The sequence below is a fragment of the Neovison vison genome, chromosome 2 (genome assembly GCF_020171115.1).
Source record: "Neovison vison isolate M4711 chromosome 2, ASM_NN_V1, whole genome shotgun sequence".
Lineage (NCBI taxonomy): Eukaryota > Metazoa > Chordata > Mammalia > Carnivora > Mustelidae > Neogale > Neogale vison.
Window position 1 is genome coordinate 106,738,311 of NC_058092.1, and position 69,301 is coordinate 106,807,611.

The 69,301-nt window shown below is 45.1% G+C and overlaps 4 protein-coding genes and 1 long non-coding RNA gene across 9 annotated transcripts in view; 4 read left to right on the forward strand and 1 right to left on the reverse strand.

The window, feature by feature from the left end:
• The first annotated feature begins 2,896 nt into the window (after positions 1-2,896).
• LOC122900451 (acidic leucine-rich nuclear phosphoprotein 32 family member E-like) lies at positions 2,897-10,764 on the forward strand. Of its 2 annotated transcripts, XM_044239141.1 has the most exons (5): positions 2,897-3,365; positions 6,710-6,859; positions 7,468-7,590; positions 8,551-8,713; positions 10,457-10,764. In XM_044239141.1, exons 1-5 carry the CDS (start codon positions 3,312-3,314, stop codon positions 10,747-10,749), a joined length of 783 nt encoding a protein of 260 aa, XP_044095076.1. In that variant the 5' UTR covers positions 2,897-3,311; the 3' UTR covers positions 10,750-10,764. The 2 variants fall into 2 exon arrangements, with proteins under 2 accessions (XP_044095076.1, XP_044095077.1); XM_044239142.1 differs by lacking the exon at positions 8,551-8,713 and having other exon boundaries at positions 10,457-10,618.
• Positions 10,765-15,800: 5,036 nt separating this feature from the next.
• On the forward strand, positions 15,801-19,283 carry LOC122900453 (gamma-secretase subunit APH-1A). The gene is made up of 7 exons (XM_044239144.1): positions 15,801-15,941; positions 16,491-16,661; positions 16,842-16,915; positions 17,152-17,274; positions 17,428-17,555; positions 18,009-18,132; positions 18,466-19,283. Exons 1-7 carry the CDS (start codon positions 15,829-15,831, stop codon positions 18,528-18,530), a joined length of 798 nt encoding a protein of 265 aa, XP_044095079.1. The 5' UTR covers positions 15,801-15,828; the 3' UTR covers positions 18,531-19,283.
• A 329-nt stretch (positions 19,284-19,612) lies between these two features.
• LOC122900452 (carbonic anhydrase 14) lies at positions 19,613-25,556 on the reverse strand. The gene is made up of 11 exons (XM_044239143.1): positions 25,498-25,556; positions 23,396-23,416; positions 22,332-22,511; positions 21,826-21,968; positions 21,505-21,600; positions 21,253-21,319; positions 20,934-21,091; positions 20,713-20,833; positions 20,447-20,467; positions 20,248-20,332; positions 19,613-20,129 (listed from the first exon to the last, which is right to left on the reverse strand). Exons 1-11 carry the CDS (start codon positions 25,550-25,552, stop codon positions 20,066-20,068), a joined length of 1,011 nt encoding a protein of 336 aa, XP_044095078.1. The 5' UTR covers positions 25,553-25,556; the 3' UTR covers positions 19,613-20,065.
• On the forward strand, positions 23,004-27,678 carry LOC122900455. Of its 3 annotated transcripts, XR_006383231.1 has the most exons (4): positions 23,004-23,256; positions 25,437-25,572; positions 25,843-25,894; positions 27,054-27,678. It is a non-coding gene; the product is annotated as an uncharacterized LOC122900455 (long non-coding RNA). The 3 variants fall into 3 exon arrangements; XR_006383233.1 differs by lacking the exon at positions 25,843-25,894; XR_006383232.1 differs by lacking the exon at positions 27,054-27,678 and having other exon boundaries at positions 25,449-25,572; positions 25,843-25,904.
• A 39,483-nt stretch (positions 27,679-67,161) lies between these two features.
• Positions 67,162-69,301, forward strand: part of LOC122900456 (acidic leucine-rich nuclear phosphoprotein 32 family member E) — an 18,014-nt gene continuing 15,874 nt past the window's right edge. For both annotated transcript variants that reach the window (XM_044239145.1, XM_044239146.1), the window contains exon 1: positions 67,162-67,630. In XM_044239145.1, coding sequence (XP_044095080.1) covers positions 67,577-67,630 — 54 coding nt within the window. In that variant the 5' untranslated portion in view covers positions 67,162-67,576. The remainder of the gene's footprint in view (positions 67,631-69,301) is intronic.

Sequence of the window (69,301 nt, forward strand, 5' to 3'; positions counted from 1 at the left end):
CCCCGCAAGGGAGCCTGATGCAGGGCTCGATCCCAGGACTCTGGGATCATGACACAACCTGAAGGCAGCCGCTTAATGACTAACCCATTCAGGGTCCCCTTATCCTGGCTTCTTGATTAAGAATAGAAAGAGGGGCACTTGGGTGACCCAGTGGGTTAAGTGTCTGCCTTCCGCCCAGGTCATGATCCTGAAGTCGCTGGATTGAGCCCTGCATGGAGGCCCACATCTGGCTCCCTGGCTCTGCGGTGAGTCTGTTTCTCCCTTTTACCCTACCTCCTCTCATACTCTCCCTCCCTAAAATCTTAAAAAAAAAAAAAAAAAAAAAAAAAAAAAGACTAGAAAGAGGTGGGTTACAAGGTATTGAGGTGAGGCATTGAGAGATGACATGAGGGTGGGGTCCATGGGTATGCGGGGGGGGGGGGAAGGCTCACTTTGGTGGACCCCTGTCTATGCTTGCTACAGTGTACTTTGCGAAACTATTATCCAAGGGTAAAATGAATTCATGGCCTATCTTCACATTCATTATTTCCAACATACTCTCCCATTCTGTCTAATGTATTCTGATATAAAAGTCCTACCATTTAACCTCAATAATCCTGTCTTTCTTGAAACTCTGGCTTCATACAGTCTCCCACATCCAACCCCAAATTCACTTCATTCTTTTCTACCTGTTTCTCAGTTTCTTCCACTACTTTGGTAGACAATCCCTCTTTTTCCCCTCAATCATGTTTTGCTCCCCTTTACCTGACAGCTTTCTTACTAAATATATTCTCTGTGGGCATCTTATTTTTTTTCTCATAGGGTCAACTATCACTCATATGTCTATGACTCCTAACTCAGAACTCTCTTTGGGATTCCATTCCAGAGTTCCAGTGGCTAGTGGGATGAGACCACACTACTTCTTCCCAAGCTGGTACTAAAATACGCTTTCAGGTTTGTTTTTATCTCTTTTGCCTCCCTCCTCCCTTTTAAAACTCTTCCTCAATCCCTTTTCCTTGTTTTCCTATTATCTGGCTTCCTTTAGTCTGTGTGAAAACAAATAAATTTAACTGACACCAAATTGCCCTGCAAAGATGTCATTTTATAGCAAAAGCTCTCCCTCTCCCTGTTTTTATCTTCACAAAATTTCCTTTTCAAGAATTCAAAGGAAACACTTATCCAGGAGAGACAATCACTATTTTGTTTTCCTAAAGTATTTAACATGCTAACTACCAAGTATCTACATTTTAAATGTAAGCCTAATTGAGGAATTGGGTGTCTCTGTGTGGGAGGAGGAGGGGTGGTGGCAAAGTGGTGAGGAGTCTCTTTGAAACCCTACGGTCTCTAACCAGAGAAAATGAAAACGCCAAACAAATGAAAACTGCAAGCAAGCACCCTGCTCTGAGAGGGGTTGGACTAACGCACCCACTTTCTCCCCAAATCATTTGGAATTTCTTTGGGTATTTATCCTGAAAATGATTAAGGGAATGAAAAGAGCAAATTTAAGCAAGAACTAAGAGATTATGCTGAGTGAAATAAGTCAAGCAGAGAGAGTCAATTATCATATGGTTTCGCTAATTTGTGGAGCATTAACAAATAGCATGGAGGACATGGGGAGTTAGAGAGGAGAAGGGAGTTGAGGGAAATTGGAAGGGGAGGTGAACCATGAGAGCCTATGGACTCTGAAAAATAATCTGAGGGTTTTGAAGGGGCGGGGGCGTTGGGAGGTTGGGGGAACCAGGTGGTGGGTATTGGAGAGGGCACGGATTGCATGGAGCACTGGGTGTGGTGCAAAAACAATGAATACTGTTACGCTGAAAAAAATTAAAAAAAAAAAAAAAGAACGAAGAAGTTAGACTCTCAAAACAAAATTTTAAAAAAGTCATTTTTATCCTGCTCTTTTATATCTCCCATTCATAGGCTTTTAAAAGCATATTTAAGGGGCGACTAGGTGGCTCAGATGGTTAGGCGTCTGCCTTCCGCTCGGGTCGTAATGCCGGGGTCCTAGGATGGAACCCCCCATCAGGCTCCTGCTCCGCGGGGAGTACGCTTCTTCCTCTCTCTCCCCACTGTCCGCCCAACTTGTGCTCTCTCACTCTGTCAACTAAATAGAATCTTAAAGAAAAGAAAAAAAAAAGACTTAAAAAATATAAAAGCACATTTAACCTAGAGATATCCATGGAAACCAACCAAAGGGAAATGAGAAAGGAGAGGCATTGCAGTACCATTTCCATGCGAACTGAAGTCTGATTTTCACTAGTCCAGCACTGTTTTTCCTCCAAGGTCTTGCTTAGTGTTCATTACAGCAACAATTACCTCAGTAACAATTCCTCCAGGCTAGTTTTGTTTAAAGATGCCTAACTTATATACTTCACACAACTGTTTTCAAAAACGTTCAGTCCTTCATGTTGGAAGTTAAAATACTATCTTTATCCAGCGTCTGGCTCTGTACCAGAAGCCTATCCCCAGCCGGGCAGTGCCACGAAAGCTCACGTGCACCTCGGCTGCAAGGGGCTTTAAAACAGCCAAGAGCTAGTGCGTATTTGTGTGCAAAATGATCAGTCCTGCAACCTGGGCCCATAATAAGGTTGCTTTCTTCCTCCATCTCACACTAAAAACAAAACCGAAAAAAACAAATCCAGCAGGTATCAAAACCGTCCGAACGCCCAGGGAAAGCGCGCCAACCACACAAAGAAAAGAAGGGGGGCTACTGGGATTCAAAATCGTTTCCCCAGGACGAACACCCTCCCGAACCTATCGGAGTTAACTGCGCGCTTGGTTGTAGCCAATAGATACAGCGCTTCTGGTTCAGGTCCACCCAGACGACTGATGGACACTTATGCGGTCCAATGAAACAGGGCGATGCTGAAGAATTAACCAATACATTCGGGAGGTGGGTGGAGTGTAGGCCAGGGGGTTGGCGGTGCCGTGTCATGGAGGCTCAGTCTCAGAGCAGCCATTGAAGGGGAAGGAACTGCGGTGTGTGTGTGTGTGTATGTGTGTGCGCGCGCGCGCGCGTTTGTGTGTGTGTATGTGTGTGGGGGGGTGCGCGCGCGCGCGTGTGTGTGCGTGCTTGTGTGTGTATGCGTGCGTGTGAGTGCGCGCGAGTGTGTGAACAAGGAGGTGGGGGCAGCCGAGTTAGAGTCCCAACTCCTTGGACTCCATTTGCTATTCTCTTCTTTCTCCCCCACACCTATCTGGAGGTGGTGGGCGTTTATATTTGCTTTTCTTTTCATTCATTTCCAGATCTTTTAAAATTTAAGGGTTGGGGTAGTGGGAAAGGCAGGAAAAGGTAAGGGAAGGGAGTAGTAGCAGAAGAGCAGGAGGAGGACATGGAGATGAAGAAGAGGATTAACCTGGAGTTAAGGAACAGAGCCCCGGAGGAGGTGAGATGACTCAGCCCCCTCCCCTTCCCCACAGACCTGTATTCATAGGATCGGGTTTCTGGGGGTCCGGGTATGTGTGTGCCGAAGGGTAATGAATTATTCCCCACCTGGGGTTAGGGTTGGGTGATATTTAATTTTAAGTGTTAAATCATTAAAATCTTCTACTTAAAATGGCGAAGGGTTTAAGTTTCTAGGGGCGTTTTTGTGTGTGCCTGGGGGTCTTAGCCTCTTTAGACTCTCTACAAATCGGGAGTCCAGGCCTGGTGGGGGCGGATAGCGGGGTGCTGGGGTCCGCTCCGCCGCTTGGTTCCCTCCTCCTCCCGGGGGCCGGCGGCGTGGGCGCGACCCCCCAGTCCCACTTGCCCCTGCCGCAGCCATCGTCGCCTGAGAAGTTAGTCCAACTTTTGTGCAATGCTGCCAACTCTTTTTCTCTTTTTTTGGGGGGGTGCCCCCCTCCTCGAGGCCCGGGTGTCTGACGTCGCGCCGGGCGCGGGCTGGGGTCCCCGGCGGTCTGAGGACCGCCTGCTGCTGGCGGCGCCCACTCCCCTGGGAAGCGGCGCGCGCTGACCGCGGTGGGGCGGAATCTGGGTCAGCGGTCGGTTCCCCGCCGCGGGTAAGTTTTGGGAGTCGCCGCAGAGACTGGAGGTGAGGAGGGGACGCGAGGCGTAATCCTCTTCGTCCCCCCGCGGTGTCACGATATTCGGCGTGTCCTGTCGTAGTGGCCGCAACTCCGAATTTGATCCCAGGAGAAGGTCTCAAAAAACTCAAATGGGTCGTAGTAGTTTTGTGCTTTAAAGATGGATTCGGCGAAACGAAATGATGCTCTCTGGCTGCTGTCCCCTTAGTTAAAGAGACGGGTTTGGGAGGGGCCACGTGAAGCTGGTCGCCGCCAACTTTTCGGGGGTCGGACGGGAGGCGTTTCCGCCTCCTTTTCTAGGTCACCCTCCTCGGCTTCTCCCAGTCCTCGCCGCCCGGGGCGGAGGCGCTCGGAACGCTGGCGGGGAGGCGACCCCTCTTTCTCTTGAGGAGTCCCCGCCCCGTGTGGGGTTTCCCGTGGGTCGGAGCGGCTAGTCGCGAGAGCGCGGCAGCTGGCCAGCTAGGAACCTGGCACTTCAGACCGCAGATGAGAGCGTCAAGAGTCTTGTTAATTGCGGCCTCTGAAATAAACACTAGAAGTGGATTCTAGGGATGTAGTTGTTTTCAACAGGGGTGAGGGTGGTGCCGGTGCCTACCAGGGCCGAAGACGAGTAGGTCTGTTTGGTGTGCTGTGGCGACGTGCGCGGAGTGGGAACCTAAGGTCTTTATATACCTTTTTTCTTTTCTTTCTTTTCCTTTTTTAAGTCTCTGGTTCCCTGAAATTAGTAAAAGGCAAGGAGAAGGAAAAAGTCGGTACTATCATCCAGAGGGAGCTGGGAGTTTTCCAGGGCCTACTCTTCGGGGGCTGCAGGAAAACAAAATCAAACTTTAAAAACTTCTTCTCAGGAGCACACATTTAGAATGCTTTTTTGTATGTCTTGGGTTGGAAAAGTAGATTTGCTCCCCCACCCTCTTTTGTTTACCTACCCATAGGAATTTCCTCTACAATTTTGGGGGGTGCCAGACGTTGTCTTTTTGCAGCCTCTCCTTCCTCCCTTAGGGTGTAATAACTATCTCTTATATTTGTATAGCTCTTTATCGTTTACAAAACACTTTTTGTGTTTGTTATTTACCTTTCTCTTTCAAACAGACATGTAAGATGGATTGTATTCTAGAATCCAAATTAGCAAACGGAGTCCCAGAGCAGTGAAGTTCTTTACTCAAGTGGAAGAACTGGTTTTTTGACACCAAATCTGCTGGCCCTCTCTCCTCCATTCACCTGGACTAGGAATCAGAAAATTTAGAGTGGAAGCACAGCTCTGTCATACTAAGTGTGTGACCCTAACCAAGTCATTCTTACCTTTTGGGCCTTGGCTTCCTTTCTTCTCTCTCTCTCTTTTTTTTTTTTTTTTTTTAAAGATTTTATTTATTTATTTGACAGAGAGAGAGATCACAAGTAGTCAGAGAGGCAGGCAGAGGTGGGGGGGGGAGCAGGTTCCCTGCTGAGCAGACAGCCTGATACAGAGCTCCATCTCAGCTCTATCCCAGGACCCTGAGATCATGACCTGAGCTGAAGGTAGAGGTTTTAACCCACTGAGCCACCCAGGCGCCCCTTGACTTCCTTACTTCTAAACAGAGATTATATGTCTACTCTGGTCTCGAAAATAATTATGTCAAAGTCATATTCAAATAAAGAAGGTAGCATTCCTTGTTTAGTTTTTAGCCCTCAGAATTCCTCAAACATATTTTTGCACTGGGAGTGGAGATCCGGGAACTCCTGTCTCCCCCTTAGATTAAGTCTAACAAAAACAGGAGGTTTTGTTCTACAACTCTGATGTGATAAGGGGATGCAGCCTAACTGCCCCGTCCACCCCGCAATGGGGAGAAGTCCACAAAAATGCTACCAGGGTGTTACGGAGAAATAACATCTTGTCAAGGATGTATTGTTCTGGGTGACATTGTTTGGCCCTGCCATTAAGAACAAATAACCTCCGAAAGCCAGCTTTCTCAAAATGAGCTTTCTAACATTTCTTCATGAAAGGTAACAAGGTATTTTTGAGTTATGGTGGCATTTATCAACTGAAGATAAGGGGGTTTTAATGTGAATAAAATAGTTTCCTTTCTTCTCCCTGCTGTTTTAGGGCAGCTCACTTGAATCCTTTCCCAGTAGTCTGGGTGTCCCCTCACTACGTAAATATATGCCCTCAGAATCCTTCTTATCAGGGGCAGAAGCTAGTTTCACATGGGACCTTTTTCAAAGTTTTATTTATTTATTAAAAAAAAGATTTTATTTATTTATTTGTCAGAGAGAGAGAGAAAGAGCACACAGAAGCAGGCAGAGTGGCAGGCAGAGGCAGAGAGAGAAGCAGGCTCCCTGCGGAGCAAGAAGCCCGATGTGAGACTCAATCCCAGGATGCTGGAATCATGGCCTGAGCCAAAGGCAGTGGCTTAACTGAGCCACCCAGGCGTCCCCAAAGTTTTATTTTTTATGCGTCAGGGATTTGAGCAGGCATTGAACTACTTGGTCTAAGTTTAAATTTAAAAGTTTAACTTATAATGATAGGGCGCCTGGGTGGCTCAGTGGGTTAAAAGTTTAACTTATAATGATGACTTTAGATTGCTTTTAAATTTTTGATGGGGGAGGAGAGAATGAAAAGGATATGTGTGAGGGGGATTCATGGTTTTAATATTCACATTTCCAGTGTCTTGACCTAGGTCTTTTGCTAAACAGACTCAAAGTAAAGAATCATTCATTTTCTGTCTTACAGGTGACAGAGTTAGTTCTTGATAATTGCCTTTGTGTCAATGGGGAAATTGAAGGTCTGAATGATACTTTTAAAAAACTAGAGTTTCTGAGTATGGCTAATGTGGAACTAAGTTCACTGGCCCGGTTGCCCAGCTTAAATAAACTTCGAAAGGTAAGTTGGTATTAAGTGCAAAATCATCATAGTTTTGATGCCAAGGGCTAGTATGTCTAGGTTTTGGCCAAATGAAATAACCATTCTGCCTTTTAATTAGAATGTTCTGAATTTCTAGAGATAAGAGAATGGGTTATGTAGGATTTTTAGAATCAGCTCTAATACCGCTTTTAAAAATTTAAGTTTAATAGTGAAATTGTTTTATGATATCAATTTGGGTTTAATATCTACCAGCTGTTTTTCTCTGAAACATAAGATCTATCTGTAACACATCTGGAACCAAACTTGGGTTAGAAGCTTATTATATAGGGGTTCTAATATAGTATTTGGTGATTATGGTTAGGAATTTGGAAATTAATAAGTTGTGACAGTCTCTTGAAGCTAGAGAGAATGACAGTTGTTTTTCTTCTTTAAATTGGTATATTTTAAAAATCTGGGTGCACCTGGCTGACTCAGTCAGAACGTGCAGCTCTTGATCTCATGATTGTGGGTTGAGTCCCACATGGGGTGTAAAGATTATTTAAAAAATTAAAAAAAAAAACTTAAAAAAACCTGATTTGCTCTAAGCCTTCATCATTGTTTGTTTTTCCTCCATGTTGAATATATAGTTGGAACTTAGTGACAATATAATTTCTGGAGGTTTGGAAGTCCTGGCAGAGAAATGTCCTAATCTTACCTACCTCAATCTGAGTGGAAACAAAATCAAAGATCTCAGTACAGTAGAAGCTTTGGTGAGTGGAAAGTCTCTGAACTTGGTATTTTTTGGCTGATTTGCTGAGATTTGCTTGTGTTTTATCTTGCTGATTTATATTTCACTCTTTGAAACTTCTGAATTTCTTACAGGTTTTTATCTATATGTTTTATTGTTTTCTTTTAAAGTGAAACAGATAAATTTTTAAATTTAAGAGAAATTTATTTATCATTAACTTAAGGAGTTGAATATCTGGTTTTAAACTTCCTAGTATTAAGTTCTATTCTTTTTCCTTCCTTCTTGATTTTTTTTTTTTTTTTTTTTTTTAGTTATTTTATTTGCTCCTTTCTTTCCTGGTATGAGATGAAGTGAAACTCACAAAAATTGTTGCTCCAATTTAAAAAAGCTTGGGTGAAGGTTGATATTGTTGATAATGAGCTTGACTGGATTTAAGCTAAACACATTATTGTTGTTGCCTATTTATGTACCTACTTGGTCAACAAAATATATTAAAGGGCTTCTATAGTAAGGCATTAAGCCAGGTGCTGGAGATTCAGTGGTGAAAAAACAAAGTTCCTATTTTTAGGGAGTTTACATACAGGGCCTAATTAAGGGAATTGTTATTGGGGGTTGGGGTGGGGTATGTGGCTGGCTCAGCTGGTTGAGCTTCTGCCTTCAGCTAAGGTGTGATTCTGAGGTCCCAGATCTGATTGAGCCCCCTCCCTACCCTGCTCAATGGGGATCCTGCTTCCCTGCCTTTTCTTCTCCCTTTTCTCTCCCCGCCTTGTGCTCACTTGCTCTCTCCCTCTCTCTGTCTCTCAAATAAATAAATCTTTTAAAAAAGAGAGATAATTGATACCAAAACTCTTCATAAAATTTGAAAAACCCCCAAGTCATTCTTTCGATTTCAAATATATATTTTCTGGTTCATGAATCAAAAAGAAAGAACATAGTATTTAAAATCTTGAAATGTTTAAGTTTTAACTTTTTACTTTTCCAGCAAAATCTTAAAAATTTGAAAAGTCTCGACTTGTTTAACTGTGAGATCACAAATCTGGAAGATTACAGAGAAAGTATTTTTGAGCTGCTGCAGCAAATCACCTACTTAGATGGATTTGATCAGGAGGATAATGAAGCACCAGACTCAGAAGAGGAGGATGAAGGTAATCATTCTTGCTGCTTGTAAATATAGGCTCCAGCCTAGCGATGCCATTTCGATTGGGCTTGGATATTTAGGTGTTGAAAAAAAAAAGATGTTAGTAAGACAAGAAAAATTAGAAAACCCACAGCCCTAATCCTGTATTTCTTCTTTCAGGTTTCTGATACCTTTGGGGAATTAAATGATTATTATACTGTCAAGCTTTGTGAAATTTTATATCCATATAAACTTGTTTAACCACTACCTGGTAAAAGTGGGAACTTGTTAAATAGTACCTTTTTTTTAAAAAAAGGAATTGTTCCCTTTTTGTAGTGTTAGTAACAGTCAAGAAATAGAAACAACCCAAATGGTCTGTCAATTGATGGATAAACAATGCAATATAGTCATACAATGAAATATTATTTAGTCATAAGAATGAATGAACTACTGATACATGCTGTAACATTGAAAACGTTCTGTGTAGTAAAAGAATCCAGACACAAAAGGCCACATTTTGCGTGACTCCATTTGTATGAAATGTCCAGAATAGGCAAATTCATAGAAACAGAAAGTAGAGTAGTGGTTGCCAGGGCTGGGTGAGAGGAGAATGAGGAGTGACTGTTAATGACTATGGGTTTTTTCAAAGTGTGGGGGGTGTGGGGGGGTGATGGAAATGTTCTAGAATTAGATGGTGAATATATATTACTGGATAAATGGGTGACTAACAGATCAAATGATGGAATGGCTCTTGTGTAATGGGACACTGTTACTCTTGGTTGAAAATTTTTTTACTGTAAAAAGAAATCTGATAGAAAATGACAGAATGATAGAGAAGGTGGTTTTGAAGTGTCTACAAGGTAAAACAAACTTTAGTGCATGTAATGTTTCAATGAAAATCTGTATGTTGGAAATATTTCAGTATTTAGAAACCATATTTTGGGGCATCTGGATGGCTCAGTGGGTTAAACATCTGCCTTCGGCTCAGGTCATGATCCCAAAGTCCTGGAATTGAGTCCCCCATTGGGCTCTCTGCTCAACAGGGAAGTCTGTTTCTCCCTCTCCCTTCCCCGGCTCATGCTCTAGCTTGCTCGCACTCTCTCTCAAACAAATAAAATCTTAGAAAAAAAAAAAAAAGTAAAAAAAAAATAGGGACGGTATTTCTTGGGGTGCTTGGGTAGCTCAGTTGGTTAAGTGTTTGCCTTTGGCTCAGGTCATGATCCCAGTGTTCTGGGATCAAGCCTCACATCCTCGGGCTCCCTGCTTAGTGGGGAGTCTGTTTCTCACTCTTCCTCTGTCCCTACCCCCTGCTTGTCCTCATTCTCTCTGTGTCAAATAAATAAATAAAATCTTTAAAAAAAAATAGAAACCATATTTTTCAAATAGTAAATATGGATGTTGTAAAAGGGAAATCTTTTTTTTTTTTTTTTAGAGATTTATTTATTTTAGAGAGAGAGAGCACGCATGTGTGCATAAGCAGGGAGAGGCGCAGAGGGAAAGAGTCAAGGAGACTTCCCACTGAGTAGGGAGCCTGACTCATGACCCTGAGATCATGACCTGAGTTGAAATCAAGAGTCAGACGCTTAACCAACTGAGCCACCCACCCACCCCTTAAGAGGGAAATCTTAAAAAAAGAAAATCACCCTGAGATACTTACCACCTACTCGTCGGCTTAAGAATTTGAAGTGACTGGGGCAAGGGTGGATAGGATCAACATACTTGCAAGAAAATTTGCTCAGCTACTTGCTCATCTTTTAAAATATTTTTAAAGATGGAGATGAAGATGATGAAGAGGAAGAGGAAGATGAAGCTGGTCCACCCGAAGAATATGAAGAAGAGGAGGAGGATGAGGAGGAGGATGAGGATGAGGATGAAGATGAAGCAGGCTCAGAGCTGGGAGAGGGAGAAGAGGAAGTGGGCCTCTCATACTTAATGAAAGAAGAAATCCAGGTGAATGGGAACTTTTTATGTGTGCTGAAAATTAATTATTTAGGCATAGGGCCAAGTACTATAAATAATGAGTTGTGTAGAAGTCTGAAGGTTGTTCCTAACGTATGGGTCTGAGTGTATCTGTCTTGCCTGTCATTTTTCCCACTGTCCCCCAGCTCAGACCGTATCTAGATAATCCTAAATGCATATTGATTTTACTGCCCAGATATCTTTCAAATCCATTCTGCCCGGCACTTCAAAGTGTGTGGAAACATTTTACAAAAGTTTCGGAGCCTCAGCTTCCTTCTTTGTAAAACAAAGATTATATCAACCTCTTAGGCTTCTTTGAAGGATTTAACAAGATAATATATGTCAAGTGTCTAGTCACTGGCACATTGTAGGCACTCGGGAAAACTTTCCTTGCCCTGATGATTTCTTGCTTACAGTTTTGTAGTAGCTTTCCAAATGGCCTGTCTGAATACATTGTCACCACTTAAATGTCTCTTGCATGTTTCGGTTTGTGCCTGCCTAGCCTGAATGCAGATGTGATGGTATCACTTTAATGTTGAAACACTTTAATGTTTCCCTGTTGCCACCCAGGCATACAAGGCCCATCATTATCTGGCCCCTGCTTCCTTCTCCAGCCTCTTTTCCCTCAATACCAAATTTAATTGTCATACTAGGCTGTTTCTTGCCTTTCTATCTGTAGATACATTGTTTGCTCTTATCTGAAATGACTTTCTACCCATGCTTTCTGATTAACTTTATTTTCTTTTTTATGAAGGTAAACATAAGTATAGTTGAAGCCAGGAAAGTGCACTGATTTTATGTACACATTAGTGACATTTTACTTACGTATATACTAGAGAGAGAGAGAGAGAATACGCTTTGTGCGTGCTTTGTGAGCTCTTTAAAAACTTAGATCATGTTTTGTGAGCTCTTTAAAAACTTAGTTCTGGAGTTGTCAGAAGCTTTCTGTAACTTTTTATAGAAACTTTGTGTAACTTTTTATAGATAATCTCTCCTTCCTCTGTTACCTTTGAATCTCAGTTAGTCTTCTGTTGCATGGGCACTTTTGTAAAAACTTGTTTATTTGGCCACTTTCTCCGAGATGCTGAGCTCTTTAAGGGGGCGGTCACCTGTCTTTGTATATCAGCATCTCGTATACTGACAGGGACATAGTAAGCTCACAGGAAGTGTCAGTTGACTTGAACAAATGATCTTTAGCTCCTGGGAATTACTGTTTCCTCCTAATGTTTTTAAATTATTGAGTTTTATTTTCATAATTCAAGTTTTTTTTTAAATTAATTAATTAATTTATTTGACAGAGAGAGAGAGATGACAAGTAGGCAGAGAGGCAGAGAGAGAGAGAGGAGGAAGCAGGCTCCCTGCTGAGCAGAGAGCCCGATGCGGGACTCGATCCCAGGACCCTGAGATCATGACCTGAGCCGAAGGCAGTGGCTTAACCCACTGAGCCACCCAGGCGTCCCTCAAGTTTTTTATTATCAAAAATAATATGTCTTATTTAGACTAGAAGTTGTTAGTATTCTTATTTGTTCTCCTAATGACTTTTACATTGGTTAGATAGATAGTATCGCCGATCAATGATAATTTTTTTCTGATACCATTTTAAATATGAAACTAATGTGGAAAAATAGAACTTAAACTTGTTTGGGGCCTTAGTGAGTCAGCAGCTGTACAAGAAGCATTTAAGCATTCCTAGAGAAAATCAGCCTGTTCAGTTTACATCAGCATACAGCATGAATATTTTGCCCCTGTTTGTTTATTTGCTTGTTTATAAAAGAGTTAATTTGTTAGATAGAGAGAACACAAGTAGGGGAAGCGGCAGGCAGAGGGAGAAGTGGCTCCTTGCTGAGCAAGGAGCTAGATGCAGGACTTGATCCCAGAACCCTGGGATCATGACCTGAGCCAAAGGCAGATGCTTAACTGACTTAGCCACCCAGGTGTCTAAGTTTTAAGTTATTTAATAAAATAATGGACTCATGTTATTTGGCTTTTGTCTTTGTCAGGAATTCTTCATTAAGTCTGTATAGTATTAAGTAGTTTAAAAAATGACTTTCAAGCAACTGCAAATGTTTGTGTTGATTATTCCATTGAATTTTGGGGAACATTAACTAAAAGTGACATAGTCAGGGTCCCTGGGAGGTTCAGTTGGTTAAGCATCTGCCTTTGGCTCAGGTCATGATCCCAGGGTCCTGGGATTGAATTCCAGGTGGGGCTCCCTCCCAGACTGAGTCCCCAGTGGGGCTCCCTGCTCAGTGGGGAATCCGCTTCTCCCTCTGTCCCTCCCCCTGCCCATGCTTTCCCTCTCTCTCTCCCTCTCTCTTTCTGTTGCAAAAGTGAATAAATAAAATCTTAAAAATAAAAAAGATTCTTGGGGCACCTGGGTGGCTCAGTGGGTTAAAGCTTCTGCCTTCGGTTCAGGTCATGATTCCAGGTCCTGGGATTGAGCCCTGCATCGGGCTGTGTGCTCGGCAGGGAGCTAGCCTCCACCTCTCTCACTGCCTGCCTCTCTGCGTACTTGTGGTCTCTTGTCTGTCAAATAAATAAATAAAATCTTAAAAAAAAAAAAAAGATTCTTTTAAAAATAAATAAGTAAAATAAAAGTGATACAGTCAAGTATAGAGTAAAAATCTCTGAGATGATAACCACAACGTTAGGTCAGTATAGTACCTGGCTAGCACGTACCAGAAGCTTTCAAACATGATGAATGGTTTGAATATTAATGATGTTTTTAGTATTTTTAATTAGTTACGTTTTAAACATATTTTTTAGAAGATGAAAGTCAGTACAAGCTTCCGAGACTGTTGAGATTTAAAAAGAAAGTAAAAGGAGATGGAAATGGGAATTGAGTAGCTGTTTTTGCTTTGAGTATCATTTTTATTTCAGTTACTCTTCAGAGGTCAGAAATTAATATGTATAAAGAAGGGCTTTATGTCTGTGTAGTATATTTCTTTAAAAATGGGGATGGGGACTTTAGAAGAATTGGGAATTGTAATCCCTTTGGACAATACAGAGTACAATGAGCAAACAGTTCTTTCCCATTAGTTAGGGAAAAGCATAGTTTGTATTGAACAAGCTTCTGGTGAAAGCTGTTTTTATTGAGGGATATCATCTAATAGATGACACTAAACACTGAAGGCTTAAATGATAGCTGTCCTTGTGGTGAGCAAAAGCTTAAGGTGCAGCCTTGTGGAATCACCGTGTTGTGCCCCTGAAACTCACATAATACTGTATGTCAGCTGTACTTCCCATTTTAAGAAAGGCTTAAAAGCATGCCTCAAGGGGCACCTGGGTGGCTCAGTGGGTTAAAGCCTCTGCCTTCAGCTCAGGTCATGATCCCAGGGTCCTGGGATCGAGTCCCGCATCGGGCTCTCTGCTCAGCAGGGAGCCTGCTTCCTCCTCTCTGTCTGTCTCTCTGCTTACTCGTGATCTCTTTCTGTCAAATAAATAAATAAAAATCTTTAAAAACAAAAAAAAGCATGACTCAAGTAATCTAAGCATATTTTGTTTAAAACAAAATCCGGAGAAGCAATTAGATTTTGAGACTTGGGGCTTTCTAAATTGTCAAAGTATAAATGTGATTAGTATCTCAAGTGTTTTTTTAAAAAATCACAAATACTTAAACATCCTCATTTATCATTCTCCACAGATCTGAGATGTTTAAAATGTGTCCGTTATCTTTCTCTCTCTCTCTCTCTCTTTTTTTTTTTTTTAAGATTTTATTTATTTATTTGACAGAGAGAGATCACAAGTAGGCAGAGAGGCAGGCAGAGAGAGAGGAGGAAGCAGGCTCCCTGTTGAGCAGGGAGCCCGATGTGGGACTCGATCCCAGGACCCTGAGATCATGACCTGAGCTGAAGGCAGCGGCTTAACCCACTGAGCCACCCAGGCGCCCCCTCTCTCTCTTTTTTCTTTCTTTCCTTTTCCTTCCCCTCCCTCCCCCTTCCCTGTCCCCTCTCCTCTACCCTCTCTTCCTTTCTTTTCTGCTTTAGTTTAAAGCTATAGGTTCTCCGATTTTTATTGTGATTTCTTTTTATGCTACTGACTACCCCATTTATTCCTTCTCCTCTTTGTATCTTGATAGTGTTCTGGTACAGAATGCTTTTCAGTTTGAATTGGTTCTATAAGATTTTTTTTTTTTTAAGATTTTATTTATTTATTTGAGAGAGAGACAGTGAGAGAGAGCATGAGCAAGAAGAAGGTCAGAGGGAGAAGCAGACTCCCCATGGAGCTGGGATCCCGATGTGGGACTCGATCCCGGGACTCCAGGATCATGACCTGAGCTGAAAGCAGTCGTCCAACCAACTGAGCCACCCAGGCGCCCCATAAGATTGTTTTCTGATACAAGTTTCCTACAGTCGGGTTTCTCAGGGGATTCTACCTACATGCTGGGAAATCAGGTTCTGTTTAGTATTTCTAGACACAAATGGGGCTGTGGATACTATGAAAAGGATGGGTTGTCCAAGTTTCCCCCTAACTACCCAGGAGTTCTTGACATTTGCCACTTAAAAGTATTTTTAAGGAGCATTAAACTTTGGTGGGGTTGGAGGGGAGACCCTTGATTGGTTCTATTTTTTTTTCAAACATATGGTAGAACTCAACTATTTAGAACATGGCGGTAAGTGTAAAAGATCTCTGATTAGCCAAAATATAGCAACAAAAGACATTTTCTTTCTATGTAGGTGAGTGTTCAAGCTGTTATTCTAAACCTATTTTCTCTTATATTCAATTCTCTAATAAGCTTGACAGTCTATTTTCTGAATCCATAGCAGATTAAAATTGAAGTAGTGAAATTGAAAAGAAGAAGGCATGAAAACTAGGAAAAGATTAACTAAAGTAGAGGCCAGGGTCATTTTTATTTATTATTTTTTTAAATATAAAATAAATAAATAAATAATAAATATAATAAATTGTATTTATTTTTTAAAGATTTTATTTATTTGAGAGAATGAGAGAGAGAGCATGAGAAGGGGGAGGGTCAGAGGGAGAAGCAGACTCCCCATGGAGCTGGGAGCCCAATGTGGGACTTGATCCCAGGAGTCCGGGATCATGACCCACACTGAAGGCAGTCGCCCAACCAACTGAGTCCCCCAGGCACCCTCAGGGTCGTTTTTAAAAGGAGAAAACCATCCTACATAATGTTGATAGGCCCTGAGGAGGCTTTCCACTCTGCCCCCTGCTGCACCAGCCATGGGGGCCGCAGTGTTTTTCGGATGCACTTTCGTCGCTTTCGGCCCGGCCTTTGCGCTTTTCTTGATCACTGTGGCTGGGGACCCTCTTCGCGTCATCATCCTGGTCGCGGGGTGAGTAGGGGGTCGACGAGACGCGGGAGGGCGCCAGAGAGAGAGAGAGAGATCCGGAAGGGGCTGGGCAAGCTTGGGAGCCTGAGTTGGGGGAGACAAGTCGGAGGTGAAGATTGGAAAGCGTCGAGTCAGGGGTGTAGATGATTTGCCCTTTCCCGCAGTTGGTTTCCGCCTTCCAGGGATTGCACAGATTCCTCCTATACTCCTCCCGGCGACGTCAGAGGAGGCCCAAGGCCAAGACTCGTGAGGGGGTTGTGCTGACCTCCGGCGGCCTACGGGAGGATCCAGGAACGGATACCTCTCGCTACTGCGCGCGTACATTCTGGCTTTCATCGCTCTGAAGACTCATTAATCAGATTTCTATCCCTTCCCCTGCGTCCAGATCCCTACATGACTCCCTTGGTGGAGACACCGATCCTATCTCCTCCCAGTCTCTCTGACCATCCGGAAGTCTAACTTCCACTTTCCATGCTGCAGCCTTGATTGGTTCCCCTCCTTGATTTCTCTGGCTCTCCCTACCCTGACCTGATTGCCCTTGTCTTTCCTTAGGGCATTTTTCTGGCTGGTCTCCTTGCTCTTGGCCTCTGTGGTCTGGTTCATCTTGGTCCATGTGACCGACCGGTCAGATGCCCGGCTCCAGTATGGCCTCCTGATTTTTGGTGCTGCGGTCTCCGTCCTTCTACAGGAGGTGTTCCGCTTTGCCTACTACAAGCTGCTTAAGTAAGAAGATGGGATGGTTCCGAGGGGAGAAGGGCAGAGGACTGCACTGTGAGAAGTGGGGTAAAATGCTGGGTGGTGGGTTTGGAAGAGGAGGCACTAAAGGGAGGACGTTAGAGGGAAAGGAGCATTCCTGCCCTCCCTCATATTTCCCCTACCCCACCCCACCCTGCCCCATCCCAGGAAGGCAGATGAGGGGTTAGCATCGCTGAGTGAGGACGGAAGATCACCCATCTCCATCCGCCAGATGGCCTATGGTGAGCCAAGGGAGAGGGACTGGAGGAGGGAGTTGGACACCCCCCCTCTCCCGGGGAAGTAAAAAACATCCACGTGTTCTAAGTGGCTGCTGCTTTTCCTTCATACTTGACTTCCAAGGAGAGGTGGTCTGGAGGGGAGAATAGGTGTGGGGGAATTGCCACTGGGAATGGGGCGGGATCACTGGTAATCAGGTTATAGAGATCTGTAACATTGATGAGACCCTCCTTCCCCCCAGTTTCTGGTCTTTCCTTCGGTATCATCAGTGGTGTCTTCTCCGTTATCAATATTTTGGCTGATGCACTTGGGCCAGGTGTGGTTGGCATCCATGGAGACTCACCCTATTACTTCCTGACTTCAGGTAAGGTCTGCTTTCCTGCTTGCCTTCCTGCCCTATCCATCCTTGGCCTTGATCTGGTTTATTAGCCTTCACTGGGAGACCTCTTTGGCTCAACATCTCAGGAGGCTGGGAGAAGATGAGGGATGTAGCTCATCCCCATCTCCCTCCCTGCAGCCTTTCTGACAGCAGCCATTATCCTGCTCCATACCTTTTGGGGAGTTGTGTTCTTTGATGCCTGTGAGAGGAGACGGTACTGGGCTTTGGGCCTGGTGGTTGGGAGTCACCTACTGACATCAGGACTGGTGAGTGGGGGATACCGGGCTGAGTTAGAGAGAAAAAACTTTAATGGTGAGTGGGGTGGAGGGGTGATAGATTCTCACTTCTTAACATTTTAAAATGTACCTAGAGAGATGCAGTAGAAAGGTAAGTGTCTAGAAGTCTCTCACCTCAGCATCAGTCGTATAACCTGCTCTGGGATGCTCTGGGAGGAGTTTGAATGGGTTAGTCCATCTGTAATACAAATGGCTGAGAGGAGCAGAAGGGTGAGAAACCTCTGGGGTAGCTAAAAATCAAAAGTCCTCTTAAACCACAAGATGTTGGTACCCTGAAGGGAAGGATGGGGGAGGGGTGGGGGGTGGGGAGGGTGGAGTGAGCCAACTGGGGTGGGGGGAGGTTTAGGTGAAAGGCACAAAGAGAATGTGGGGATTAGGCAGAGGGAGAAACTAACTTCTTTTCTACTCTTACCCTATCCCTAGACATTCCTGAACCCCTGGTACGAGGCTAGCCTGCTGCCCATCTATGCAGTCACTGTTTCCATGGGGCTTTGGGCCTTCATCACAGCTGGAGGTTCTCTCCGAAGTATCCAGCGCAGCCTCTCGTGTAAGGACTGACTACCTGGACTGATCGCCTGACAGATCCCACCTGCCTTCCCACTGCCCATGACTGAGCCCAGCCCTAGCCCGGGTCCATTGCCCACCATTCTGTCTCCTCGTCGGTCCATCCCATCACCTTCAGGGTTTTGCTTTGTCCACTCGTCACCTTTAGTCTCTAGGCTTCACCAGGAGCAGCCTGGGTTCAGCCAGTCAGTGACTGGTGGGTTTGAATCTGTACTTATCCCCACCATTTGGGGACCCCCCTCGTTGTCCAGGACTCCCCATGTGTCAGTGCTCTGCTCTCGCCCTGCGCAAGACTCACCCCCCTTCCCCTCTGCAGGCCGCCGGCAGGAAGACAGTCGGGTGATGGTGTATTCTGCCCTGCGCATCCCACCCGAGGACTGAGGGAACGTGGGGGGGACCCCTAGGCCTGGGGTGCCCTCCTGATCTCCTCGCCCTGTATTTCTCCATCTCCAGTCCTGGACAGTGCAGGTTGCCAAGAAAAGGGACCTAGCTTAGCCGTTGCTGTGGAGATGAAATTAATGGAAGCTCAAGGGTAGACGAGCCCTCAGTTTCCCAGTACCTCCTCCCCAGACTGGGCGTCTTGGTCTTTTTCTCAGGTCTGAGGGGAACCATTTTTGGTGTGATAAAGACCCCAAACTGCCTTTTTCTTTTTCTTTCTTTCTTTCTTCTTTTTTTTGAGTGGGGGAGGGAAGAGGTGTGTTGGAATTCTTCTAACCTCCTTGAACTATATTTTTCCTCCCCAAATTGCTCCTCATGGTGGGGCTTATATCTATCCACCTTTCCCCTTTGTCCCAGGCCTTGGGGAAAAGGAAGGAAGTGCATGTTTGGGGAAACTGGTATTACTGGAACTAATGTTTTAACCTCCTTGACCACCAGCATCCCTCCCCTCCCCAAGGTGAAGTGGAGGGTGCTGCGGTGAGCTGGCCCACTCCAGAGCTGCAATGCCACTGGAGAAGTCAGACTACCATGACATCACAGGGAAGGAGGGCAGATTTTTTTCTAGTTTTTAATTGGGGGATGGAAAGGGGGGTGGGGAGGTTTTCTATAAACTGTACCATTTTCTGCTGAGGATGGCATATTGCATCCTTTTAATCAAGGTGATTGTGATTTTGACTAATAAAAAGGACTTTATAATTGTGGGGGAACTTGGCTTTTAAGGGAGGGGATAACATGTTAATCGAGACCTCTGCCCTCCCACATCTCTTATCCAACCTCCTGCCTTACCTGGCAACCTCTGATTCCCTCCAGCACAGCTTTGGTATGAGGACAGAAATCTGGGCTGGCGCTCTCACATGTCAGGAACTTTGGGTTAAGTATTTTCCAGAGGCAGATCTCCCCTTGCAGGACTGGGGTAAAAAGAGTCATTTACCTATGCTTCTTTTCCCCTGTCCTTTGCCAACCTCTGCCACCTGAGGGATTAAGGAACTCCTCCACTCTCAAGAGCCACAAAGGAAGACCAGAGGTGGGATTAGAAATTTTCATTTTCAGATATATTGAGCAAAAAAATAATAATAATAAAATAAAACCCCAACAGCAGCAACTCTTTTTCCTAAGGGGAGGTCCTGCCCTATATCTGGGGGAAAAGACATAAAGGTAAGCGGGTGGAGGACTTTGGGAGGTACATCCCCAACTTCCTCCACAGCTAAACACAATTTGCCATCTGCATTGTCAACATAGGGTTGTCCTGATCTGTACACTTCGAGAGGTCGAAGGCTCTGCTCTTAGTCCACGAACCAGAGCCTGTCCATGCCTCTCTGTAGGGGCTGTCTGGAGGAAGGAGGTGACTCTGCCCACTACTCTTAGAGTATTTTCTGACCAGTCCCTGCACCTCATTTTAGAAGCTTTCCGATTGGCACAAGGAGAAGGCATCCATGATGTTGGCAGTGGGGCGGGGGGTGGGGGGCAGGAGAGGGGATCTATGCCTCTGTGGCTGGTGCTGAGGTGAAGACCACGCTTTTCCCATTTCCCAGCCTCTTCTTCCTGGAAGGGGGAATAGTTCGTGGAAATTACTAGTGTCCTAGGTGAAACAGATTACAGATAGAATAGAGTGCTTTCAGTAGAAAAGAAAGGACTGAAGGAATGGAAAGTAGGACCTCACCGGATCTTCCTAGCGATGAAATAAACAGCCAGTAGAAGGCAAAGACAGCCAACTAAGATTCCGACTCCTAGACTCAGCATTTCGCCTGGGAGAGACAAACACGGAAGGTGTCATTCTAAGAGTGACAAAGATAGTGAGACTTTACCTTGCTCACTGTGGTGCACCCCCCCCAGCCCCCACTTGGTTCAGGGTGTCTTACCTGTAGTATAGGAGGATTGCACTGTAAGGGAAGAAGACGCTGGTCAGTGGGACTCGAGTGCCCCATTCCAGCTGGGAGCAGCACACTATGCCTCCATGCTGGGGGAGATCATCACTTGGCACTCAAGGGACTGGTGGTAGTCCTAGTCCAAGCAAGTCCTAGAAACCCCTTCCCCTCCCAGCCTTTCTTTTCTTCCCAGGGGGCCCTAGTTCCTATTGCCGTGCCCCCCAATTTCCCATCTCCTTTTCCAAGGCCGGTGCAGTCACCTTGGATGAAAGACGCAGAGACTGTTCGCTGATTGAGAGGCTGGAGGGCTCGGTAGTTCTGTACCAGGAGCTTAGAGGGCTCCTCTTCCGTGGAAAACAACGTCTCCTGAAGCTCTTTCAGCTGAGGAGTGGAAGGGTGGGTTGAGGGGAGAATTGTCACTATGTGGAGCAGGATAGGGTCTGAGGTTATGTCCCTGCTGCCTCACCTCTCCACGACTCACCTGTTCCACCGAAATCTGAGCCCTTTGATTGAAGACTGTCCACAGCACACTCTGATAGCAGGGGGGTGTGGTGAGCGAGCCATTGTAGCGGAAGAACTGGTCCCGCCGTGGGGGGAGCAACTCTCCCACGTTGAAGGGAGGCACCGAAGTCTTCTGATCTAGAGGAAAACAGACTAGGACTCCTCTTTCCCTCACTGTACCCCAGCTTACCTAGATAGAGCTCCCAGAAGCAAAACCTCTGGCCCCTAACTCATTGTCATCCTAGATCTCATAGGCCTTTTTGGGCAAGTACCCCTGAGGTCCAATCTCACGGGCTCACCTTTATGCCTAATTTCATGCAAGTGACTCAGAATGTGTTCATAAACTGGATTCTTGGTCTCACCCACCTGGAAAGGGAGAGAGTTTGGAATGAGTCCCCCTTTGAAGTATGATGTTCACATACAGAATAAATTGACAGAGTGGTTTGCTGACTAGCCTAGGGAGGGAAAGCAGCAATAGACATGGGGAGAATAGGACTGGAGGGTGTAGAGAGATTGGAGAGAAACCTGGGAGGGTCTGGGGGGACACTGACCTCAATGAGGATGCCCAAGACAGCCAGGCCCTGGGGCTTTGGAGCAGCCTCACTCAAGCTGTCATAGGAATCAGAATCATAATGTACAATGTGGAGCTGAGGGAGGGGAGAGGGAATTAAATCATTTAATGTTTCTCCATTACCCCTTCCCAAATGCTTTGACCCTAGCCACCACCACCACCTCCAGGGTGCCCTAAACCTGTCCCACGAAAGTTGGCCTTATTCTCCAAGTATGACTTTCCCCAGTTTCCAGATTCTTCCTTTCCCTGGCACCAACCATGCCCGTCGCTATGTACCAGTCCACACTTTGCTCCCCAGTACCTCAGCAGCGGTGGCTTCACTGTTGATCTGGTGCTCTGATCCGCCCAGTGATCCTGTCTTGCCCCAGTGCAGGTGGAGCTGGGCAGCTACATATTTTCGGGGAAGTCCCTCCAGATACATGGTAGAGGGCAGAGAGAGTTGCACTGTGATGACAAGAGAGCAAGCTAGGGTTGGGGGAGGAGTGTGGAGACATTCCTAACCCTCTGATGCCACTGTTTCTTAGGAGAATCGGGCCAGCCTTTTCTACCTCCGTTCCCCAGTGGCACCCAGTCCTTCCTACCACTGCTTTCCTAGCATATCTTTCCCTTTCTCCGTGAGGATCAAGTTGAGGTTATGATGCTAAATCCACCCTGATTGTAGACATTCACTCCCCACCTTTGGCTTTCGTACCTCCAGATTTGTAGATGAAGCCTTCTGAGAATTTAGAAGCTAGGCAAATGCTTCTTTTCCCTGACTCCTAAGATTGGAACTGGAGTTTATCCCTCCGTGGAGCCTGGGCTTTTTACCTGTGTGGCCATTATTGTGCAGGTCCAAAGGCTCAGTGCTAGGCTCGTCATATCCATGGGGCTGCAGGGGACGTAACTCAGGATCGAAAGTCACACTGTCTGTCTGGATATTGATGGGAGATTGGGCATTGCTTCCACATTCAGGGTAAGAGGCTGGCCAGTGGTCTTGACCATGTGGGCCTGGTGGAGATTACCATGGTCATTTGTCCTGCCTTCCAAGCCCCAGCCACCCTTCAGGAACCTCCTCCCACCCCAACCTTTGGTGAAGACCCCAGGTGTAGGGCTATGTGAGGAAGGGGTCCCTGGTGGACTTGCTGCAGCAGCACCCTTCACCTTCTCTGAGACAGTGATGATTCCCCCACTTTTCTGATAGATAAGAGTAGTGGCTTTTACTTACCTGTAGTTTGGGGACAAGAAAGCTGAATGAAAGGAAAAGGGATGGATAGAAAACCTGCATGCCTGGAAAGGTGGGACTAGAGCCGAAGCAGGAAAGCTGGGGAAATAAAGTGATCCTAGAATGATGAATGATTCTTGGGGTCCCCCCTAGGAAATGGCCTGGGGATTCCGTTCCTTCTTTTCTCTCTCACACAGGACTTTGCATCGACCCTGGAATTTGCTTATTAGTCAGAAATTCAAAGGAATTGAGTCCACCTCTGTCAGGGTCACCAACTATCCTGCCAGCCTCCTGGACGGACCTCAGGCTCTGTCTGGATTCCAGATTAAGTAGGATCTCTGAGGTCAGAAAAAGCGCCAAGAAGTGGTGGATGGGCAGCTAAGATCAGTGTTCCTTTCCCTACCTGGTTTCCTCTCCACTGCAGCTCCCTCATCCCCACACACACTGACTGAGGACATCACTGGCCTTTCTGCTGAATCCGGAGGTGTGGGATTTGACAGAACCGGGTCTAGGAGTCCTATATGTAAAAAGGTAGGGCCTGGGGGTCTGGGGGAGGGAGAAGCTGGGGTCGGAAGCTAAAGGCAACTCCCCACCCACTCGAAAGAAGTCTTCCAGGTGAAGAGTTCCCAGTGCGAAAGGGGTAGCGGAAGGCCCTGGGTTCTGCTCTCACCCTCGTATGTCCAGTGTTGACCTGCAAGGCAGAGAGAGTAGGGTGGCCGCCAGCCCTCTCCCTCCCGCGGACACTGCGCCGCCCCACCTCCCTCTCCTCTTCTTTCCCCACCCTCCTCCCAGAGCACTTCTCGAAGGAAGCCCTGAAACCGGACACCTCGGCGGAAAGGTCGGGGGCCCTATTTAAAATCACCAGCCCCGCGGCGAGGGAGCTTGCTGAGCAGAGGGGGGAGGAGAAAGGAATAGGTAGAGCCCGGAGACTAAAATTAACCCCGACCCAAAAGTGCAGCTTGCCCCGCCCTCCCTTAGCTCCAGCCGGAGCCAAGCCAGTCCGAACACTTAGAAGATTAGGGTGAGGTGAGGGTGTGGACAGAGGATTTGGAAGAGAGGGACTAGAACCGGGGAGTGGGAGGGGAGGAAGGTTGTGTGCGTGGAAGGGGACTTGGGGGGGGGGGCGGAGGACAGATGCTGCTCCCCAGGGGACAAGAGCCATTATTCATTGGGTTTGAAGCACCCCGTCTGTCCTGGCGTGAGGCGAGGCCCTTGGCTGTGAACTAACATTCAAGTTCTTCGTGTCCTAGGAGCTCTAAAGGAAACTTTGCCCATTACCAGGAGCCTCGGCGCTCTAGATCCCCAGATGGCTAGGGAAGGTGGGAGTCGGGGCAGGTCCACGCCACTTTGAGGGTGGTGGTGGGTGGGCACTGGCAGCCAGGCTGGCAGACACAGGCTGAAAGTGAGGCATTGTGTGCGGAACAGAGAGCTGCCAACTGGGTCACATGCCAGGCTCCCGTGCAGTCCTATCTCAGGCCGAAAGCCTGAGGTGGGGGTGGGGGGTGCTTCTGGTCCAGTCTCACCCAGGGCCAAAGGGCTTCAGCGGGAAAAAGAAGGCCTTCCCCCAGGTTTTCTCGCTGTTATTCCCATTCTAGTTCAAATTCAAGCTCTGGGGGAAAAAACATCCTAAATTCCTTCCGATCTCTCTCTTACTCCCTCAAATTCCTCAGACTGCTGAGATAGCCTTGATCTCATCCTTGGGCTCTTTTCTCACCCATCCCCTGGTTCAGACAACTCTGAAAGGCAGCCCAAGGGGCAGGGCTGCAGGCAGCCTCTCCCTCACCAGCTCCATGGGACTCTGGGTCAACTTGAATTCCGCATTCTGGGGCAGGCTCACAGCCTTGCCGTTCCCCTCCCGCCAAGTCCTCGACCTGCTGGTTCTTCACCTCTTCCTCTTCTTTCCCTGGTTTTTTCTTTTCCCTCAGATGTACTTTCCAACTCTCCATTTGGCTGGCCCCCTCACTCCTTCATCCTCCCTGCAGTCCCCTTCTGCTCTCCAGGCCCTTGCCCTCACCCTGCTCCTTCAAGGGATCTTAATTACACACCTACTGTGTACCGCTACTATGCTAGGCATAGGTAACACAAAAATGAGGGGGTAGGGGTCCTGGGGACTCTCTTGGGAGCCCTGAGGCCTGTTCTCCTTATCTCCTGGGAGCTTCTGAAAATCCTTTGTAAGCTGTAAAGGCCCAACAATGTTGACTAGTATTGCTACTGCTTTCAGGGAGATACTGGGAAGGCAGTCGCTCCATAGAATCAAGCATGGACATTGGCCATGAGGTTCATGAGTGAGGATCAGGGTCTGAGTTAGTCAGGAGGCGCAGGGGTATGCCCCCCACCCCCATCAGTCCTCTCTATTTTTTTACGCCCTACCTCCTTGGCTCCCTCAGTTGAGGGAGATCAGAAATAAAGAAGGCCCAGGAGGGTTGCCTGGGACTAGGGCAGTGCAGGAAAGAGTGCGGAGAGAATCTGTAGCTTGCAAGGAGATTCCTGCAGTGTGTGTCCACATCCTGTTCCCCAGCTAGCTCCCCAACCCTCCCCCATCCCCACAAACAACAAGGCTGGATAGGCAAAGGGGAAAGAAGGAAAGTGCTCTTTTCCCCACTCCTCTCTCTTCTCCCACATCCCGGAGTCCATTATTATTCAAGCTCCTAGTCTTCCTTTTATATCTCTCCCTCTCCCGCCCCCTCCCCGCTCCCCCCCACTCCATTAAGTAAACCTGGCAGCATATGGACATCAGCACAGACAGACACACAAATATCCAGATGTACCTACCCCCTTCAGCAGCCAGGATCCAAATCACCTCCAGCAGGAGAGTGAAGAACAACATGGTATCCCCGGAAGAAGCAGGTACTGGGAGTTTGGGGAATAGAGGGCTAGGGTTGGCCAAGAAATGGGGGGGGGGGGAGGGGGACACAGAGAGGGAGGGAGGGACAGAGCGGGAAAGAGTGAGAGAGGAGTTTCTTGGAGCTGAGCTGATTTTATTTATCTCTTTTTCTCTAGCTGTCTCTGTGTCTCTGTGGGCTTCCAGGGGATTTGGTTTTCAGGATAGCGTAGGGTTTGGGATCCCTGGGACAAATGTCTCACTTCCTCTCTCTCTTATTTAATCTACCTCTACAGTCTTCACTCCACTTGCTGGCTGGTGACTTCACAATTGCCTCCCGCTTTTAAGGTGGCTCTGGACGAGTGTACGTGGTGGTGGGGGGGTGCTGCCTGGGTTGCTGGAGAACAGCTCCTTAAATAGCCTATTAGGCATGCGGAGCTGGAGCGTGCAGCCGGTTCACGGGGAGCCCTGGCCCTGGCTCAGGAGCGCAGCTGGGGTTTAGCTCTTCCTTCCTCTGCTCTTCTCATGGGCACTGGCCAGGTGGGTGTCCCCTAGAGCAGGCCTGGGGCATGGAAGGAGGGCTTGGGGGTCCAATCCAGGCCCCTGAGGGGGACACTGTGCTCTCATTCCCCGTCTGTCTGGCTTTTCGGAGGAGCAACTCCTCTGGGTGGCCTGGGGCAGAGGGCGGGAAGCCCTGCTCCCTGTCTCCTGCAGAAGCGGAGCTGCCCCGGAATGGGAAGAGTCCAGAGTTCCAAGATAGGAGTTGGAGACCCAGGGTGCAGGTGAAGGGTAGGAAGTCCAGGGCTAAAACCCAGCTAGTGGAAAATAAAGAAGAGAAGTGAGGCAAGAGAACTTGTTTGGAGCGATCTCTTAATGCGCCTGTCACCACCCCCTTCCCACGGTGAGGCCTGGGTCCACGTGCCTGTGTGGCCTGGGTGGGGGGGGGTGGTTTTGTTTGCTGTATAAAGCCCATTTGTGTGCCCAGCGGGGGAGGGGTTGCAGCAGCACCATGGAGAGACAGCGGCTCCAACTGCCAGACCCAGCCACCTCCCTCCCCAGGGAGCCCAGATCTAGGGCGGCTTTTGTCATTGAAGAGGACACTGACCCTTGGCAGGGAGACCAGGGCAGGAGGAGAGATGGGTGAGACCTCTGAAACAATCATTACCACCGTAAAAAAAAAAAAAAAAAAAAAAGGCGGACTTTAGAGAAAGGGAGGGGAGGGAGCTGAGAGACCATGTGATCTAGTTGGACGTGGGGCCCAGGGTCTTCCCTCCCGCTCAACAAAGAGCCAAGAGGCCCGACCTCTGGGACTGAGTGAAATCTACCACTGGGAGCTGGATGTGTAGAGCATGGCGGCTGCTGGGTCTCAGGAATGTGGGCTGGTGCCTTTTTCCCCACGGGACTGGAAATCCCGATCGGAATGTACATCCTAAATCCCCCACTAGAGAATGTGAAATAATTTCCAGCCAGGCACTGAGACCTCTTTCTCCTCTGTGCCCTTCGCCAGAGTCACCCGCCTGAGGATGCGCCCATTTGAGCTCCCTCTGCGCTGGTCCCTCCGCCAAGGAGCAAGAAATAGCCAAAACAAAGGGAGCAGAAGCTAAATAAGGGAGCAGGAGAAAAGCCAAATGAACAGAATAAGGCATGCGCCTGGCTCGTCAGTGTCTGCCCAGGCAGGAGCCACCATGCCTTCCTGGCACCCCCCACCCTCATTGATCTGCGACGCAAAACTATTCGGCAGATATAGTTTCCTTCGTTTTCTCATCATCACCCTCAGAATTATTTTTCCCTTCCAAGGTGCAGTTTATATTTTGAGGTTCCCCCAAAGCCCCACCCCTCTCGTCTAAGAAGAGTACAAGGCATAAAGTGTAAACTAGGCATCTTGGGAATCAGGATAGTTAATAGAGAGAAATACAGAAACAGAAAAGAAGAAAAGTGGAGACATTTATTGCCTGGGGGTAAAGAGTCGGCCTGGACAGAATGACCTCCGCCAGGTCAGAGTTCCCTTCCCGAAGCTGGAATTCTAATTCAGCTTCCCCTAGGCCTCTAGGCGCCACCTCCTGGTTGTCTCAGGAATTTTTTAAAGACCAAGAATTAGGGGCACCTGGGTGGCTCAGTGTGTTAAAGCCTCTGCCTTCCGCTCAGATCAAGATCCCAGGGTCCTGGAATCGAGCCCTCCATTGGGCTCTCTGCTTGGCAAGGGGCCTGTTTCCCTTCCCCTCTCTCTCTGCCTGCCTCTCTGCCTACTTGTGATCTCTGTCAAATAAATAAATAAATAAAATCTTAAAAAAAAACAGGGATGTCTGCGTGGCTCAGTTGGTTAAGCAGCTGCCTTCGGCTCAGGTCATAATCCCAGCGTCCTGGATCGAGTCCCACATCGGGCTCCTTGCTCAGCAGGGAGCCTGCTTCTCCCTCTGACTCTGCCTGCCTCTCTGTCTGCCTGTGCTTGCTCACTCTCTCTCTCTGACAAATAAATTTTTTAAAAAACTTTAAAAAAAGGTTTATAAAAAAAAAAAACAAACCCAAGAATTAATTAATTAATGAGTTTACTTATTTATTTTGACATACAGAGAGAGATCACAAGTAGGCAGAGAGGCAGGTGGTGGGGGCGGGGGGAAGCAGGCTCCCCGGAAGAGCAGAGAGCCTGATGTGGGATGGATCCCAGGAGGGAGATCATGACCTGCGAGGAAGGCAGAGGCCCAACCAACTGAGCCACCCAGGTGCCCCTAAATTCTAAAATTTTAATTAAAGTGTGTGTGTGTGTGTGATTGTTTCAGGGAAGTGTTTTGCTGCTGGTGGGACTTGGGATTTTTGCTTACAGGAATAAACATTGTTTCACAAAAATGTCCAACCCCAGACCAGCAGTTTCCCACTTCTAAGTGAGCAGCCTTTCCAGGCCCTGGTGCTTCCTAAGCGGACAAAGGCCTTTCCTAAGCGGACAAAGGTTTCTGGGTGGGAGGGAGAAAGGAGACAAGCGCAGACCTCGGGGCGCTTGTCCTTATTTTGATCTTTGGCTCCACTATGATATTTCTGTTGCATCAAGCTAATTTGGAGTATGTGTCAAGAGGACCTTTATACGTTAAAACAAAACAAAATGCCATCCCACCTCCCACTCCCTTCACCTCAGTAGCTACTCAAACTCTGACACTTCTGTTTTAATTCCTACTTCTCCAGCACAATTCTTAGCCCGACTTGGCTAAACCCAAAGGCGTTCCACTGCCTTCTGGCGCCATCTCCTGTCCTTTCAAAAGCAGTTGAAATGTGAGCAGAGAATCAAGTGTCCCAACTGTGGTAGCTTTTTGGTTTGTTCTTTCTTAAAAGGTCCTTTTTATTTTATTATTAACTTTTTTACTTAAATGACCTCTACACCTCATGTGGGTTTCCAACTTACAACCCCCGAGATCAAGAGGGTCATGCTCTTCCAAATGATCCAGCCAGGCATCCTATTAAGAAGTCCTTTTAAAAAGGATATTTAGGGGGCGCCTGGGTGGCTCAGTGGGTTAAAGCCTCTGCCTTCGGCTCAGGTCATGATCCCGGGGGTCCTGGGATTGAGCCCCAAATGGAGCCCTGCATGGAGCCCGGAGCCCTGCATGGAGCCCTGCATTGGGCCCCGCTCAGCGGAAGCCTTCTTCCTCCTCTCTCTCTCTGCCTGCTTCTCTGCCTACTTGTGATCTCTGTCTGCCAAATAAATAAATAAAATATTTAAAAAATAATAAATAAAAAGGATATTTAGGGGTGCCTCTGACTCCTGCTCCCCATGCTTATGCGTACTCTTTCACTCTCTCTGTCAGATAAATAAGTAAAATCCTTTAAAAAAAAAAAGGATATTTAAGCTCAATAAATGTCCTAAATAGTCTAAAACACCTTACAGGAGCCCACTAAACCCTCTGAGTTTGTGTGGTGGGTATACAAGAGTTCAGTGTGGGAGGGAGGCTAATCAAAAAGAAAGGAGGCGTGCCTGGTGGCTCAGTCACCTAGGGTCTGCCTTCAGCTTGTGTTCTGATCTCAGGGTCCTGGGGTTCAGCCCTGCATCGGGCTCCCTGCTCAAGCCTGCTTCTCCTTACCCCTCATGCTCTCTAACAAATTAATTAAAAATAATAATAATAAAAGCAAAAAGAATGACCAACGCAGGAACTTACTCAAGCAATACAGTTGGTAACTAATTATTGAGAAAAGAGAACCAATGAGGAGACAATTAGATGGAATCCAATTTCATAAAAGAGCAAGTAACTAACTTTGTGCCATGAAATAATGTAGACGCAGAGATATTCTAATTTGATAGATGATCACATTTATTATCACATGCTTGTCTTCTAACACTTGAGTACTGAAGCCCCTTAAGCAAACACAAGAATTTCAAGAATTGAAGTCAGAGAAAAAAAAATTCAAGTCCAACTTATTTGGGAGAGGGGTGGTCAAAATTCTGGATCATTTTCTCAGTTTTCCAGTTCACATTGCCCAACAAATGCAATGTGAGACTACTGTAGACAGAAGACAGACCTGAAATCTTGTAATTTTTTTTTCAAGATTTCATTTATTTGACAGAGAGAGATCACAAGTAGGCAGGCAGAGAGAGAGGGAGAAGCAGACTCCCCACTGAGCAGAGAGCCCGATGCGGGGCTCCATCCCAGGACCCTGAGATCATGACCTGAGCCGAAAGCAGATGTTTAACCCACTGAACCACCCAGGCACCCTTGAAATCTTGTAACTTTAATCAAAAAGTAACAATTTTTAAAAGGGACAGGAGTCTAGGGGCGCCTTGGTGGCTCAGTGGGTTAAGCTACTGTCTTTGGCTCAAGTCATGATCTCAGGGTCCTAAGATGGAGCCCCCGCATCCGGCTTTCTGCTCAGTGGGGAGCCTGCTCTTCCCCCTCCCCCCCGCCCCACCACCTGCCTCTCTGCCTACTTGTGATCTCTCTGTCTCTGTCTAAATAAATAAAGAACATCTTTAAAAAAAAATAAAAGGACGTGAGTCTTAAAAGGTTAAGTGACTTGGCTGAAGTCATATAGAAATATTTCTGGGACAAAGAATCAGGTTCTGACTGACCCCTCACTCAAAACATGTTAAAATGCTTTAAAGAACAATACCAAAAATCTTTAAGGAAAATAGAGGGTTTTGTTTTGTTTTTTTAATAGAGGACATTTCTGGTTCTGGCTGTTGCTCCTGCCTCAGTTAGTTCCCTGTAGTAGCTGAGGAGGCATTGCTGGAAGAAGGAAGTCCAAAACCCAACAAATCTTTTTTTTTTTTTTTTAACCTTCAAGTAATTTTTTAAAAAAACGACTTTATTTATTTATTTGACAGGCAGAGATCAAAAGTAGGCAGAGAGGCAGGCAGAGAGAGGGGAAGGGAAGCAGGCCCCCTGCTGAGCAGGGAGCCCTATTCGGGGCTCAATCCCAGGACCCTGAGATCATGACCTGAGCTGAAGGCAGAGGCTTAACCCACTGAGCCACCCAGGTGCCCCAACTTCAAGTAATTTCTAAGGAACATCTGCAAAAGTCGTATGCAGCTATTAATGAGCTCATAGATTCTGCATTATTTCTACTGTTCTACTATCAAATGCACTTATTATTTCGGGTATTACATATATTTTAATTAAGTAGTGCTTTCACAGGGTGGTTATAAATCCATTCACATTGGGAAAAATTGACTTTTTCCTCCTTAAAAAAGAAACAAAAACGGGGGACCCTTGGGTGGTTCAGTTGGTTAAGCCTCAGACTAAGTCTCAGCTCAGATCTTGATTTTGGGGTCGTGAGTTCAAGCCTCACTTTGTGGTTTTTCATTTTTTTTTAATTTTTAGAAGATTTTATTTATTTATTTGACAGAGAGAGAGCACAAGTGGGGGAGTGGCAGGCAGAGGGAGAGGGAGAAGCAGGCTCCCTGCTGAGCAAAGAACTGTATGCGGGACTGAATCCCAGGACCCTGGGATCAGGACCTGAACCAAAGGCAGACCTTTAACAAACTGAGCCACCCATGAACCACTCTTTCGTCTTCCCCTCCTTTCCTTCCTCCCTCCCTCCCTTCCTTCCTTCTTTCTTTCTTTTTTGTTTAGATTCTATGAGAGAGAGAGCGAGAATGAGAGCACAAGCAGGGGAAAAAACAGGCAAAGGGAGAAGCAGACTCCCCCTCAAGCAAGGAACCCCACATGGGGTTTGATCCCAGGACCCAGGGATCATGACCTGAGCTGAAGGCAGACTCTTAAACATCTGAGCCACTTGGGTGTCCCTCAATCCCACTTTGGACTCCACACTGGGCATGCAGCCTACTTAAAAAAATAAACAAATAAAAACAAAGGAAATAATTACTAGGAGTTGGCTCTAGAATGGTAGAAAACATTGGATTTTAGCAACGGCTTGTCGCTTTTCCTTTTAATTATTATTATTTTTAAAATTTTTTATTTTTTAAAGATTTTATTTTATTATTATTATTATTATTTTAGATTTTATTTATTTATTTGACAGACAGAGATCAGAAGTAGGCAGAGAGGCAGGCAGAGAGAGAGAGGAGGAAGCAGGTTCCCTGCCGAGCAGAGAACCCGATGCAGGGCTCGATGCAGGGCTCGATCCCAGCACCCTGGGATCATGACCTGAGCTGAAGGCAGAGGCCTTAACTCACTGAGCCACCCAGGCACCCCCTTTTTAATTATTATTAATTCTTTAGTATTATTATTATTATTATTTTAAAAAGATTTTATTTATTTATTTGACAGAGAGAGATCACAAATAGGCAGAGAGAGAGCGGTAAAGCGGGCTCCCGGCTGAGCCGAGAGCCCAACAAGGGGCTCGATTCCAGGACCACAACCCAGAGGCCCTAACTCACTAAGCCGCCCGAGCGCCCCTCTTTATTATTTTTTAATTATACAAGTAGTACCTGATGAATTTAGGGAAAGTAGAAGATTCAAAAAAGAAAAAAAGTGGGGCGCCTGGGTGGCTCAGTGGGTTAAGCCGCTGCTTTCGGCTCAGGTCATGATCTCAGGGTCCTGGGATCGAGGCCTGCATCGGGCTCTCTGCTCAGCAGGGAGCCTGCTTCCTCCTCTCTCTCTGCCTGCCTCTCTGCCTGCTTGTGATCTCTGTCAAATAAATAAATAAAATCTTTAAAAAAAAAAAAAAAGAAAAAAGTCATATCACTTTGTCCTATTCCTTCAGTTAGAAATTCCTTCAATTAGAAATAACCATGTAGGGGGCACCTGGATAGTTCAGTCACTAAACGTATGTCTTCAGCTCAGGTCATGATCCCAGAGTTCTGAGATCAAGCCCTGAGTTGGGCTTCCTGTCTGGGCTCCCTGCTCAGTGGGAAGACTTTCTCTCTCCTCCACTCCCCCTACTACTACTGTTCCCTCTCTTGCTGTGTCTCTGTCAAATAAATAAATAAATAAAATCTTTCAGAAAAAAAAAAAAGAATAACCGTGTTAATATTTGGTATTTTATAATCATTTTCTTTTTTCATTAATTATTTTTATTAACATATAATGTATTATTTGCCCCAGGGATACAGGTATGTGAATTGTCAGGCTTACACACTTCACAGCACTCACCATATCACATACCCTCCCCAATGTCCATAAACTAGCCACCCTCTCTATACCCCCCTGCCCCCAGCAACCTTCAGTTTGTTTTGTGAGATTAAGAGTCTCTTATGGTTTGTTTCCCTCCAGATCCCATCTTGTTTCATTTTTTCTAACCCCCTACTCTGCCTCTGAAATTCCTTATATCTAGGGAAATCATATGATAATTGTTTTTCTCTGATTGACTTATTTCACTCAGCATAATACCCTGTATTTCCATCCACGTTGTTGCAAATGACAAGATTTCATTTCTTTTGATGGTTGTATAGTATTCCATTTTGTGTGTGTGTGTGTGTGTGTGTGTGTGTGTGTGTGTGTATCACATCTTCTTTATCCATTTATCTGTTGATGGACATCTAGGTTCTTTCTATAGTTTCACTATTGTGGACACTGCTGCTATAAACATTCGGGTGCACACGCCCCTTTGGATCACTACATTTATATCTTTAGGGTAAATACCCAGTAGTGTGATTGCTGGGTCGTAAGGAAGCTCCATTTTCAACTTTTTGAGGAACCTCTGTGCTGTTTTCCAGAGTGGTTGTACCAGCTTGTATTCCCACCAACAGTGTAGGAGGGTTCCTCTTCCTCCACATCCTCACCACATCTATCATTTCCTGACTTGTTAATTTTAGCCATTCTGACTGGTGTGAGGTGGTATCTCATTGTGGTTTTGCTTTGTATTTCCCTGTTATTAATTGGTTTATATAGTTGGCTGCTCCCATCTTAGGGACACAGATATTTAAAATTGTTCTTTAAAATTGTTAGAGCTTCTTGTTGGACAGACTCTTTAAGTATGATATAGTGTCCACCCTCATCTCTTATTATAGTCTTTGGCTTAAAATCTAATTTATCTGGGGGTGCCTGGGTGGCTCAATGGATTAAAGCTTCTGCCTTCAGCTCAGGTCATGATCTCAGGGTCCTGGGATTGAGCCCTGCATCGGGCTCTCTGCTCAGCGGGGAGCCTGCTTCCTCCTCTTTCTCTCTACCTGCCTCTCTGCCTACTTGTGATCTCTGTCTGTCAAATAAATAAATAAAATCTTTAAAAAAATATAATTTATATGATGTAAGGATTGCCACCCCAGCTTTCTTTTGATGTTCATTAGCATGGTAAATTTTTTTCCACCCCCTCACTTTAAATCTGGAGGTGTCTTTGGGTCTAAAGTGAGTTTCTTGCAGACAGCATATTGATGGATTTTGGGTTTTATCCATTCTGGTACCCTGTGTCTTTTGATTGGGGCATTTAGCCCATTTACATGCAGGGTAATTATTGAAAGATATGAATTTAGTGCCATTGTATTGCCTATAAGGTGACTGTTATTGTATAGTGTCTGTATTCCTTTCTGATATACTACTTTTAGGTTCTCTCTTTGTTTATAGGACCCCTTTCAATATTTCCTGTAGGGCTTGTTTGTGGTTGCAAATTCTTTCAATTTTTGTTTGTCCTGGAAGCTTTTTATCTCTCCTTCTATTTTCAATGATAGTCTAGCTGGTTATACTATTCTTGACTGCATATTTTTCTCATTTAGTGCTCTGAATATATCATGCCAGTTCTTTCTGGCTTGCCAGGTCTCTGTGGATAAGTCTGCTGCCAAAATAATATTTCTACCATTGTATGTTACAGACTTCTTGTCCCAAGCTGCTTTCAGGATTTTTTCTTTGTCATTAAGACTTGTTGGGGGACGCCTGGGTGGCTCAGTTGGTTGGACGACTGCCTTCGGCTCAGGTCATGATCCTGGAGTCCCGGGATCGAGTCCCGCATCGGGCTCCCAGCTCCATGGGGAGTCTGCTTCTCCCTCTGACCTTCTCCTCGCCCATGCTCTTTCTCACTGTCTCTCTCTCAAATAAATAAATAAAATCTTTAAAAAAAAAAAAAAGACTTGTTGGATGCTGTGTGTGGACCTACATTTATTGATTTTGAGGGGGTTTCTCTGTGCCTCCTGGATTTTGATGCTTGTTCCCTTTGCCATATTAGGGAAATTCTCTACTATAATTTGCTCCTATATACCTTCTGCTCCTCTCTTTTCTCTTCTTCTGGAATCCCAATTGTTCTAATATTTCATTTTATGGTATCACTTATCTCTCAAATTCTCCCCTCGGGGTCCAGTAGTTGTTTGTCTCTCTTTTGCTCAGCTTCTTTATTCTCCATCACTTGGTCTTCTATATCACTTATTCTCTCTTCTGCCTCATTTGTCCTAGCAGTAAGAGCCTCCATTTTTTTTAAAAAGATTTTATTTATTTATTTAACAGACAGAGATCACAAGTAGGCAGAGAAGCAGGTAGAGAGAGAGGAGGAAGCAGGTTCCCCGCTGAGAAGACAGCCTGATGTGGGGCTTGATCCCAGGACCCTGAGATCATGACCTGAGCCAAAGGCAGAGGCTTAACCCACTGAGCCACCCAGGCACTCAAGAGTCTCCATTTTTTTTTAAGATTTTATTTATTTATTTGACAGAGAGAGATCACAAGTAGACAGAGAGGCAGGCAGAGAGAGAGAGGGAAGCAGGCTCCCCACTGAGCAGAGAGCCCAATGCAGGACTCGATCCCACAACCCTGAGATCATGACCTGAGCCGAAGGCAGCAGCTTAACCCACTGAGCCACCCAGGTGCCTCGAGCCTCCATTTTTTATTGCACCTCATTAATAGCTTTTTTGATTTCCACTTGGTTAGATTTTAGTTCTCTTATTTCTCCAGAAAGTGTTCCTCTAACATCTTCCATACCTTTTTCGAGCCCAGCTAGCACCTTGAGAATCATTGTTCTGAACTCTAGTTCTGACATATTGCCAATGTCTGTATTGATTAGGTCCCTAGCCATCATTACGGCCTCTTGTTCTTTTTTTGGTGGTGAGTTTTTCCACCTTGTCATTTTATCCAGATAAGAATATATGAACAAGGGAATGAAATACTAAAAGGGTGTCAAAGACCCCAGAAAAATGTGCGCTAACCAAATCAAAGGAGATCCAAAACCAGGGGGACAAGAAAGGGGGAACAAAGAAAAAAATATATATATATATTAGACTGGTGAATAGAACAGAGCCACCCACTTGATTTTGGGTGTAGAAGAAACTACCTCCCAAACTACCTCCCTTACCTTAGAAGAAACTACCTCCCAAAATTTTAAAGAATGAAAAAAAAATTTTTTTAAAGAATGAAGAACTTATATGTATACAGTAATAAGGGTAAACACGATGAAGGGATGGAACGTGACTGTAAAGATGAAAATTTTGAAAAAATTCTAAAAAAGGAATTGATAAGTTAGTTAAAAAAAAAAAGGGAGGGAATGTGCTCAGGCTGGAGACTAGAACAAAGCCATGTGCTAGATTAGGGTATATTTTGATCTATTAGAAGAAATTGTACCCCAAAATTTTTTTAGAAAAAAAAACCCCATATGTATACAAAAAATAAGGTTAAATACATTGAAGGGATAAAATATGACTATTAACAATGAAAGTCTAAAAAGATTTTTTTAAGAAAAGTATTATTAAGATAAACTAGTTAAAAAAACATTAAAAGAGGAAAGAGGAAAAGTTAAAAAATAGATTAAGAAAAAAAAAAAACTGGGGTGCCTGGGTGGCTCAGTGGGTTAAAGCCTCTGCTTTCGGCTCAGGTCATGATCCCAGGATCCTGGGATCGAGCCCTGCATTGGGCTTTCTGTTCGGCGGGGAGCCTGCTTCTTCCTCTCTCTCTGCCTGCCTCTCTGCCTACTTGTGATCTCTGTCTGTCGAATAAATTTAAAAAAATAAATTAATTTTTTAAAAAAAAGGAAAAAAAGAAAACTAAAAAAAAATTTAACTTTGCAAGATGAAAGGATCATGGGGGAAAAGCAGTGAAGTCTATGAGTTGCTTTCCCGGAGCTCTGGAGTTCCGCTGTTTTCGATCTGTGAGCTTGGTCTTGGCTAGATGTTCTTGCTGATCTTCTGCAGGAGAGGCTCCTGTTGCAGTGATTCTCAAGTGTCTTTGCCCAAGGTGGAAATGCACCACCCTTGCCAGGAGCCCAGCTAAGTAATCTCAGGTTTGCTTTCGGGAGGTTTGGTTCCCTGAGCACTTCCTTGGAGGATGGGAATGAAAATGGCAGCTTCCCAGTCTCCTGCCTGGAGGAGCCGAGAACTTGGGACCCCACTCCTCAGTGTGCCCTCAGAGAAAAGCAGACAATCACTCTCATCTCCCTGGTCTCTGGCTGTGCTCCAACCTCACCTGGTCTCTGACCAAGCATTTCTATCTGTGGCGCATGGCCCCATTTGGAGTCTCCAAACCCAGCAGATTCCTGCCGCACTGCTCCTCCCAGAGGAGGAAGGTATGTCTCCCCAGATTGGCCACTTGAGGGGGTCCTTGCTTGAAGAGTAGTGGTCCGACCGTGCCTTGGATCATGGTTTAAAGTAACCCCAACTGGGACGCCTGGGTGGCTCAGTTGGTTGGACGACTGCCTTCGGCTCAGGGCGTGATCCTGGAGTCCCAGGATCGAGTCCCACATCAGGCTCCCAGCTCCATGGGGAGTCTGCTTCGCTCTCTGACCTTCTCCTCGCTCATGCTCTCTCTCACTGTCTCTCTCTCTCAAATAAATAAATAAAATCTAAAAAAAAAAAAAAAAAAAAGTAACCCCAACTGAGAGCTCACTCCTTGGCTCTGTCTCTGTAAGTTGGCTTCCCCACTCTGATACCTGGCAGCTCTGCCACACTCATACATCCCTGATCTTTCTGTGACCCCATGGGACCTGAGACCATACTATCCCTGTGAGGGCTCCACCCCCGCTTAGCCTCTGGAGTGGTGTCTTTCTGCGGAGCAGACTTCCAAAAGTTCTGATTTTGTACTTCACTGCTCCACTGCTTGCTGGGAGATGGTCCCTCCCGCCATGGTCTATCCTCCCAATGCTTTGGGTTCTCTTTTCTGCTCATCCTACCTTTTCAGAAGGTGGTCGATTTTCTGTTCCTAGAATTATTGCTCTCCTTCTCTTCTATCTCCTGTTGAGTTTGTAGGTGTTTGGAATGGTTTGATACCTATCTAGCTGAACTTCTGGGATCTGATGTCATTTCAGTCTGCTACTCCTCTTCCATCTTGCCTCTATAATCATTTTTCTATGAAGTTACATCTAAATGCATACATTTTGCTGCACCAGGATGGCTCGGTAGGTCAAGCGTTTGCCTTGGGGTCAGGTCATGATCCCAGAGTCCTGGAAACAAGTCCTGCATGGGGCTCCTTGCTCAGTGGGAAGTGTGCTTCTCTCTCTCCCTCTAGTTCTCTCCTCTGTTTCTGTGTGCTCTTTCTCTCAAATGAATAAATAAAATCTTTTTTAAAAAATGCATATATTTGGGCGTCTGGGTGGCTCAGTGGGTTAAGCCGCTGCCTTCGGCTCAGGTCATGATCTCAGAGTCCTGGGATCGAGTCCCGCATCGGGTTCTCTGCTCGGCAGGGAGCCTGCTTCCCTCTCTCTCTGTCTCTGCATGCCTTTCTGTCTGCTTGTGATTTCTCTCTGTCAAATAAATAAATAAAATCTTTTTAAAAATGCATACATTTATGTGTATAAATGTACTTTTTACAAAAATGTAACCATACCATACACATATTGGTCTGTAACCTTTTTTTCTAACATTATTTTGTGAATATTCTTCAATGTCCATAAACATGTTTCCCTGTTTCTCTTTCTTATACTTTTTTTTTGAAGATTTTATTTATTTATTTGACAGAGAGAGAGATCATAAGTAGGCAGAGAGGCAGGCAGAGAGAGGAAGGGAAGCAGGCTCCCTGCTGAGCAGAGAGCCCAATGCAGGGCTTGATCTCAGGACCCTGAGATCATGACCTGAACGGAAGGCAGAGGCCTAACCCACTGAGCCACCCAGGTGCCCCTTTCTTTTGCTTTAACAGATGGCTTGCTCTTTTCTTTAGTTACGAAAGAAATGAGACCTACATATTAAATTATTGAATATATATAACATGCAGTACATATTCATATTCACTAGAACTACAGAGTATTATCAGTATCAAAAAATTCTTTCTTTTTTTTTAAGATTTTATTTATTTGTTTGAAAGACAGAGATCACAAGTAGGCAGAGAGGCAGGCAGAGAGAGAGAGGGAAGTAGGCTCTCAGCCCTGCTGAGCAGAGAGCCTACTTCCCTCTCTCTCTCTGCCTGATACGAGCTGGATCTCAGAATCCTGGGATCACGACCTGAGCTGAAGGCAGAGGCTTTAACCCACTGAGCCACCCAGGCGCCCCTCAAAAAATTCTTTAATTATAATTTACATTTCCCTTTTCCCCTAATAATCTTATATTTATCAATATTCTAACTAAGCAGAACATAGTAACCTCGCATGTGTTTCTGGAGTTCCTCTAAGCATCAGATATGTTTGGATATTCTGATAGGGAAATGTTTATACTTCAGAATGAAGACAGTGAGACAAAGAAGTTCACTATCAGCCCACTCTCCCCTTCTCTGTCATCAATTTAAGCGTCATAATATTGTATAGAAATAACCACTCCTCTGCCCTGGGATTTTTAGAGTTTTTTTTTTTTTTCCAGTTTGTATCTATAATGATACTTCAATGAGAATATTCTTGTTTATATATATTTACACATCGTCCCATTGTTTCCTAGAATTGCAAGAGGGTCTATGCTTGTTCTTTTAACTTTTTATTATGAAAAAGTTCAAACACAACCCTTTTTATTTTTTTAAGATTTTATTTATTTATTTGACAGAGAGATCACAAGTGTACAGAGAGGCTGGCAGAGAGAGAGAGAGAGAGAGAGAGAGAAGCAGGCTCCCTGCTGAGCAGAGAGCCCAATGTGGGACTCGATCCCAGAACCCCGAGATCATGACCTGAGCCGAAGGCAGCGGCTTAACCCACTGAGCCACACAGGCGCCCTAAACTCAACCCTTAATAAAAAAGATTTATTTATTTGAGAGACAGAATGCGCGCATGGAGGGGGTGGGCAGAGGGGTGGCAAGAGAGAGTCTTAAGCAGACTTCATGCTGAGAGTGGAGCCTGATGCACTCGATCTCACGACCCTGAGAACAGGACCTGAGCAGAAACCAAAAGTCGGGCGCTTAACCAGCTGCTCACCCTGGTGTCCCCAATCCTTTTTAAAAAGTCAGGTTTATGAAGGTGTTATTTACATGCAGTAAAATTCGTCCTTGTTAGCGTACAGTTCTATGTGTTGTGACAAATGCATACATTCTTGTAATGACCATCATAATCAAGACAGAACAGTTCATCATGCCTGCTGCTCGGTAATTCCCTTGTGCATTTGTTGTCAGCTTCTCTTCCCACACTCATCCTTTGGTAACTACTGATCTGTTTTCTGACCCTATGATTTTGCCTTTCCCAGAATGTTATATATTAAATTATACAGTATGTAGTGTTTTGAGTCTGCCTTCATTACTTAACATTCATTCGTGTTCTTGCATATCAGAAATTTGTTGCATTTTATTGCTGCATTTTTCTACTCTATGGATGTACCACAGTTGTTTATCCATTTACCAGTTGAAGAACATGTGGGTTGTTTCCAGTTTTTAGTGACCAAGAATCAAGCCAGTGTAAACATTGGGGTACGAGTTGTTTTTTTTTTTTAAAGATTTTATTTTTATTTATTTGACAGACAGAGATCACAAGTAGGCAGAGAGGCAGGCAGTGAGAGAGGGAGAAGCAGGTTCCCCGCTGAGCAGACAGCCTGATGTGGGGCTCGATCCCAGGACCCTGGGATCATGACCTGAGCTGAAGGCAGAGGCTTTAACCCACTGAGCCACCCAGGTGCCCCGGGGTACGAGTTTTTGAATGAACCTATTCTTTTAATTGTTCTTGGGTGGGAGTAACAGTGGGAGTGAACACACTGTGCTGGGTTGTAAGGTAAGTATATGTTTCACTTTGTAAGAAACAGCCAAACTGTCTGTCGTTGTGGTTGTACTATTTTTCATTTCCACCAGCAATGTGTGAGAGCTTGTTTTTCCAGTATTGGGCATTGTCTGTGATATATCTATATATGTATATGCATGTGTATATACATAAAACAAAACAACAAAAAGTAGCCATCCTAATAGGTCTGTTGCAGTATTTCTTTTTAATTTGGGGGTGTGCTCCTTTTGAGTTTTTTTTTCTTCTATATTTATTGTAATATTGCCCTCCTTAAAGGTCATATTCTTCCAATGGTATATACATAAGTTGTCACTCTTTCCTTCTTTCTCTGGAGAGATAGAGAAAGGACCCTACAATTGGTGTTCCATGGCTAGGCAAAAATTTAGTATTTTTCTCTCCCTCATAACCTTTTAGCTATTTTGCAGAAATAAGATTCACTTGTACCATGGTTAAATTTTTTATACAACAAATCCCATCTTTTCATGGATTTTCAGCATAAAAAATATATATATATATATTTTTTAAAGATTTTATTTATTTATTTGACAGAGAGAGATTACAAGTAGGCAGAGAGGCAGGCAGAGAGAGAGAGGAGGAAGCAGGCTCCCTGCAGAGCAGAGAGCCGGATGCGGGACTCGATCCCAGGACCCTGAGATCATGACCTGAGCCGAAGGCAGCGGCTTAACCCACTGAGCCACCCAGGCGCCCAAAAAAGACATATATTGAAAGTAAACCCACCACATTCTAAGAAGTAATAACACCAAAATAATTTATATTAATGCAAAATACTGCAGTCAAAGCAGCTCAAATAACCAAGCAGGAGAAAACCTGAATTCAGTGAACCACATTGTACCAGTTCACTCAGCTTCTGTCAAATTTCAATATATTTCCATAGGATTGCATTAAACTCTTGGGTTACTATGACTTGGTTTTTGGTATTTTGTGGAAGCTGTTGACATGATTGAACTAAAGTTAAATGGAAACCCAAACACAGCCTTGGCAAAAATCCAGACTGTATTAAGAAATAAACAGAGGGGGGCGCCTAGGTGGCTCAGTGGGTTAAAGCCTCTGCCTTTGGCTCAGGTCATGATCCCAGGGTCCTGGGATCGAGCCCTGCATTGGGCTTTCTGTTCGGCGGGGAGCCTGCTTCCTCCTCTCTCTCTGCCTGCCTCTCTGCCTACTTGTGATCTCTGTCTGTCAAATAAATAAATAAAATCTTTAAAAAGAAAAAAAAGAAAAAAAGAGAAACAAAGAAAGGAACACACTTATCCAAACACATGGCAGAAGAAAATACCAAAATCCCGTCAACAGGCATTGTGCATTGAATAAGCTCTCTACCCTGTAACTGGGAGTTTGGCTTTGGCATGGTAAACTCCTCTGTAACAAAATATATGTATATTCTTATCTTTTACTACAGAATAAGAAAAGCAAATGTTGGCTTAAAGATAGCTAAAACACTCAATTTATTTTCTTCTTTGTATAAGATCCACAAGTCAGTTGTTAGATACCTCCTACATTGTTGTTGTTGTTGTTATTTTTAGAGGGGGAAGGAGTGGGGAGGGGCAGAGAAAGGGGGGCAAATAGAGAATCTTAAGCAGGCTCCATGTCCAGCTTGGAGCCCAGCGCAGGCTCAATCTCACAACTGTGAACTCATGACTGGAGCTGAATTCAAGAGTCAGACACTTACTCGACTGAGCCACCCAGGAATTGCTACCTCATGTTAATTTTTAAAATTTAACTTTTAATTTTATCAAAGCAGTATAGGTACATAGTTTAAAAAGCCAAAAAGATTGCTAAAAATCATAATACTCTATTCTCCCCATATCCAACTTGTATTTCCTCAATAATTGTAACTTTTTAATGGTGTCTTGTAGTCTAGCACTCTAAATTTTCTTTCTTTTTAGAAAAAAAGGTTTTATTTTTATTTATTTGAGAGAGACAGATAGCATAAGTGGGGAAGAGAGGGAGAAGCAGGTTCCCCGATGAGCAGGGAACCTGTTGTGGGGCTGGATTCTAGGACCCTGGGATCATGACCTGAGCTGAAGGCAAATGTGCAATGACTGGGCCACCCAGGTACCCCTAGAATTCCAAATTTTCCAAAAGCATGTTTATGCTGCTCGCTCTTTCTTTCTTTCTTTCTTTCTTTTTAAAAAAGATTTTATTTATTTATTTGACAGAGAGAGATCACAAGTAGGCAGACAGGCAGGCAGAGAGACAGAGGGGGAAGCAGGCTCCCCGCTGAGCAGAAAGCCCCATGCAGGGCTTGATCCCAGGACCCTGGGATCACGACCGGAGCCAAAGGTGGAGGTCTTAACTCACTGAGCCCCCAGGTGCCCCGATTTTTCAGTTTTAGATATTATCTTTTAAAAGACATTTTTAATATATTTAATTTAAAAATATTTTTATTTATTTATTTGAGAGATTGAGAGAGCACAATCAGGGGGAGCTGCAGGCAGAGGGAGAGGGAGAAGCAGGCTCCCTGTTGAGCAGGGAGCCTGAGAACATGATGTGGGGCTGGATCCCAGGATGCCACCCAGGTGCCTCTCTCTCTCTCTCTCTCTCTCTATATATATATATATATATAATTTTTTTTTTTTAAAGAGGCTCCATGACCAGAGTGGAGCCCAGTGTGGGATCTGAACTCACAACCCTGAAATCAAGACCTGAATTGAGATGAAGAGTCCAAGCTTAACCGACTGAGCCACCCAGGCGCCCCAGATATTATCACCTTTTAATTTCCAACTACAAAAGATCAGGATTTACCTCATCATGTGTTACTCCCCAACACATTTCTACCCTATCCTCCTGATATAGTTATTATATATATATTTTTAAAGATTTTATTTACTTTTTATTTGACAAGCAGAGATCACAAGTAGGCAGAGAGGCAGGCAGAGAGAGAGAGAGGGAAGCAGGCTCCCCGCTGAGCAAAGAACCTGATGCAGGACTCGATCCCAGGACCCCGAGATCATGACCTGAGCCGAAGGCAGTGGCTTAACCCACTGAGCCACCCAGGCGCTCACAGTTATTATATTTTTAATTGAAGTATAATTAACATAACAATGTTACACTAATTTCAGGTGTACAATACCATGATTTGACAATTCTGTACATTGTTCAGTGCTCAGCAAGGTAAGTGTATTATTAATCCCTTTCACCTATTTCACCCATCCCTCCATCTACCTCCCCCCTGGAAACCATAGGTTGTTCTCTGTATTTAAAACTGTATTTGTAAAAACAAAACAAAACAAAACAAAAAAACTGTATTTGTGTACCTGCGGGGCTCAGTTCTTAAGCATCTGCCTTCTGCTCGGTCTTGATTCTAGGGTCCTGGGATGGAGCCCCACATCAGGCTTCCTGTTCAACAGGGAGTCTGCTTATTCCTCTCCCTCTGCCTGCCTCTCCCCCTGCTTGTTTTCTCTCTCTCTCTCAAATAAATAAATAAAATAAATATATTTTAAATCACCTGTTTTTTTTGTTTTTTTTTTTTTTGGTGAGCTTTTTGCCTCTGTGTAGTATGCCCACTTCCCTTTCTGCCTCCACGGACACCAATGAGACCCCTGGAGAAGCTTGTGGGGAAGGGAGGCAAGAAAAGAAGCAAGTTCTGAAGTTTACCCTTGACTGCACTCACCCTCAAGATGGAAGACGGAATCATGATGCTGCCCCTTTTGAGCGGTTTATTCAAGAGAGATTCAAAGTGAATAGAAAATCTGGGAATCTTGGGGGAGGGGTTGTAACCATGGAAGGGAACAAGAGCAAGATTATTTTACCTTTTGAGGTGTCTTTTTCCAGCAGACGTTTGAAATATTTCACTGAAAAATATTTGAAAAATAGTCTACGTGATTGGTTTTATCTAGTTGCTAACAGCAGTTAGGAATTGTTATGTCGTGGCGCCTGGGTGGCTCAGTGGGTTAAGCCGCTGCCTTCGGCTCAGGTCATGATCTCGGGGTCCTGGGATCGAGTCCCACATCGGGCTCTCTGCTCAGCAGGGAGCCTGCTTCCCTCTCTCTCTCTGCCTGCCTCTCTGTCTACTTGTGATCTCTCTCTGTCAAATAAATAAATAAAATCTTAAAAAAAAAAAAGGAATTGTTAAAAAAAAAAAGGAATTGTTATGTCTAGACTTATCAGTGCGAGGAAGAGGAGGAAGATGGAGATTAAAACTCATTTACCTGGAATATTTTTTTTTTAAGATTTTATTTATTATTTGACAGAGATCACAAGCAGACAGAGAGGCAGGCAGAGAGAGTGAGAGGAGGAAGCAGGCTCCCGGCAGAGCAGAGAGCCTGATGCGGGACTCGATCCTAGGACCCTGAGATCATGACCTGAGCCGAAGGCAGCGGCTTAACCCACTGAGCCACCCAGGCGCCCACCTGGAATATTTTTTTAAAAAGATTTTATTTGACAGACAGAGATCACAAGTAGGCAGAGAGGCAGGCAGAGGGGCGGGGAAGCAGGCTCCCTGCTGAGCAGAGAGCCCGATGCAGGGCTCCATCCCAGAACTCTGGGATCACAACCTGAGCCGAAGTCAGAGGCTTTAACGCACTGAGCCACCCAGGCGCCCCTATCTGGAATATTTTATATGAGTTCTTGAATAAAACTTGGGAACCAAACAAAAAAAAAGTCTGGTTTTTTTTTTTTTTTTTTTGGTTTCTTTGTTTGCTTGTTTGTTTTGTTTCTTAAATTCTACATATGAGTGAAATCATACGGTATTTGTCCTTTTCTGTCTGACATTTCATTTAGCATTCTACCCTCCATGTCCATCCATGTTGTTGATATGGCAAGATCTCTCTCTCTTTTTTTTAATGGATAAAAACTATTCCATTGCGTTATATACTGCATACACCACAATTTCTTTATCCATGGATGGACACTTGGGTTGCTTTCATATCTTGGCTATGTAAAGAATGCTGCAACAAACATAAGGATGCATATATCTTTTGAATTAGTGTTTCTGTTTTCATTGGGTAGATAGCCAATAGTGGAATTACTGGATAATATGGTAATTCGATTTTTAATTTTTCGAAAGACCTCCATACTCTTTCTACAGTGGCTGCATCAATTTGCATTCCCACCAACAGTTCTTGAGGACTCCTTTTTCTCCACATCCTTCCCAACACTTGTTATTTCTTGTCTTTTTGATTCTAGCCATTCTGACAGGTGTGAGATATCTCATTGTGGTTTTGATTTGCATTTCCCAGGTGATTAGTTATTGAATCATAATTTTAGCTAAGGCAGCATTTAGAAAATCATCAATATTTACTCACAGCTGAGTCAAGCAGCAGTGTATTTTTTTTTAAAAGATTATTTATTTATTTATTTGTCAGAGAGAGATGACAAGCAGGCAGAGAGGCAGGCAGAGAGAGGAGGAAGCAGGCTCCCCGCTGAGCAGAGAGCCCGATGCAGGGCTCGATCCCAGGACCCTGGATCATGACCTGAGCCGAAGGCAGGGGCTTAACCCACTGAGCCACCCAGGTGTCCCAGCAGTGTATTTTCTTGCACAACTTTTAATTTCCCTTGAATTGATAATGCCCTTCCTTCTTCTCTTTGCTTTAATAGTTGCTTACTCATCTCTAAACTCACTGTTGAAAATGTAACTCTTTCATGTTCAAGTGTATCAAGTAACTGGTCATATCATTTTTTAAAAGGAATATTCCTCATGGAACTCTCTATCCTTCAGTTCTGAAGTTAGACTGACTTCTTTAAGGAAGCTTTTAATATATTTCCTTTAGGGGTGCCTGGGTGGCTCAGTGGGTTAAGCCGCTGCCTTCGGCTCAGGTCATAATCTCAGGGTCCTGGGATCGAGTCCCGCATCGGGCTCTCTGCCCAGCAGGGAGCCTGCTTCCTCCTCTCTCTCTGCCTGCCTCTCCATCTACTTGTGATTTCTCTCTGTCAAATAAATAAATAAAATATTAAAAAAATATATTTCCTTTACCCTGGATGTTCTATAATTTCATGATAATGTATCATGGTGTAGGGCTTTTTTATTTCTTGGAAGATTGTTTTGTGAGTTCATTTGCCTAAAAGTTTATGCACTTCGGCTCTGCCATGTTTTCTTAATTTTTCCTTGATAATTTTGTTTTATATATTCTCTTCTTCTGAAACTCCTATTAATTGTATGTTGAACCCTCTGGACTGGTCTCTAATATTCCCACTTTTTCTTCCATTTTCCATCTTTTTGCTTCGTATTTATCTATTTATTTAAGTAATCTTTGCATCCAATGTGGGGCTCGAACTCATCAGGATCAAGATCAAGAGTTGTATGCTCTACCGACTGAGCCAGCCAGTCTCCCCGCCATGTTTTTGCTTATTCTACTTTCAGGGTGATTTGCTCAACTTTGTCACCTCTATTAAATTATTAATTTCTGCATTCATTATTTAATTTTCATAAGCTCTTTCTTCCACATATGTTCTTTTTTTTGATTTGTCTTTTTTTCTAATTTATTTATTTTCAGAAAAACAGTATTCATTATTTTTTACATATGTTCTTTTTAAAAAAATATTTTATTTATTGATTTGACAGAGAAAGAGAGCATGAGTTAGGGAGAGGAGGAAATGAGCAGAGGGAATGGGAGAGAGAGGAAGGAGCCGACTACCACTGAGCTGGGAGCCTGATGTGGGAATCAATCCCAGGACTCACAGATGTTGACTTGAGCTGAAGGCAGATGCTTAACTGACTGAGCCACCCTGGTGTCCCATGAATGTTTTTTCTATAGCACTATTTTTTTTTAAAACTTTCACAAATACATTATCTTGTATCATGCTAATTTAGGCTTTCTTTTAAAAATTGTATTCTGCTTCTCTCTTTTTCCTCTAGGTTTTTTTTTTTTTTTTCAGTTTGTTTATTTTTGGTCTCGCTTTTATGTGAAAAGTCTTTCTAAAATATTTGGTGATCCTTACCTATCCATTTACATTTAAGAGTGAGGCACTTAAGGGGTGTGTGTTACCATACATGGAAGGTTGTTGACCGGTAGACGGTACTGTGAGGGGATGGGACAGGTATCTGGCTATTTCCTACTGTTTTGTCAATACTTCTGGACTTTCTGTAATGCTGATCAGTTTCTCCAGATAGGAAAGCTTAACCTGAAGGTACACCCAATTGTATGATGGATGGAGGACAGAAAGAGGTTGGTTTGTGGCAGTGAGTTCTCACTGTTTGAAATATAGATTTTTTTGCTTTTCCTGCCAATTTTCATTACTTTTTTATTTTATTTTATTTTATTTCCCAATTTATTTATTTTCAGAAATTTTCATTACATTTTTAAAAAAGATTTTATTTATTTGTTTGACAGAGAGAAAGATCACAAGTAGGCAGAGAGGCAGGCAGAGAAAGAAGGGGAAGCAGGCTCCCTGCTGAGCAGAGAGAGCCCGATGTGAGGCTCCATCCCAGGACCCTGAGATCATGACCTGAGCCGAAGGCAGTGGCTTAACCCACTGAGCCACCCAGGCGCCCCAATTTTCATTACATTTAACTTATGGCAGGTGTCTTTGAGTTTAGAATACCTTATTTTGACCTCTGTGGGTCAGAGCTGGGAAGGAATTCAGTTACTTTTTTTTTTTTTTTAAAGATTTTATTTATTTATTTGACAGAGAGAGATTACAAGTAGGCAGAGAGGCAGGCAGAGAGAGAGGAGGAAGCAGGCTCCCTGCTGAGCAGAGAGCCTGATGCGGGACTCGATCCCAGGACCCTGAGATCATGACCTGAGCCGAAGGCAGCGGCTTAACCCACTGAGCCACCCAGGCGCCCCGAATTCAGTTACTTTTAACATGAACTTCAGGGGCCCCTGGGTGTCTCAGTCATGAAGCATCTGCCTTCAGCTCCAGTCATGATCCCATCCTCCTGGGATTGAGCCCGGAGTTGGGCTCCCTGATCAGCGGGGAGCCTGCTTCTCCCTCTCCAGTGTTCCCTCTCTCACTGTCTCTCTCTGTCAAACAAATAAATACAATCTTAAAAAAAAAATGAACTTCAACCAAATCTATTTTAGTCCTCCCTTCACCCTCATCTTCAAGGGTTCTCAGTGCTTCCAAATTCCAAATGCTTGTGTAGTTCTAATGTGAATTAGTTTGTACCTCAATCTCCTGCAGGCTGTTAGGTTTCAACTTTCTCGTTTTCTAAGCTTATTACTTCTAATCTACCGGGATCTCTGAAGGGGATCCCAATAATGGCATTCCTTCTTTGATACAGGGGTCCTGAACAAGTCGAGAAATAAATCAATAAGGCAAATATGGAGGTAAACATACCATCTTTATTACTGTTAGAGACCAGATTGGAGGTGTACTTTAGTATGGGAGTTAATGGGCCTGCTAACTGTGCCCAGAACCAGACAGCCTGGACAGAGACAGGGTTCCCTGTGGAGGACCAAAGCAGAATTTTGTGTTCTGAGGAACAGGCTCCCTCTCCCAAGAGCAAGGAGGATGGAGCAGGGCAGAACATTCCTGTCGGGGACCGCCTCCGGCTGGGAAAGTCCCCGCCATTACAAGATGGCGCTTGGCTCACTGCCAGCAAAATATGCTGCAAGTAAACACCGAACTTTCTGGTGAAGCCCACCTGAAGGAGGACATAGTCATTGGCTGTTTCAAATTTAATCAGTATAATAACAGGACTCTCATTGGCTCTCCCCATTGTTTGGCCCCTTATTGGTCACCCTGACACATATAAGCTAAGAAAGTTGTCGAAATAAAGAGACGAAGCATTAACACCATGCCAGGCTGGTTGTCGTTCTTGCGGGCCGAGGGCAACAAATGGTGCCGAAACCCAGGAATAGTTAACGAGTAAGTAAACCTTGCAAGGAGAAAAACCGCAGGTAAGCGGGGAAGGAACCACAATTAAAGTGGTGGCAATCTTGTACAAGACCACAATAAGAAGCGGGCGGCCATAGAGCCGGGATTTTCTTCCGCGGTAAAGCGGGGAGTAAAGGTCGACTGAAGTATATGCGCGTAAAAAGTCAATGTGTTGGTTAGTGTCTTTAACGTCTGCGTCTGTTGTCTTTGTGTTCATAATGGGATCTGAAGTATCTAAAGAGTGGTCTTCTTGTGCCTCAGAGGGGGGTAGTTCTAGTGAAGAGGAAGAAGAAAGGTCAGGGGAAAAGTTAGACCGTAAAATGTACTCCAAGTTTGAACAGTTGAAACTGTCGACTCCAGCAACGCCTAGTGCCCCTCCGCCGTATAATCCTATGGCGTGCCAAGGAGCTTGTAGCTGCTGCACCACATGCGGTAGTGGCAGGGCTTCGAGCTGGAGAGATCATGACCTGACCTCTGCCTTTCCGGTTTTAGAGGACCAAAACAACCAGCGGTATCATCAGCCTCTTGATTTTAAACTAGTTAAGCAATTAAAGGAAGCAGTCATGCAGTATGGCCCTCAGGCAGCCTTTACAGTATCTTTGTTGGAGACCATAGCGGGAATGAACTTAGTCCCTGAAGACTGGGGTAATCTAGCCCGCGCAACCTTGTCAGGAGGGCAATATCTAGTATGGAAAACAGCCTGGCAAGAATACTCACAGGACACTGCCCGCCGTAATGCAGCGGCTGGAAATCCTCAGTGGGACCTAGAAATGTTAATGGGAATGGGACCGTACATGGGAAAGCAGGCCCAAATACAATACAACCCTGCAGTGTATCTGCAAATAGCCGCGGCGGCCACTAAAGCATGGAAAACCATTCAAGGCAGTGGGGATTTACAGGGTCAGCTGTCTAAGGTAATACAAGGACCAAATGAGGCATATGCTGATTTTGTAGCGAGGCTGATGCAAACAGCTGGTCGAATATTTGGGGAGGTAGAGGCAGCCATGCCATTGATAAAACAGCTGGCTTATGAGCAAGCTAATAAGTGGTGTAAAGAAGCCATCAGACCTTGGAAAAGCAAAGACTTGAGTGCATATATTAAAGTTTGCAGGGATATCAATGACAGTGTTATTCAAGGGCAGGTTATGGCTGCAGCTATCACTCAAGGTTTACAAGGATTACAGGGAGCTCAACAATATAAACATAGGGATACTCCTGGAGTTTGTTATTACTGCAAGGAGCCAGGACACCTTAAGCGTGAGTGCCCAGAGATAAAGGTGTCTTATCAAGAGCCTAAAAAACCAGGTATCTGCCCAAGATGTGGGAGAGGTGCCCACTGGGCAAATAAATGTCGCTCAATAAGGGATATACGAGGAAATTCTCTGCTTCCAAGAGGGTCAAAAAACGGGAAGGGGGGCCCCACACCCCAGGGCCCTCAAATGTATGGGGTGCTCCAACAGGTGGCTCGCTCGCATTATCCGCCGACGAGCCAAGGCGAGCCACAACAGGGAGTGCAGGATTGGACATCCGTGCCACCACCAGACTCATATTGAAAGACTCCGCATATAGACACCCCCCCCCCAGCCATTGATTAACTAACTGCTTCTTGGCTTTTCTGTAATCGCTCGCCCTTCCCCTGTTAGACCCCTCCCCCAGTTAATTGTTTAACCACTCCCTTGCCTTTCTGTAACCACTTGGCTTTTAGGGGGTGATACTGGTCTCCTGTTTCAACAGGATACCTTATGCGCATAGTCACATAGGCAAGGGGGTCGCCTAGGTACGTGGGCCTAGTCACGTAGGCAGGATGTTTCTCTGCTGAGTAATAAGGTCCAACTCCCCCTCCTCACTCCCCCTCCCCACCTTTCTCTTCGCGCGCCGGGGTCCTTCAAAGCCAATCTACAAACACCGAGTATGCCTTACATTCAAACCAGCCAATAAGAACCTTGTAACTATGTTTCTGCTTCTGTACGTATGCTTTCGCTTCCCCAAACCCCATAAAAAGGCCCTGAACAAAGGGCTGGCGCGCGAGTCTTCCTAAGACTTGATCGCCCGCAGGTACCTGTGTCAACTCAATAAACCTCGTGCTGTTTGCATCTGATCAGTGGACTCGGCTTGGTTTTTGGGTCCGGGGGTCTCCTCCTGAGAAGGGGTCCATTCCGGGGTGCTTGGAGCCCCGGGGGGAATCTTTCATTTGGGGGCTCGTCCGGGATACGAGACCCCCCACCCAAGGACCACCGACCCACTGTCAGGAGGTAAGCTGGCCAGCACTCTATTCGTTGTGTCTGTTCGTTGCGTCTGTGGCTGCGTCTGAACCTGTTACTTGTGAATTTGCGCATGCGTTTGGTTTGGGGTTCGATCGGATCCATTTGTATTTGGCGGGGGCCAGAAGGAGCTGACGGGCTCGGACTTCTCCCTCGCAGCCCTGGAAGACGTTCCAGAGGCGTTTGTAGTCCTCCCGGGCGGGACATTTGAGTCCTTCGGGACATTTGGGCCCCGGTGCAGCGGGGCATTTGGAGCTCAGCCTGTATCAGAGAGATACGTGGCCTTGGTTGGAGAGGGGGAATCCGGACCCCCAGGATCTCCGCTTGAGTTTTTGCTTTCGGTTTTGTACCGAAATCGCGCAGCGTCCTTCTTGTTAACTGTTTTGTGTGTCTTACTTATTGTCCTTGGTGTTTTCTTTGACTCTAAAATGGGGCAAACACTTACCACCCCCTTAAGTCTCACTTTAGGTCACTGGAGAGATTCTGAGTTTCTCCTAATAGATGTGGGGGTTTCTCCCTCACTCACTTCCCATGTTAATGGCTATAACTGGAACCAACGGGTTGGTCTAACTCGAGACAGAGACCATAAGGAATATTCCCGAGCAGCTGCCGAAACTCTCTTTGTTTCGGGGAAGTTTCCCTGTGTTCTCTGGCCCGACTTGGACTGCTTAACCCCTCCCCCCTTGCTGGTGGGAAAGCATGGCATCTGCTCCTCTGTTGGGGCTTATGAGCTCTAAAACCGGGAATCTTTTCTCTGCCTCCTGGCAGCACTTTGTTTCTTCTGTTTCCCCCTTATCGTATTTCTGTACCAATGTGCGTGCAGCCTGCATGACTAGCCTCTCAATCATGCACCATGGCTCCTTCTCTCTTCACTGTCAAGGAGCAAGAAGAGCAGCCCCTGGACCTAACGCACCCCCACTCCAGATCTTCCCACGCATGTCTCAGGTAAACATTCAAAGTGGAGTGGGCCCAGGTGGAACATGAATCACTATTGGAACTAAGTTAAGTTTGTTAGTTTAATTAAGATAAGATGTGTCTTTAAAGTTACAGCAGTAAATGTGAAGCTTTTATTCTATCAAAGTTTATTGAAGGTCAAATAAGCTTGTGTTATTTATTAAAATTTGTTAGCAAAGAAATGACTAAACTGATGGTTAATTGTCTGTCTCAAAGTTCTAATGGGTAATTGCTGAAGTAGCTTTCAAAGTCTTTGGTAACCTGAAAGTTTTAAAGTTTTGCTTGGATGACAAACGGAATTGAATTGTGGACATCTATATCTTAACCAAACAGGATAAAAGGCTAAGTCGTTAATTACTGGATGTAGATTTGTGCTTTTGACTTCTTAACTGCAAAGAAACTAAAAGTATTTAAATCTGCTGGTAAACTTGTTTTCCACTTAACTGATTCATAAATTTGCCACCTGAAAAATTCTGTTGTAACAGTTCACAAATGGCTAATAACTAAAGGTGTTTCTAAGAATACAAAGTTCTGCTTAGTGTAACTAAGACTGATGGAAATAAGGGAAACTCTGTATGTAGGAAAGTAGGAGATATGTAAGAAAGATTTAAGGAATGGGAATACATTTTGTTGAAGGTAAGGGAAGGTAATTTTGTCCTCAATGAGATGGTTGTTTGGAAGGAAATGGCTTGGGACAAAACCTGAATGCAAAGGAAAAATATAAAAGGTTTGTAAAGGAAAATCTTCAGAAAAGGAATTTTAGATATGGTCAGGACAGACTAAAAAAAGAAAAACAGCCTCCAAGGTGATTTAATACTCTCCTGACCTGCCTCCACATAGATTATACTTCCAAGTATAAGGGCCATTTGGCCTTGAGAGATTAAAAAAGCAGCCCAACCTTGAGAGACTGCAAAAACACCCGGTTGCCATCCTCCATTGCCTGTAACCATAGAAATTCACTCTAATCTGTAAAGAGTAAAAAGGGAGATTGATCACCTCCCATTAGCCAGAGATACCCAAAAGGGAGGGTATCCAACCTGTTTGAATCTGAAGAGTGCCTGACCATGTAAATCTGTCTGTACGGCTTCACTGCTTCGGCTACGGAGTCTGAGTGGGCTGCACCCTGAGTCTCGCAGGGCGTCATATGGCAGAACGGTCATCTACTCCACGGAGTAGCCTGGTCTGGGGTTTATTTGGACAGGCCTTAGCTAAAACGCTCCTAAGTTCCTGTGGGGAATGCGAGCAGGACAGCAGGGGAAAGATCCCCCTCCCTTGTCTGCGACATCATTCATGATGGGAGAAAAACCCAGAAAACTCCTATCTTAAGACTGCACACTTAAAAATAAAATTAAAAAGGGAAAAGACACTGGTATAAAAAAAAAAAAAGCTGATTTTCTTTGTTTAAAAGGACAAAGTTTTCTTAGATTAATTGATCAGATAAGAGAATGTAAATGGTTTTCTCTTTGCCAGCCCAGAAAACCCAGTCTCTATGTTTTGTTTTATCACGTGTTTAACATCCCTAATTATATTTAGGCATGTGCTTTAAAACTTTCTAAGATTTTAGCAATTGTTGACAAGATTTAAACCAATGATAAACCTTGGGTTACATTTGGGAAAATGCTATAATTATTCTAGAGATTCTATACATTTCCTAAAGTTTTAAATGTTTTAAAAGATCATCGCTTGATATTATAATTACAGAAATGTTATGTGTCACAGAAGTAACCTGATTTCCTTGTCAGCTAAATTGTAAACTCTTGTCTCATCAGCTCTAACCATATCCATTCCGAGTTTTGTCATTTGTAATTGTTTTAATTCTCTTGTAAAATGAGTTTTATCTTAAAGGAGATTCATATAAAGGACTTCCAGGACAAATACAGATATTTGATATACTTGAAAATCCTAAAACTGAAATGGGTAAGAATTTCCAAAACTAACTAAAGGTGCATTCACCAGATTTAGTAACATGGGACTAAATGAACTACAAGATTATAGTGTTGTGTCTCTTAATGTTTTGTCTTGTTTTAGACATTGCTGGTTCTCTAATGTTTGCTCTTCCAGACTAGGGATACTTTTTCTTAAGTTATCTATAACTCACAGAGATGTAAAAGTGCTCAAGGCATTCAACTTTTCTCTCTATCTAAACCCTCTGAAACCAAAAGGTCTCAATAAGTATTCTTTCTTCCATGGCAATCAGTCATTTGCATAAGTTCAATAAGAATCTGTTCTCTTTATAACAGGACAGCATTGGAAACTGGTTATTTTACCAAGGCTTTGACTGGAATGTCATAGTTGAAAAAGACATGCATAGACTCAGATATGACCAGACAGCTTTAAGGAACTAAGGTTGACTTTATGAAACCTGGAGCCATAAAGCCCCTTGGGACTATTGGCCTGATACCTTGTTTACAGAGTTCCCAGCAGCCTCACCAGGTGAGTAAAGAATGTCACTCCTTGGTAGGTGCTGAATCTCATGAAGAGGCATATGCCCAAATCGACAGGTATTACAGGCATGCCTGATGGCAAGTATGTGGCTTGGCTTCTGGCCTGGAGAGGCTACTAGAAGTTCAACCTAGAGATTCCTTATAAGAAGTTCCAGCAAAGCAGATTCTAAAAGATCTATATGATCACACTCAACTGTTCTTGCTGAGCTTATGTAAATAATGGGCCAAGTTTGTTAAAACTGGACTTGTTTCACAAGTGACTTAGTCCTGATTTGGCTATCTCTGTAAATGAGGGTTATCTTAGAGAGAAAAATTATATTTTAATAACACACCTTTATGGATATTAAATTCTAGATTCGATTGTCTTTAAATGTTTGTTTACCTAAGCTAAACAATTTGAGGTAAACTTCAGAGAAGTTACACAATAGCTTCTTTAATCAATCTTATTATCTTGTGGGTATATTAACAAGACCCCACGGCACATGATTAAACAACTGGAAAATGGGATTGATTCCCCTATAATTGTATAACTTAACTAACACCTTGTTTGTGGCTGGGATAATGAAATTGCCTAAAGGCCAGCCTATTGCACTCCATAGGATTAACTATGGACTTATAGAGATAATGGATGACCCCACTTTCTTTATGATTAGATCGGATGATGCATGGGGAACTCCCCTTATCTCTTGACAAGTTTTCTCACTTGCCAGTGATCCTCTGTAATCAGGATATTGTTAAGGCTGGACCACTCAAAGGTCTTCTTATTGGTTTCATCCCTTAGTCATATTTATCCTAGAGGCCACCTCTGTTGAGGTGCAATTGCAAACAGATGCTTTAGCGAAACCTAAAACAGCCCCTAACTAATGAGTTCACATCAGGTCCAGATTTTTCTTAGAATTCAAAGGCCACCAAAGAATGATGAAGGCCGACTAATTAAATATTGGGCTATACTTACAGATATGCCAGATGAATGACAGTTTACTGATGACAATAGTTTTCATAGAAAAAAAAAATAAGAAAAGCTAGGTATACTGTAGTGTTCACTAGCACTTTGCAATTGCCAAAGCCTAAGAATAAACATTAACACTGACTCCAAATATGCCTTCCTGGTACTACATGCCCATGGAGCAATTTGAAAAAAAAGGGGATTGCTGTCAAGCCATAACTCCCCAATCAAATATGGGCCTAAGTTACAGAACCCTCCTTATCGCTATACTAAGGATGGTATATATCAAATCTGGGATACATATCTGTGGCTTACACCCACGATTGGACGGCTCAGTCAGAAGGCAGTTTTATGCTGGGAACAAAGAAATCATACGAGTGATACTTGGGCAAAGAACGCACGATATCTAGGATGGCTATCACTAGAAATGTGTTCCCAAGTAACAGTACTCCAGGCTACTGACTGGTTTGCTACTGACTGGGCAAGGCGACCTGGCATTAGATGGCCAGCTCCAAACAGAACCCACTGGATATGTGAAACAAACCTGTGGCCCTGGCTTCCTCCAGGGTGGATAGGTCGCTGTACCTTAGGATTTGCCTGGATTCATGGGCGCATTACTAAAACCATTACAACTCCAGCTAGTCTCCCCAACTTAAAACAAAGATGGATGCGATCTATTTTTTAAATGGTATAATCACTTAGCATCCATTTTTGTTCCATCTTTGTGACTAGAGGATGTCATGTGGCATATATGTAATTATCAAGACAGAATGTTGTGTGTACATCCCAGACTATCACAAAAATGTCACAGGATTAATAAAGGATATGAATGCCCAGATTAAAGCTCTACAAGATCCTTCTCTCTCTCTCTGCAATTGGTTAGCTTACTGGTTTGGAGGAGGACTGTAGCCAAATCTCCTTTTTGGGCTTCTCATTCTTATTGCCTTATTAGCCTTAATATGTTGCTTTGTTCGCTGTTTCTCTACTTGGTGCCGAGACTCCATCGCTGCAATGACTTCACCATGACAGATGATCCTTACCATGCGCAAAGATACTTTTTCACTGTCAGCACTGGATTCAGTTGCCTCCGCCTTTCGTAACTCCCCTATACATTCCTCCACTGATCAATGTTGACCTGAGTAGGTAGGGACAGCTCTACGCCCCTATTCAGCAGGAAGAAGTTACAGAAGATAAGACCTTCCACCTTCAACCACCTTAAAGATTTAAGGGTCAAAATTGTTCAGGAGGCTGGCTGAAGAGGGAGCAGGGGCTGGCGCCTTGCACCCCCTCTCCACCCCTCCCCTTGGTAATATGTATGACATTTCACAGGCACCCCTGACTGCCCTGAAAAAAGAACAAATGTTTATATTGCAGAGATCACAGTCTTGTAAGGCAGGAGTCTCCCTTTGTTTGCAAATGTCCTTGAGATTTACAACAAAGAAGTTACCTTATCAATAGCCCAATTTCCAAAGACACATAACTCAGTTCCTCAAGCCCATCTGCAAGCCCTGCAGCTAGTACACCCTAACATCTGCAAGCTAGCAATGGGAACTCCAGCCAATTAGGACGTAGAAAATTACTTTGACCGCCTTCACAACCATCCCCCCCGGGGTGACTCGGGTTAAATCCTTGGGGAAGCTATGGGGACTGAAGTCAACAAAGTATGTTAAGAACACTTATGCCCCGTGTTTCACAGACCCAGAGAGTGGACCTACTGTAGTGGGACATCCCACTTTTATTGTCGCTATTGGGGCTGCAAAACCACTGGTGACACAGCAATATCAGCTAATTCGACAGACCGGATCCCAAACTGACCTGGTACAGGACCAGAGCGAATGGATATAAGATTCTATCCATGATAAAGAAAAAGGGGGGAATGAAAGACTCCGCATATAGACACCCCCCCCCCCAGCCATTGATTAACTAACTGCTTCTTGGCTTTTCTGTAATCGCTCGCCCTTCCCCTGTTAGACCCCTCCCCCAGTTAATTGTTTAACCACTCCCTTGCCTTTCTGTAACCACTTGGCTTTTAGGGGGTGATACTGGTCTCCTGTTTCAACAGGATACCTTATGCGCATAGTCACATAGGCAAGGGGGTCGCCTAGGTACGTGGGCCTAGTCACGTAGGCAGGATGTTTCTCTGCTGAGTAATAAGGTCCAACTCCCCCTCCTCACTCCCCCTCCCCACCTTTCTCTTCGCGTGCCGGGATCCTTCAAAGCCAATCTACAAACACCGAGTATGCCTTACATTCAAACCAGCCAATAAGAACCTTGTAACTATGTTTCTGCTTCTGTACGTATGCTTTCGCTTCCCCAAACCCCATAAAAAGGCCCTGAACAAAGGGCTGGCGCGCGAGTCTTCCTAAGACTTGATCGCCCGCAGGTACCTGTGTCAACTCAATAAACCTCGTGCTGTTTGCATCTGATCAGTGGACTCGGCTTGGTTTTTGGGTCCGGGGGTCTCCTCCTGAGAAGGGGTCCATTCCGGGGTGTTTGGAGCCCCGGGGGGATCTTTCATATTGACTCCAGAGATGGGGACCCAGGTAGTCGAATCAGATTTTAAGGGTCCATTACCTGAGGACACCGTGGGCCTCTTGCTAGGACGGAGCTCCACGGCATTATCAGGACTCATTGTTCACCCCGGAGTTATAGATGCTGATTATAAAGGAACAGTGAAAATCCTGGTATCTTCCCCACGTGGAATTACAGCTATTAGTCCAGGTGATAAGATAGCTCAGATCCTGGTATTGCCTAGTTGTCACAAGCTTTTTGGAAGCCATGAGGTTACGCGGGAACAAAAGGGGCTCGGTTCATCTGGAGCTCCTCTAGCATGCGTCACGCTAGGCATGGAAAATAGACCCCTTTACTCTCTTTGGATAAGAGGCAAGAAATTCATAGGCTTATTGGACACTGGAGCGGATCGCAGTATCATCAATGAAGCTGATTGGCCTAGGGATTGACCTGTGCAAAAGGCTGATCAAACACTTCGAGGATTAGGGATTGCTCATAGCCCCATGTGCAGTGCAGCTACACTGCCATGGAAGGATGATGAAGGCCACCATGGACTTGTGCAGCCATATGTCCTTAAAATTCCCATTTCATTGTGGGGACGGGATGTTTTGGCCCAAATGAACCTGAAGTTGACTACAGAATTATTCTATAGTGAGGAAGCTCAAGCCTTAGTGAATAAGTCTGGTTATCCTGGAACAGGAGGCCTAGGGAAACAGCTGCAGGGCACTCCTGAACCTATTCCCTTGACTAATTACTTCTCTCAAAGAATAGGTGGGCCAGGGCTGGGTTTTTCTTAGGGGCCACTGAACCTCTAAAAATTCAATGGAAAAACAGTAAACCCGTGTGGGTTTCTCAGTGGCCCCTGCCTAAAGAAAAATGTGAAGCTGCCCACACGTTGGTAAAAGAGCAACTTGCCGCCGGGCATATTCGGCCCTCCACATAAGTCCGGGAAGTGGCGATTGTTACATGACTTACGAGCTGTTAATGAAAGGATGGTGGCCATGGGAGCAGTACAGCTGGGGCTGCCTTTAGTCTCAGCCCTGCCCTCTGGTTGGCCCTCTGTGGTAATCGATGTTAAAGATTGTTTCTTTTCCATCCCATTGCACCCCAGGACACCCAATGTTTTGCTTTCACAGTACCTACCATTAATCATTCTAGTCCGGATCAACGCTATGAATGGGTAGTATTGCCTCAGGGCATGGCCAACAGCCCTACAATGTGCCAATTATATGTAGATCAAGCCCTGAAGGAGGTGAGAACACAATTTCCCCCACTCATTGTGTATCATTATATGGATGATATTTTGCTGTGCCATAAAGAAGAACAGTATATTGAGAAGGCCCTTTCCTTTCTTTTCAAACATTTTGAGAGATTCGGATTACACATAGCACCAGAAAAGGTCCAAATGACGCCCATTAAAGAGTATTTGGGAACTAGGTTAGAGAATACTAAAGTCAGACCTTTAAAGATAACCCTGCAGACAGATCACCTAAACACATTAAATGATTTTCAAAAATTGTTAGGAGATATCAATTGGATCAGGCCCTATCTAAAACTCACTGATCAGGAATTGTCACCCTTATTTGAGACACTTAAAGGAGACCCTAACCTCACCTCTCCTCGTCAGTTGACTGAGGGGGCAAAAGCAGCCATCAGTCGGATCCAGAAAAGGCTAGAAGCTGCTCAGATAGACAGAATTGACTATTCCAAACCTTTGCTATTTTGTGTCCTTGCCGAAAAACGAGCTCCCACTGCAGTTTTTTGGCAATCTGGCCCCATATCATGGGTTAGTTTGGCCCACTCTCCAAGGAAGGTCTTGCCTTGGTACCCAAGCGCCTTTGCGCAAATTATACTTAAAGGGATTAAACTTAGTATAGCAGCGTTTGGTAAACAACCAGATACTATAATAACACCATATACGCAGGAGCAAATAAAGTGCCTAGCAGCCTGTGATGATGACTGGGCCATTTTGATAACTATAACGTGCGCTCAATTTGATAACCACTACCCATCACATCCATGGCTACAGTTCAGTTTATCCAATCCAATCATATACCCTAGGATCACTCATCATAAACCCCTCAGTAATGTAAGGCTTATATTCACTGATGGATCTAAGCAAGGAGTAGGAGCTATAGTTACCAAAGAAGAGAGTTGGACCTTCCTATTTCAAAGCTCCTCTCCCAAAGAAACCGAGCTGCTCACAGTGATAAAAGCATTTCAAATGTTTCATCAAGAACCCTTCAACCTTTTATCAGATAGTAGATATGTGGTGCAAGCTGTCTCTATCATTGAAAATGTGGGTTCTATTAATGCCAGGTCTACTATCTCTAAGGCATTACAAGAATTCCAAACATTAGTTTGGGACAGGAAGGTTCCATTTTACGTTGGCCACATAAGAGCTCATACAGCCTTACCAGGCCCCCTGACACAAGGTAATCGGTTAGCAGACTCCTTAACCAGAGGAGAATTTGTCTTTGCCATTGAGGACCCGGTGCAACAGGCGAGACACTATCATAAGCTGTTCCATGTGAATGCTTTAACTCTTCGCCTCAAATTTAACATAACAAAAGCACAGGCACGGGACATAGTAGTCTCCTGCAGAAACTGCGTGACTTTACTACCTGCACCGTCTTTGGGGGTTAATCCTAAGGGTCTGTTACCTAATCATATATGGCAAATGGATGTCACACATGTTTCAGAATTTGGAAAGTTAAGATATGTTCATGTCTCTGTAGATACCTGCTCTGGAATAATTTTTGCCTCAGTGCATACGGGGGAAAAATCCAAAGATGTTATCGCCCATTGCCTACAGGCTTTCGCGGCATGGGGAAAGCCACGCCAGTTAAAGACAGATAATGGTCCAGCCTACACCTCACAACCCTTTAAAGCCTTCCTACAACAACTTGGCATTCACTTGATACATGGAATACCCTATAACCCACAAGGACAGAGTGTTGTGGAGCGCGCTCATCTTACAATAAAAAATGCGCTTTTAAAACAAAAAGGGGGAATAGGGGACACCTTTAGGTCCCCTAAAGATAAGCTCAACACCATTCTCTTTATTTTGAATTTTTTAACGTTGGACAAAACAGGTAAATCAGCTGCAGACAGACATGCAAGTGCTGTTGCTGCTCCCCCTAAGCCTTTAGTACTTTGGAAGGACATCCTCACAGGAAAGTGGAATGGACCAGATCCAGTGTTAGTATGGAGTAGGGGGTCTGTATGTGTTTTTCCACAGGAAAAAGAGGCTCCAATTTGGATCCCAGAGCGGCTGGTGCGTGCAGCCTTGCCTCCGAACACCAGTCATGATGCTGAAGATGCTGATGATAATGCTGGGAATGCTACACCTCCTGCGGCAGACTCAAGCCAGAGAGCTGTGAGCAGTGGTTAAAGCATGGCTATATCCTTTACCAGTGACTAATTCTTTTCTCATATTCCCTCCTCTCCCTTTGATGCATGGCAGGTCTGTGACTTGTTAGGAGCATGTACTGATATCTCAGCAGTGTCCATGTTAAATGGTGGCAAATTCCTCAACTGTTCTTATAAACAAAATGACTCTGGTACCTTTGAGACAACAGTTAATGTGTCTTGTCCCAATAATATTATTTATCAGCCCACTCCCATATGCGTCTCGCCACTGTTCCTTTTCCTCGTAACAAATGCTAGCAAGCTGAATGATATGTTGAATTGCACTAAGAATTGCTATCTTTCCCAGTGCTGGAATGTCATGGCCTTCAAGCTGGCTGTGATTATGCGTATCCCTACTCCTATCCCAGTTTTCATTCCAGAGGACAAGTTACCGGTGGTGCTATCCAGAAAGAAGAGAGACTTTGGTATCATAGCTGCCATTGTGAGAGCATTGCCTATATCTACAGCAGCTGCCATGGCAGCAGCAGTCTCGCTTGCTGCAACTATACCCACTGCGGAAGCTGTGAACACCCTTGCAGAAGGAACGGCGGCTGCCCTTCGAACAGACTCAGATCAATGCACATCTGCAAGCAGGAATCCTGATAGTCAACCTGAGAGTGGATTTGGTTCGAGAACAAGTGGACATATTGGGGGCCCTATTGGGACTGGGATGTGTAGCACCCTTTCCGGCAATTTGTGTAACTCCCATAGCCTATACTAATATGAGTAACTTACAGAATGTCTCCCGACAGCTCTCCCAGTATTTGCAGGGTGCTTGGTCTGACGATTTTCTGACGATTTTCAAAATTTCATACGAGTACGTGTGTGCAACCAACTTCCCTCCCAGAGCTATTTCAAACATTCAGCAATATGTTCCAGTTTACCAAACAATGGGCTGGCACAATTGGTCTTCTTGTCCTCCTTCTTATTGGCATTCTGCTTCTATTCAGAAAAGTTCGCCAATGGAGAACACAGCAGCGAGAGCAGAGCCGAGCTATAGTACAAGCCCTTATGTCAATAGAGGCTGGGACATCTCCCCAGATGTGGCTAAGCATGCTAGATCGGTAGTCAAAGACGGGTAAGATCAGTAGAGAAACATACCAACCTAAGACAGGACAGAGATCATCGATATCTTGTGTCTGATGACGGGTAAGGATGTTTTCTGCTACTGACAACCTAAGACAGGCACGATCTCCGCCATAAAACAAAAAAGGGGGAGATGTCGGGGACCGCCTCCGGCTGGGAAAGTCCCCGCCATTACAAGATGGCGCTTGGCTCACTGCCAGCAAAATATGCTGCAAGTAAACACCGAACTTTCTGGTGAAGCCCACATGAAGGAGGACATAGTCATTGGCTGTTTCAAATTTAATCAGTATAATAACAGGACTCTCATTGGCTCTCCCCATTGTTTGGCCCCTTATTGGTCACCCTGACACATATAAGCTAAGAAAGTTGTCGAAATAAAGAGACGAAGCATTAACACCATGCCAGGCTGGTTGTCGTTCTTGCGGGCCGAGGGCGACACATTCCACTTAGGGTGGGTGAAAAAATGTCTGAGAAAGACCAGTTACACTACCTGAGCTCTTTTCACTAGAAGTAAGACCTGAGGAGTAAGCAAGCCTTTCTAAACTACATAGTACATCACTTTCCAGATGTTAAGATTTTGTTGCGCTTGGGGCACCTGGGTTGCTCAGTCTGTTAGGCATCTGCCTTCGGCTCCTGGCATGATCTCCAGGTTTTCTGGTCAAGCCCCCGAATTGGGCTCCCTGGTCAGCAGGGAGTCTGCTTCTTCGCCCTCTGCCTCTGTTCCTTCCCGACCCTCTTGTGCTTTCTCAAATAAATAAATAAAATCTTTAAAAAAGATGTTTTTGCACTCTCTCATCAGCTTTCTTCTCTTTGCTCACTCTCTCTGTCCTTTTGGGTGTAGATTTAAAAAAAACTTTATTTATTTATTTGACAGAGAGACACACATTGAGAGAGGAAGTACAAGCAGGGGAAGTGGGAGAGGGAGAAGCACGCTCCCCCCGCAAGGGAGCCTGATGCAGGGCTCGATCCCAGGACTCTGGGATCATGACACAACCTGAAGGCAGCCGCTTAATGACTAACCCATTCAGGGTCCCCTTATCCTGGCTTCTTGATTAAGAATAGAAAGAGGGGCACTTGGGTGACCCAGTGGGTTAAGTGTCTGCCTTCCGCCCAGGTCATGATCCTGAAGTCGCTGGATTGAGCCCTGCATGGAGGCCCACATCTGGCTCCCTGGCTCTGCGGTGAGTCTGTTTCTCCCTTTTACCCTACCTCCTCTCATACTCTCCCTCCCTAAAATCTTAAAAAAAAAAAAAAAAAAAAAGACTAGAAAGAGGTGGGTTACAAGGTATTGAGGTGAGGCATTGAGAGATGACATGAGGGTGGGGTCCATGGGTATGCGGGGGTGGGGGGGAAGGCTCACTTTGGTGGACCCCTGTCTATGCTTGCTACAGTGTACTTTGCGAAACTATTATCCAAGGGTAAAATGAATTCATGGCCTATCTTCACATTCATTATTTCCAACATACTCTCCCATTCTGTCTAATGTATTCTGATATAAAAGTCCTACCATTTAACCTCAATAATCCTGTCTTTCTTGAAACTCTGGCTTCATACAGTCTCCCACATCCAACCCCAAATTCACTTCATTCTTTTCTACCTGTTTCTCAGTTTCTTCCACTACTTTGGTAGACAATCCCTCTTTTTCCCCTCAATCATGTTTTGCTCCCCTTTACCTGACAGCTTTCTTACTAAATATATTCTCTGTGGGCATCTTATTTTTTTTCTCATAGGGTCAACTATCACTCATATGTCTATGACTCCTAACTCAGAACTCTCTTTGGGATTCCATTCCAGAGTTCCAGTGGCTAGTGGGATGAGACCACACTACTTCTTCCCAAGCTGGTACTAAAATACGCTTTCAGGTTTGTTTTTATCTCTTTTGCCTCCCTCCTCCCTTTTAAAACTCTTCCTCAATCCCTTTTCCTTGTTTTCCTATTATCTGGCTTCCTTTAGTCTGTGTGAAAACAAATAAATTTAACTGACACCAAATTGCCCTGCAAAGATGTCATTTTATAGCAAAAGCTCTCCCTCTCCCTGTTTTTATCTTCACAAAATTTCCTTTTCAAGAATTCAAAGGAAACACTTATCCAGGAGAGACAATCACTATTTTGTTTTCCTAAAGTATTTAACATGCTAACTACCAAGTATCTACATTTTAAATGTAAGCCTAATTGAGGAATTGGGTGTCTCTGTGTGGGAGGAGGAGGGGTGGTGGCAAAGTGGTGAGGAGTCTCTTTGAAACCCTACGGTCTCTAACCAGAGAAAATGAAAACGCCAAACAAATGAAAACTGCAAGCAAGCACCCTGCTCTGAGAGGGGTTGGACTAACGCACCCACTTTCTCCCCAAATCATTTGGAATTTCTTTGGGTATTTATCCTGAAAATGATTAAGGGAATGAAAAGAGCAAATTTAAGCAAGAACTAAGAGATTATGCTGAGTGAAATAAGTCAAGCAGAGAGAGTCAATTATCATATGGTTTCGCTAATTTGTGGAGCATTAACAAATAGCATGGAGGACATGGGGAGTTAGAGAGGAGAAGGGAGTTGAGGGAAATTGGAAGGGGAGGTGAACCATGAGAGCCTATGGACTCTGAAAAATAATCTGAGGGTTTTGAAGGGGCGGGGGCGTTGGGAGGTTGGGGGAACCAGGTGGTGGGTATTGGAGAGGGCACGGATTGCATGGAGCACTGGGTGTGGTGCAAAAACAATGAATACTGTTACGCTGAAAAAAATTAAAAAAAAAAAAAAAGAACGAAGAAGTTAGACTCTCAAAACAAAATTTTAAAAAAGTCATTTTTATCCTGCTCTTTTATATCTCCCATTCATAGGCTTTTAAAAGCATATTTAAGGGGCGACTAGGTGGCTCAGATGGTTAGGCGTCTGCCTTCCGCTCGGGTCGTAATGCCGGGGTCCTAGGATGGAACCCCCCATCAGGCTCCTGCTCCGCGGGGAGTACGCTTCTTCCTCTCTCTCCCCACTGTCCGCCCAACTTGTGCTCTCTCACTCTGTCAACTAAATAGAATCTTAAAGAAAAGAAAAGAAAAAGACTTAAAAAATATAAAAGCACATTTAACCTAGAGATATCCATGGAAACCAACCAAAGGGAAATGAGAAAGGAGAGGCATTGCAGTACCATTTCCATGCGAACTGAAGTCTGATTTTCACTAGTCCAGCACTGTTTTTCCTCCAAGGTCTTGCTTAGTGTTCATTACAGCAACAATTACCTCAGTAACAATTCCTCCAGGCTAGTTTTGTTTAAAGATGCCTAACTTATATACTTCACACAACTGTTTTCAAAAACGTTCAGTCCTTCATGTTGGAAGTTAAAATACTATCTTTATCCAGCGTCTGGCTCTGTACCAGAAGCCTATCCCCAGCCGGGCAGTGCCACGAAAGCTCACGTGCACCTCGGCTGCAAGGGGCTTTAAAACAGCCAAGAGCTAGTGCGTATTTGTGTGCAAAATGATCAGTCCTGCAACCTGGGCCCATAATAAGGTTGCTTTCTTCCTCCATCTCACACTAAAAACAAAACCGAAAAAAACAAATCCAGCAGGTATCAAAACCGTCCGAACGCCCAGGGAAAGCGCGCCAACCACACAAAGAAAAGAAGGGGGGCTACTGGGATTCAAAATCGTTTCCCCAGGACGAACACCCTCCCGAACCTATCGGAGTTAACTGCGCGCTTGGTTGTAGCCAATAGATACAGCGCTTCTGGTTCAGGTCCACCCAGACGACTGATGGACACTTATGCGGTCCAATGAAACAGGGCGATGCTGAAGAATTAACCAATACATTCGGGAGGTGGGTGGAGTGTAGGCCAGGGGGTTGGCGGTGCCGTGTCATGGAGGCTCAGTCTCAGAGCAGCCATTGAAGGGGAAGGAACTGCGGTGTGTGTGTGTGTGTATGTGTGTGCGCGCGCGCGCGCGTTTGTGTGTGTGTATGTGTGTGGGGGGGTGCGCGCGCGCGCGTGTGTGTGCGTGCTTGTGTGTGTATGCGTGCGTGTGAGTGCGCGCGAGTGTGTGAACAAGGAGGTGGGGGCAGCCGAGTTAGAGTCCCAACTCCTTGGACTCCATTTGCTATTCTCTTCTTTCTCCCCCACACCTATCTGGAGGTGGTGGGCGTTTATATTTGCTTTTCTTTTCATTCATTTCCAGATCTTTTAAAATTTAAGGGTTGGGGTAGTGGGAAAGGCAGGAAAAGGTAAGGGAAGGGAGTAGTAGCAGAAGAGCAGGAGGAGGACATGGAGATGAAGAAGAGGATTAACCTGGAGTTAAGGAACAGAGCCCCGGAGGAGGTGAGATGACTCAGCCCCCTCCCCTTCCCCACAGACCTGTATTCATAGGATCGGGTTTCTGGGGGTCCGGGTATGTGTGTGCCGAAGGGTAATGAATTATTCCCCACCTGGGGTTAGGGTTGGGTGATATTTAATTTTAAGTGTTAAATCATTAAAATCTTCTACTTAAAATGGCGAAGGGTTTAAGTTTCTAGGGGCGTTTTTGTGTGTGCCTGGGGGTCTTAGCCTCTTTAGACTCTCTACAAATCGGGAGTCCAGGCCTGGTGGGGGCGGATAGCGGGGTGCTGGGGTCCGCTCCGCCGCTTGGTTCCCTCCTCCTCCCGGGGGCCGGCGGCGTGGGCGCGACCCCCCAGTCCCACTTGCCCCTGCCGCAGCCATCGTCGCCTGAGAAGTTAGTCCAACTTTTGTGCAATGCTGCCAACTCTTTTTCTCTTTTTTTGGGGGGGTGCCCCCCTCCTCGAGGCCCGGGTGTCTGACGTCGCGCCGGGCGCGGGCTGGGGTCCCCGGCGGTCTGAGGACCGCCTGCTGCTGGCGGCGCCCACTCCCCTGGGAAGCGGCGCGCGCTGACCGCGGTGGGGCGGAATCTGGGTCAGCGGTCGGTTCCCCGCCGCGGGTAAGTTTTGGGAGTCGCCGCAGAGACTGGAGGTGAGGAGGGGACGCGAGGCGTAATCCTCTTCGTCCCCCCGCGGTGTCACGATATTCGGCGTGTCCTGTCGTAGTGGCCGCAACTCCGAATTTGATCCCAGGAGAAGGTCTCAAAAAACTCAAATGGGTCGTAGTAGTTTTGTGCTTTAAAGATGGATTCGGCGAAACGAAATGATGCTCTCTGGCTGCTGTCCCCTTAGTTAAAGAGACGGGTTTGGGAGGGGCCACGTGAAGCTGGTCGCCGCCAACTTTTCGGGGGTCGGACGGGAGGCGTTTCCGCCTCCTTTTCTAGGTCACCCTCCTCGGCTTCTCCCAGTCCTCGCCGCCCGGGGCGGAGGCGCTCGGAACGCTGGCGGGGAGGCGACCCCTCTTTCTCTTGAGGAGTCCCCGCCCCGTGTGGGGTTTCCCGTGGGTCGGAGCGGCTAGTCGCGAGAGCGCGGCAGCTGGCCAGCTAGGAACCTGGCACTTCAGACCGCAGATGAGAGCGTCAAGAGTCTTGTTAATTGCGGCCTCTGAAATAAACACTAGAAGTGGATTCTAGGGATGTAGTTGTTTTCAACAGGGGTGAGGGTGGTGCCGGTGCCTACCAGGGCCGAAGACGAGTAGGTCTGTTTGGTGTGCTGTGGCGACGTGCGCGGAGTGGGAACCTAAGGTCTTTATATACCTTTTTTCTTTTCTTTCTTTTCCTTTTTTAAGTCTCTGGTTCCCTGAAATTAGTAAAAGGCAAGGAGAAGGAAAAAGTCGGTACTATCATCCAGAGGGAGCTGGGAGTTTTCCAGGGCCTACTCTTCGGGGGCTGCAGGAAAACAAAATCAAACTTTAAAAACTTCTTCTCAGGAGCACACATTTAGAATGCTTTTTTGTATGTCTTGGGTTGGAAAAGTAGATTTGCTCCCCCACCCTCTTTTGTTTACCTACCCATAGGAATTTCCTCTACAATTTTGGGGGGTGCCAGACGTTGTCTTTTTGCAGCCTCTCCTTCCTCCCTTAGGGTGTAATAACTATCTCTTATATTTGTATAGCTCT

Excerpts from the sequence above, each read along its gene's own strand:
- LOC122900453 (XM_044239144.1), top strand. The coding sequence starts at position 15,829 with ATGGGGGCCGCAGTGTTTTTCGGATGCACTTTCGTCGCTTTCGGCCCG. Across the intron at positions 16,916-17,151 it reads CATCCGCCAGATGGCCTATG|TTTCTGGTCTTTCCTTCGGT; the intron begins GTGAGCCAAGGG and ends CCTTCCCCCCAG. Across the intron at positions 17,275-17,427 it reads CTATTACTTCCTGACTTCAG|CCTTTCTGACAGCAGCCATT; the intron begins GTAAGGTCTGCT and ends CCCTCCCTGCAG.
- LOC122900451 (XM_044239141.1), top strand. The coding sequence starts at position 3,312 with ATGGAGATGAAGAAGAGGATTAACCTGGAGTTAAGGAACAGAGCCCCG. Across the intron at positions 7,591-8,550 it reads TCAGTACAGTAGAAGCTTTG|CAAAATCTTAAAAATTTGAA; the intron begins GTGAGTGGAAAG and ends TTACTTTTCCAG. Across the intron at positions 8,714-10,456 it reads CTCAGAAGAGGAGGATGAAG|ATGGAGATGAAGATGATGAA; the intron begins GTAATCATTCTT and ends ATATTTTTAAAG.
- LOC122900452 (XM_044239143.1), bottom strand. The coding sequence starts at position 25,552 with ATGTTGTTCTTCACTCTCCTGCTGGAGGTGATTTGGATCCTGGCTGCT. Across the intron at positions 21,092-21,252 it reads GCATGAAATTAGGCATAAAG|ATCAGAAGACTTCGGTGCCT; the intron begins GTGAGCCCGTGA and ends GTTTTCCTCTAG. Across the intron at positions 20,333-20,446 it reads GCAATCCTCCTATACTACAG|GCGAAATGCTGAGTCTAGGA; the intron begins GTAAGACACCCT and ends TGTCTCTCCCAG.